At 38.0% G+C, this 69301-nt stretch overlaps 2 protein-coding genes across 3 annotated transcripts in view; both read right to left on the bottom strand.

The window, feature by feature from the left end:
* Positions 1-8630: 8630 nt before the first annotated feature.
* Positions 8631-29401, bottom strand: LOC131665625 (homeobox protein HMX3-like). Of its 2 annotated transcripts, none has more exons than XM_058937654.1 (4): positions 28303-29401; positions 16497-16813; positions 9433-9791; positions 8631-9021 (listed from the first exon to the last, which is right to left on the bottom strand). In XM_058937654.1, exons 1-4 carry the CDS (start codon positions 28725-28727, stop codon positions 8656-8658), a joined length of 1467 nt encoding a protein of 488 aa, XP_058793637.1. In that variant the 5' UTR covers positions 28728-29401; the 3' UTR covers positions 8631-8655. The 2 variants fall into 2 exon arrangements, with proteins under 2 accessions (XP_058793637.1, XP_058793638.1); XM_058937655.1 differs by having other exon boundaries at positions 9433-9788.
* Positions 29402-68459: 39058 nt separating this feature from the next.
* Positions 68460-69301, bottom strand: part of LOC131665590 (NK1 transcription factor-related protein 1) — a 14125-nt gene continuing 13283 nt past the window's right edge. Inside the window, exon 2 of the mRNA XM_058937582.1 lies at positions 68460-69301. This exon is cut by the window's right edge and continues 1214 nt beyond it. The gene's annotated coding sequence lies outside the window, so the exon portion shown is untranslated.

Here is a 69301-nt window from a genome sequence, read left to right as displayed (position 1 = left end):
AAACGAGAAAGCAAATTAAAATAGTCATGCGTCGATCGACATTCTACCTTGATTAATTTCAAGACAAATGTCTGAAAAAGATTTACTCAGCGTTTTTTTCCATAAATTTTCTATGATTTATTGTCACAACGCTATACGTGAATTCGGACGAAAGACATATAAGACGCGCAACAGTGCGGTGTGATATAGAAATAGGAGCGTCGCTCAAAATGTAGCATCGTCGCTTAGAAAGTGGAATTAAAATTATTCTTCCCCGGGGAAGCTTACAATTAAATGGATTAGTTTGTTAGATTGAGATACCATCCTTTGGCTTTTCATTCGGGTAAAAGGTGAAAGATAGCCGTCACGTAATAGCGATTTATTTGCATATCGTTTTGCGTTTGACGAAGATCTCAAATTGAATATACTTGGTGTAATCTCTCCATGAATTTAAGAAGTGAATACATTTGCAAAATAATGACGATATAAGTAATTGATTAGCTTAAAAGAAATATAATTCCGCGAAGGAAGTGATTCTAGTTTAGTTCCTTTAATACGAAATTCAGAAAATGCTTTGTCACTTGGTACCACGACGTCCCTCGGAGCGGCAAAATATATCTTGGTCGAATCAACTTTGGTCGATCAATTAAGGTGCATAACGAACGGCCATGCGGCGAGTGCAAACACCTCTAACAATCCGAGCATCGAATACAACGAAATACAAAGCGGAACACGAAGGTCGAAAGTTATTATTTACAACTCCTCGTATAGCTGTAATGTAATGGTGATAAAGCGCACGCGAAAGGGGCGTCATCTGTTTTTTCGCTTATATCCTCTCTCGTCGCGGGCGTCATCTGCGCGCGCCGAGCGACGGCGCACCTAAAGCCGCTGACGATTAATTTGACGACGACGAGCTGTTGAAGATTGCGTGCCGAGTCGAGGGTCGACAAGAGTTAATTTGGAGCGATATGGCGCTTCCACTAATTCGGGTAAATGACGAAGGGGGACGAAGTATTTGACGCTAAATATTTTACTCTTGTTCTTTCCGTCGAAGAGGTAGAGTCAATGTTCTTCCCTAAGAATTAGAAATTCCGTCGAAACGGAAACATTACTCGGTCTATTCCCAGCGTGGGTTTGATCGGACGGCCACTGCAAAAATAAAATAAAATTTTTAGCGATCAAATCCATCGTAATTCTCGCAATCACCCAATGTCTTCGTTCATTCGATTTCGCATCCCGCGACCACTCGACTTTCACAGACGGGCGCGCGAGCCAAGAGCGACGTCGAAGCGAGACATCGTTTAGCACGCGCACATGCACGAGAGCAAAGCAAATGGAAAAGTCTCGGTCATGCGATTCGGCTATTAAGTCGCGGCGAGTTAATTGAGACGTGCGCTAACCGACACCGAAAATTGAATGACTCGCTCGCTCCACACGCTGTTAATTCGATTGACTTGCCGCGCGTTCGCGTGCGTCTTTGATTATCATTTTGGAATAGACTTTATCGTGTATCATTGTGCGCAAAGTTATTTTAATCTCGATCGCAGAGGCTTTCATTTTGGGAATTGAGTGAGTGTCGTGTCTGATTAAGGGTGTGTACGTGTCGAGCGCCGCTAAGTTTTTTTACGAGCCCAATGTGCGGGTGGATGCCGCTTTTGGTTGGTCGAATTTTCGAGGCTGCCTTTCTGATGGCTTATGCCCGATAAAGCCTTGGGCATCTAACTTTGTCAGGAAAATTGCTCAAAACAAGCAGTCCTTGTGTTTCACTTAATCATAGCAAATAATATGTCTCGCACAACTGTCGAATTGCACGTGAGATTTCATTGTCAACTAATTACGGGCACTTGTGATTTGAAGCGTGAAAAAAGCATGAAATATATATTTATATATATTTGTACACAAAATTTAACAGCCATACACCTATAGTATCATCTCAGAGACGAAGACATATCTTGCACCTTTGCAAAGAAGAGCGGGAAACAAATTCGTCGTTGCGCTAATGCGTGTCGCGTCTGGTAATTTAACGCGAAATACACATACATACCCGTAGTATATGTCCCAGAAGCCCCATGGTCCAAGACAACTGTAAGGGAGGTGGTGTGATCGTGTTACTTTTCAAGAAGGACGCGCTTCTCTCTCTCTCTCTCTCTCTCTCTCTCTCTCTCTCTCTCTCTCTCTTTCTTTTGAGAAAGAGGGTGCGACGCCGTTGTCGCTTCCTTACGCTCTTTTAGCCGTGATTCGCCTTCGTCTGGACTTTTAGCGTTCTCACGATGTTGTTTGTGTTTTTTTGCTTGCCTCGACGTCGAAGCACTAAAAGTTGACGTCGATTTATCGAAATTTTTTTTTAAATTTTTAGCTTCACCTAATGCACCCTTTGTGAATTTCATTTTTACGTTATCTTTCATTAAAAGACGAAGCAGTTAACGATGTTTGCTCGATAAAAAATCACAAGCTATTCTTCCAATTCATCGTTCGACAGAGAAACTACAATATAAAGCAAAGAAAAAGCAGCAAATCGACACCCAAACTAGCCATCTCTTCTCCAAATCTTCTCGAAAATTGCATTCAATAGAAGAACAAAAAGCAGAATAACAGTTTCGTATCGCGAGTGCGACAATCCAATACACGCGTACCTTCTACATGCAATCTGAGTCCATCTCTTCAAGCGACATTGCGATCAATGGAGTTTTCAATTTTTCAGCAGGCAACGGATAATTGACCCAAAGTGGACACCTCGAATGATTTTTCTCAAGAAGCTTACTGCAACACGATATGACGGGGTTTCGAAAAAATTTTGGTCGATTGTGTATGAAGAAGGCGTTGCTTCCGTGGTGATGAAAAAAGAAAAAAAACAGGAGGAAACGTATATTTTCTTTTCAGAGTCGAGGTGATACTCGACACGGGCTAATGGAGAGAGATTTTTTTTGGTGAGGGACTGTGCGAGTCAGGTATCATTGTATTGATTGATCGCGTGGGTGTAACCTATATATTTGCAGCTTTTGTCCGACGTGTTATATTCGGGAGATATAATGCAGTTTCGGGTGAGAAAGAATCATTGTGTATATCCGTACGAACTTTTAGTGATTGGATATTTATTATGTCGAGTTTCGGGGTAAAAAGAAAAAAATAGATTTCGAATTATTAAAACATCTTTACTGAAACACTTTTAACTGAACTTTTAACGTGGTGTGAATGAAAAGACACTCTTCGTAACTCGATCATACTGATGCTTTTACTATTACGGATAATATTCCTCGCATTACGTTAAAAGTCTTGAAAATTGCGAATAACGAAAAGTAGTGAGCATTGACGTTGTTCGCGTTAGAAAATTTCAATTATTTCTAGTTCACGGCAAAACTCGTTAGTTTCAATAACAAAACGAAGCCATTGCACATCAACGACTGCGGATTATACAACAAAAAAGGCAAGTCAAAGCATCGATCGTAAGTCTCTCTCTCACCAATACAATACCACACTTCGCCGTATTCCCAAAACGCTCAGCGCGAGCGAGAGTCACGTCGAGAGGGTTGTGTGTGTGTGTGTGTGTGTGTGCGCGCGCGCGCGCGCGTTGCAATGATAAAAAAGGAACATCGCCACGACTGAAAGAGATCTGAGGCGAAGCGCACGAGCGATGATTGAAGTGCACACTTGCGAGTGCAGTCTCGCGTGCACTACGAAACCGAGCCAAGTCAGAAGGGCGGGGTTTTCACCGGAGAGAGGTGGTTTACTGCCGGAGCAAAGTAGTCGACGCGAGAGCGGCTAAGATTTAACGATGAATGGATTGAGTAAAGAGAGCTAGAGGAAAGAAGGTGCTTTTTTTTCTCCTTGGTTGGGATTGAAATTTCTTCATAAACGGCTTTAGACCGACTACTTGCGGTCATAAATGCAAATGCGCGTCAGTTATTTATTTAGTTACGTGACCTTGCGCCACTGTATTATCGTTTCCATTTTACGTTGAAATTCTTGCGACCGACATCGAACATTACGAGCTTTTAGCACGTTCCGTAGCAATTCAATTGTAAGGCTGAGGCATTTTTTATGTATGATGCTTTCATACAAAATTGCTACGTAAAGAGTTGTAAGGGTTTGTAAGGTTACTCAATCGAGATGAAGAGAAATGAAAAAACAGATTTATTTTTCGAATCGATGAAAATTTGTCAACTATTTACGTTATTACTCAATATTATCACCTCGTATACTTTTGCTTTTCCGGAACCGACAAATTTCATTAAAGAACTCACAACGGCATTTACCTCCCTTCTTCATCTCAAACAGCTGACTTACATTTCATCTACGTAATACCATCCAACGCTTTGCGTTTATTCACGCGACATTTTTTAGGAAAAAAACTGTCAAGAACGATACAAACACACAATATGCGAGAGCACTGACGCTGCAGGAAAAGAGCGATAACGAGATAGTGACGCTCGTATACACACCGGTGCTGCCGCCTCTTGACGCTGCATTGTGTAGGGAAAAAAAGCACAAGAGAAAAAACGAGACTTAGCGTTTCAAAAAAGAACGGTATATTGTTTGCAGAGCGTCGTCCCTCGTGGGTTTCACACGCTTGTATATGTATATATACAAGTACGCACACGGGTGTACTGGCTTTTTTAAATATATGCATAATTGTTTCTCGTCGATGTGTACTGTGATGTCAAGTTGACGACGACAGCGAAACGAAAACTGTTTTAGGTAGACGCATTGCATTAATTTCATATTTTTCATCTTCTTTCGTGTATATAAATGACCGAATGATTTAATTCTAAATATTTTATCAGCGAATAAACTTTCCACTCCGAGGACGAATAATTTTTTGATAAATATTTCTAAAGGTCAGTATGAATGCACACGCGTGAAAAGGGTGTCATCAAAATTAAAAGCGTGATGAATTTATTCAAGCAGAAAATCGAAATTTACACCGATATACAGCATTCATATGCAACTCCATCAAATTAAAAAATATACGGATATGTCCTAACTGCAAGGGAGCGTCATTGTAAAATACTCGTGCTCGATAGATACACGCGCAGCAGACACACAATACTCTGAAGTATAGAACAGAAGATTCCTCAAATATACAGCTACGTATACACAAGCGAAAGCGCAGCGATCTAGAAAAACTGAGATAAAGGCCGCAGATTGGAAAAGGACGAAGCGAAACTCTCTGGCACCCCGGAACAAAAGCCTTCGTATCTTCGACTTGCTAGTGATTTTCATGCCGACGGAAGTTCTCATAACGCTGCAAGTGCTATGCTGATTGCTATGCACTCGCTCGCGAACGGATATATACACGTACATGCGACGTTGCATTCAATTCAGTCAATGATGAGAATGCGCCGTCACGCGGATGGAATGTTCCTCTTTTTTTTTCTCATTTATGCATGCTACATTGCACGATTCGTGATTGTGATTTTTGTATATCGCGCACTTGAGTATTTTCTGATGAAGTTTGCCCGAAACTTTTAGAAGCTCAGAATAAATTTTTCTGAGTTTGTCGAATCCAAGTCACGTCATCTCTGAACCATCGCTTTTCAGTAAAGCTGTCAAGATAATTAATTTATTGCAACAATAGATTCTGTCATCTGTCGGTCAGATCGAGACACGCGAATAAATATAGCAACGTGGTCCCTGGTAGAACTAAATAATTCCATTTTTTGTAAATTCGAAATGTTTAGCTTCGAAATTTGATATTGACGTAGAATCTTATAAATTTGAGACCTGTTCGACAATCCGTGCGCGGGGACTTGATTTAACTAGGTTCGGGAAGGGAAGCATGCTTCAAATCTCATCTTGCACACGTCGTATGGAAACATCAAGTTAAATAGGGCTAAAGGAACTTCACCTTCGTGTAGTCTCTTCAGCTTCGCTTTGCTCGGGTACTACCATCCACACGAGTCTCATCTCACTTTCTTGTACTAGTATCGAAATGTACTAATATCTAGGCCTATTTCAAAAAGGTAGTATTGTGCCTATATTTATGCTTGAAAAATTATTTCCTTAAATTTATCAATAAGTTTTTATCAAATCATTTATTCATTTTGAATTATAAGAGATTTTTTCTTAAAATCAAAATATTCTCTTGGATTTAGAAATTAATTCTAAAGTGCATTTGACATTGCTATTTACCAATTTATCAAATTTTACAAAACGTACTTTCAAAATTTATCACTTGATTAATTTGACTATATATCTTTTTCTATAAAGCTGCTCAATTTAACCAATTATTTATTTGAAATAATTCATGAATTTCTGCCGTCCAATGATTTAAATATAAATTTTAGAAAAATTCTTCTAAAACTAAAAAAAAATCATTTTCTTGCATGTTAAAATCAATTAGAAAAAATATTTAAAAAAATACAATTTCAGTTCTTTCAGTTTCAAAAACTTTACTCAATTTTTCATGAAATTTGTTAATTTAAGTAAATGTTTGATCGAACAGAGCATTTTAACTTTCAAGTTCATCGTGCATTCTTCATATTTGAAAACTTATTTCTTTAATGAAATTTAGTACCATTCATTTAAAAAAATATTTTGTGGAAGGAACAGTTCTGTGTTACAATGGAATATTTTTAAATCATGATTTTTAATTAATTTCGAATCAAAATCATTTCGGATGAATCTTTTCGGAAAAACAATTTTTGAAGTTCCAATAACTGTTGGATATAAACAGTATTTTATATGCTAAAACTGACTTTTTCAATTGAAAAAAAGTATTTAATTTAATAAAATGTTTTTTGAAGATTTACATTTAATATATTGTGTATGAATGTAATCATGAATAAATTTTTCATTAACAATTACTTTTTTATTTAAACATCCTGTATATTGATCCTTTTTTAAGTACTTATAAAAAATTGTGTAGGTTCTATGTACAAACGTTGCGTTAACGTAGTTGGTTAAATGTGCGCGTGTTACCCCATGCGTTCGGAGTTCAATTCCCTTTGCGAACGAAAAACAAATTTTTGTTAAGTATACAAACATTTGTTTTAAAACAATAAAATATTTAGTAAATTTGATTGGTCGTTCATTCAAATTCAGAAAAGATTACATTAAGTACAGAAAACGTTTTTTCAATTTAATTTGTACTTAATTAATTTATTTACATAAGAACTTAAATTGATAAAAGATTTCCGTTAAACAAAGTAATATTTTTTAGAAATATAAGAAATAATATTTGGTCTTCAATAATATTTTTTCAAATTGAAAAATGATTTGCCTTTTTGAAAATAATTGGATTTCATAACTATCAAAATTTTTGTTAACAGAAAAAATAATTTTGTTAATTCAAAACTACGTAAATTCTTTTCTGAAGATTGACTTCTTTAAATATACATGAAATTTGTTCAAGTCAAACTAAGATATGTTAATTTTTATTTGATTTTTTTCTCCAATTGATGAAATAAAAATCTTCAATTCAAGTAAATATTTCCACAGCATATAGGGAACTAATAATTTTCTTGAATTTAATCAAATTTAATTATATATAGTAAATTTTTTTCTCGTTGTGGGTTTCTATGGCATTTAAACATTGTAACATCTCACAATATGATTTAAAGGTACTAGACAATAAGAAAATAAGAAAATAACATGAAAAGAAAATAGTATGACAGGAAAAACTGAAAAATTGGTCCATAAACAATATTTAAAAATAGACGAGTAGTACATGATTTTGATTTTGATAATCGGTAATAAATATTTCATTAAATCTTTACTTATTTGGAAGACATTTTGTATATCCAATCCTCCGCCCAAGAAATACATCCTCTTCTGTAAGTTTTGGTAGTAAGATCTAATTATAAGTTAGATTTTCTGTTAAAATGTATATTGGTGCTGAATAAAAAGAATAATTATATAATAAACTTATTTAAACTTTTATTTGACTTATCTGATTATATCAGGAACGACTTTTACGAAAAATACAAATCATATTCATTCTGATTTTAAGGAAAATTTCAAAATGTGTAATCACAAAATAATGAATTCACCATATATTCACGTTGAGACTTCTAGAGAAGACTTATTCAGTTAACTCAATTTTCATGAAATTCAGACATACGGGAAGCCACTGAAAGAAAAACGTAATAATGTGGGTTTAGGTTAGTGATCAAATAAAGAAAGCAATGAAAACATCTTTTAAGCACCAATAAATATTATTTTCTGTTTTTTTTCCATTTAAAACAAATAAAGAGAAAAAAATTTTTTTTTAAGAAACAATGACTTCAAGTTCGGGTCAGCACGCGGAACCGAGAAATCTCGTAACTTCTACGACGCACATCAACACCCCTATAATTCACACAATTGCAGCGGTCGCTTTTCCTTCTTTTACCATGATATCACTGGTATTACATAACTATTAATTCGAGCTTGCATTATACATTGAAAATGTTTATTTACAAATTAGTCCCATAATCGTCATCAATAACAACAGGCGCGCATAAATAATACTGATTCGAAAAGATAACGAAAAGAAGAACGTTTTTCTCCTATAACTCTCATTATTTCATCTTTTCGTACAAAAACAACATCAAAATCGCAAAGTCCATCTATTTATTTATATATATATATATATATATATATATATATATATATATATATATATATATATACATATATCTATTATATACAACATATATATCAGCGCACGAGGTTCTTGATTCTGAACCTCTCGTCGCGTTATTGCGAGGACGTGGCAACAGGCTGACTGTTGGGCGGCGGCGGCGGCGGTGGCGGCGGTTGTGGATGTACCATTAGACCATGAACCGGATGTGGATGATGTGGGTGATGATGTGCTGAGTAAAAGATCGGTTGAGCCGTCGTAGAACCGCCAACCGGTACTGGATGTGGAAGACCCGAAGCCGATGTTACGGATACCGAGGGTGGTGGCGGTCCACCAGCTGGCATACTCGATGGTACTGATGCCTCGTGATAGAGAATTGGTACACGCACGAGGCGCTGAGCGTGTACTATGCTGTTTGTCTCGATTTCAGCCGCGAGCTGCCGTTTCCACTTGTTTCGACGATTTTGGAACCAAATTTTTACCTGTGCGTTCGAAAACAAACCGAGTAGAATATATCGAGCGATTAGTCGATGATTTGTATGAGTTAAATATTTACGTGAACGTACAATCGAACTTGAGTCAATATAGTACAGTCATAGCGTGGCAATTTTCATTTTTTCTTTCGCAACAATTTCAGCCACAAAAATATTTCTGTAGTATTAAAACATGAAAGCTATCGCGTTGTTACATGAATGGCAATTCAGTGAATATAGATTAAAGCACGCAGCTTTGGACGTATTTATATTTATTGAAAAGCTTTTCTCGTAGCTTCTATATATGATATCCATCCGAGCTAACAGTAAACAACGCGTTCTATTTTATTGTCGCGAAAAAATAATAATAAATAAATAAATAAAATAAAAAAAAACGCTTTAGAGAAAGTCTATGCTCACCTGCGTTTCAGTCAACCTGAGTGACGTAGCTAAAGCAGCTCTCTCGGACGATGATAAGTAACGTTTCATATCGAATGTGCTCTCGAGCTGAAAGACCTGCGTCCTTGAAAAAACAGTACGAGTCTTCTTCTTGCGTTTGATGCTGTTTGAATCGGCATTTGCTTGATTGGACGACGGACCGGTGCCATTGCTACTGCTACCGCCACTGTGAAGCCTCGATGGATTATCACCATCTTGATCATTGTCTGGACCGTCGTCAACGTCACCGAGTTCGTCGTGTGAGCCATCGTCACCACTTAATGGACTACGTGAACGACGGACTCGATCGGCTTCGTTCGTTGCGTCATCATCGAGATCTTCTGAAAATTGTTATGTACATTTTTTCGTGGTTGATGCATTAATAATTTAGTTTTTAGAATATAGAAGTTTTTACATCCAACTGTAGAATCATATTAATTTTTGTAACAAAAATTGAAAGATTGTGACACTTTTTCGGTTTCCGAAAAATCATGGAAAATACCATTCAATACTCAAGTTTTTCATATTTATAGTCTATTTTCAATAAATCCAGCGAAGTGCACAACTATTTTGTAATAAAAATAACTTTCAAACTCTCGAATAATTATCGAACGTTTAATCGTTTAATTAAATGTTCCGTGGAAAAAATGAAATATTAAATAACAAACCGTCTTTTTACGGAAATATTTCATTATCGATTTTAGTGACACATTTGAAAACATCGTAACTTTTAAACAATTCCATTTTTCAGTAGTACATTTTCTAACGGGTAAAGAAAAAGTCATCTCTGACTCGTGCTATAAACCTCTCCTTTCGTCAAAAAGCCTTTTGCGATCTGTTAGGTATACTAGTTTTCCGCATGAGAGCCGGAAACAAGCGTTGATGATGCGATTTGAAGGTTATATAATGCGGAAAAATAATTTTCTTTTATATCGAATGATTGATCTTAGTTTGCATTTACTAATATAATAAAAGCTTTTCATAGCATATTATTAATTAGCGAGTTGTTTTCGTTATAATAGAGTAATATACAAAAACTTGAACTTAAATATTAGCCAAAATGTATGGTATTCGTGCAGTAAAAATTTCAATTATAACCTTAATTGAGTATTCTAATTTTAAATTTCAACTTTTCAATGGTAAGTTAATATTTAAAAGTCTTCCATTCAATAGAACAGAAACCGGAAAATTTGAAAAATAATTAGAAATTAGATTCGTCAGAATTTCATTGCAAGCGTCGAAATCCATTCTTAATAAGCAGCATCCATTTTAAATAACTTATCGTACGTTTTTGCATCGCAACAAAAATAAAAAAAAAATATCCATCGACAAAACACTGCCGCTTAACCCAAAACCTTCCCCGCAGGAAAATTCAGGCGACTAAAATCGCTTTTATGCTCCACACGTCGGAGCATTGTAAAACGTCAATTTGCATAATTCTTCGTATATATACGCGTGAGTTGGATCGATCGATCGCGGCTAACGTCGAAATTTCCGTACCAATTAAAGCACAATTAATTACAATTAATTACAATCGGAGTTTAATGGGTGCGCGTGTATTAGCGCTCTCATTCGTTTGAAAGGTAAAACGTGGAATTATTCGAGGGCTACGCGATGCAGTTTGATGCGCGTTGAATTGTTTTGTAGTAAGTGAACGCGGCTCCGATTTTAATTTTTGCGATTCATCTTCGATTAATCAAACTTAGCGATGTGTATTACATGTGAATGATGCGTGTAGCTGAATAATTAATTACTTATCGTGATACAGTACACCCCCATTTAAGAATTACACATTCAGAGACGGAACAATACCGAAATAATCATGAAGCGATTATTGTTATTTGAGTTTACTAACTATGCTACGCTTCGTTTGGTTGTGTACCGACTTCGACTAATATAGCCTGCCAATAATCCATTTCTGCTATAGGAAAGATTAAAATCAAAACAAAAATTTCCAATGTCTATTGCTGTAACTCGATAATAGATAAACTTTAGTCGGCGAGTTTTAATGCTATAACAGCCAATTACTCAACTGAAAGCTCGCGCAAAGTCCATGGAATAAAGAGAAACGTCTATGTTGCTACTCACAAATTGACGAATCATTCGGTGTTCTAAATCGCGTCGAACGATTAATCTCATCGATTCAAGTCTTTTTACGGCAAAATCTGTAGATATATTCTTCACCAATTGCCATTTAATTTGGATACGTTATCATTTAAATCATTGATCGATCAGCTTTCTTGCTCGCTTATTTTTCCCTTTTATTGGAAAAAGTTTGCTTTGTTTGGTTTTCAGATTGGATCGATCGATTGTTAACCGTTGCAATTGAATAGTTTTCATCCATTCACTGTTGACTGATCTTATTGTTATACACTGCAAGCTGTTCATTTGAATTGTGCTCACGTCAAAATTAAAAAAAAATACTTTTCCATTGATTATTTATTTCTTTGTTTAGCTTCTCAATCTATAAAGTTATTATTTTTTCTATTCGGATGGACTCATATGGGATTGACATTCATATTCCCACTTATTTTATAGAGTTCCAAACTAACTTTCACATAAAGTGGATTGTTATTAGTCAATTTATTGATTATTACGTTTTTTTTTCCTCTGGAACAATAATATTAAAAATAGTAATAATATTCAAAATAGTCCCCGCGCATCCAATAATTAGCTACATTGCCGTAAATGCTTTTACTATTGGAAACTAAAAAAGTTGTTAGGGTCCATTTTTTGAATTATTGCAAACATACAAATAAATCCATGATGGAATGAAAAAAAAACATATAGAAACGGATTTTGTACTTCTATTTTGATACGCTTTTAGTTATGTACGGGAATATTTTCGAAGAGAGATAAGCCAAGAAAGCGGTATTATAAAAAAATACCATATTTTTCAATACATTCACTTTTTGGTGGTTTGAAATTCGCATAAATTTGTATCACCAATTACATTGAGGATTTTAAGATTCATGGCAGATCGATGAAACTTTCTACTAAATAAAAGAGTAATTAAAGATTTTCCTCAAGAAGTTTATAACAATTTCTAAATTGACACGGAGCCTCTCTGAACTGGAACATTTGATTAATCAGTCATGCTATCATCAAAGCGCACCTATTGTAATTGGACATCACGAGAAATCGCCAATAGCATGGAGTCGAGTACAACCTTGAATAGCAACACGTGAAAGCCAAGCTTATCAGCTCGACTAATCCGTTGTCGAGGCAATCAATGCCAATCGAATGCACGAAATTCAATTAGACAACCATCTCGTTCATTATACAGACAACAGTTCGCTTTGGGCTTCGTTCGGCACGCAATCGTCGAACAAGAAGCGAATAATAAAACGATAATGAGCCACCGCTGGAAGGTGTGTAATATGTATACACAACGCTCGCAGCGCAGAGGCTTCAAGTCGTAAGGTTTCCACGCCGCCACGCGACAAAACCAGCACCGATCGTCTTAGCGCTATATAGCGTCAATCGTTTTGCTCGCTGCGACTGCTCGCCGACGCGCAGCACCGCACTTACACTAATACCCTCCCATCGGCTAGTCAAGTCCTCGCTCACCCTCTCTCGCTTTCTCGTAACAGTTGCCCGATTAACCTTTCTAAGGTGTCTCTTCTCTCCTCGCGTGGAGGTGTATAATAGAACGTTTGCGATGCTTGTTTTGAGGTGCAACTTTGTGCGGATTAATTGCGTCGATTGAGCCAAGTGTTTTGAGTTTTTTATTTTTTTGCTCGGTTGATTCGTCACAGGGATGTGTTTATTTTTGCATTAGTATTAACTTTCAATTATTGTTATATTTCGAATATTTCATCACATAGAGTATTTAATTAATAGGGAACCAAGACTAAAGCGTGCAAATACCTAGCGTACCTCTGCAGCGATCCACGTGGAAGTAGTTCTTGAAGTTACAAAAATTTATTTTTAACCATACACAACAAATTAAATATTCGGTGAAAATTGTTTTTTATTAAGTCACTTCAACCATAGTACTTAAAATAGTGTATCCAATTATGGTCATTCATCAATCATTAATGCCAAGTGAATTCCAAAAATCTTTCAGATATTCTGTCTTTTGAACTTACAAAAGGAACGAATGATCTTTTAAACGTGAGGGATATAACGAACGATTAAAATAGTCAAGCAGCAAGTCGATGTGTCTATCGCTTGGCCTCCTCTTTCTCGGCCAGAAACGTACGTAAAGCGTTGCTGTGGGGCTTCGACATCAAGCTAAATCTTAATAGCGACTTGCTTTCGTTTTTTTTCTCTTGTTTTAAGCCTTTTCGTGTTCAACCTCTCTCGTCCCTCTCCCTCTTATTGTTCTCGTCGTCTTTAACTAGACGATAAATCAGCTGATTTCACTTACGGCTACAGTGCTTTCAAATGCGGTTCCAAGCCACCGTTTTTTTCTTTTCATTTGCTAGCTTTGTTATTGGCGACAACGAATTTCTTTCTTTCCTAAGTATTTATCAATTTCGAAACATTGATGTTACTGCACTTTGTCTGTTTAATGTGATACACAGGTAATTAACGGAATAATCGATGGCATTAATGATTCAATACACGTAAATTTGTACCAAAAAGCAATAATACGTCTGAATGGCCATACTAATCGTTTCAATTTTGATCGAATAATGATTAAAAATTGATTTCGACAATTATAAACGAGCATTTCTTCTGCGCAACGAATGTAGGTTATGCGAACCGCGTTCCGAAATATTCTTTTACATACGCTAACGTTGTAGCTAAAACGCTCGACTGAAAATGCAAGTCTTCTCATGCTTCAACACTGGTTTCACAATATCTACTTAAACTGCACTAACTGCATCACGACTGTCGGGAAGATTATTTGTTCGGAAGGTGATCGGCTTCGACTTGTCATTTTAAATGAAAGTTTAAGGATTGTTTACCCTGTATTGCGAATTATTTTCAAATTAACACTTATGCAATTTTAGAAATTAATGAAAATTTGAAAATTATTAGTCATTGTCATGATTTGTCACAATATTACATTTTTTCGTATTATTGAATTGGAAATAAACTCTTGTAGAAACAAAATATTATCGAGTAAAAATAATGTAAATTGGATTATTGAATGGTCAATAAGTATTAATTGGATCGTCAAGCCCTACACAACTGAGATCTACATAACTAACGTGGAGAATAATAATATCACTCAAAAAATGTGTATTTCACTGCTCGTAGTGCACAAATAACTCAATATTAATAAAGTCAGTACATTTACTTTACAATCCATCGAAAAGCTGTGAGCAAATGGATTCTATACTCTGCAAAAATATTTACTACGATAATTCTATCGTAATTCTTCTCGTTTAACTATGTTTTTTTCCGCGACTAAACATTATCCAAACAAACAACAATGGAAAAAGCTTTATTTTTTTTCTCTTGATACGTTCGCGTTAAAATTTCATAATCACCTGGAAACAAATAAATTTTTTTTTTGCTGCAGCAGGGCGCGATCAAGTATTCGGCACGGGCTGCAACGTCGAATCGCGTTTCAAGTGTGTCGATGATTTCAAACGTGCTGCTGTTCGATATATTTTTCCCCCTCTGCGGATTTGACAGATATACGTTTATTTTCGTTGGGCACGAGAGAACCGTTGTTTTGTTTTCACGTCTGCGTGTGGGTTGGATGATTCGTCAATTTTTCAAACGTCACGGATTTTCCCTCGATTCGAAGTTGTATATACATGCATACATGCGTGTGTGCGTGTGCTTTTCACGCGGTATAGAGGCAAGTGGACTTTCGAGTGGACAAAGTTACAGATATTTTTGGATCGTTACATTTGACGAAGCATTGTTGTATCAATTTTGGATTATCTAAACGTTCAAGAGCTTGTGTTATTCAATGATTTCAAAAAAGGTGGAACAGCATTATTTTGATACAATAATTTCTCACCGTGTATATAATTATTGACTTAATAGATCTATTACTGACTTAAGTTAGTTAACAGAAATAAATTTCTCAACTACAGAGATATTTTTGAGCAACAATTTGAATATGCGACATTTCGAAAATATCATTGATTTTCGTTTTCAAGCTAGAAGCACAATGAATAATATAATTGTATTCGACAACGACATCTGGATACACGACACAAATGTGTTTGATAGAAGCTTATTCCATAAAAATAAAATAAAATACAGAAAACATACCAAGATAGGCAAAAAACTACAATGACTTTGGTTTCACATTCTTATCTGACTAGATTATACGACTGTATAATTATGAATTTTGATGTTAAATGTAATTTTATAATAAGCGCATATCAAATACATTTGTTTCGTGTATCCATACGTTGTTATTATAATAAATACAATTATATTATTCGTTATCATATGCTTCTAGCTTCAAAACGAGTATCAATTACATTTTCGAAATGTCGCATAATCAAATAAAAAACGTATTGGTCAAAAGGATCTATGTAGTTGAGAATAGTATGTTATCTGACAAGGAACGTATAATTCTTGTCTTGCACGTGGTTTATGTTTGAGCGAAGCGAGGATCTCTTTTACGAACACTTCAGGTATCGTATTTAAAAAAAAAAAACGTGCGGAAAGCGCGAACTATATCGGACATTCCGCACATTTTTTGCCGAGCGCGCGGCAAAGTTGTACTTTGCGTAGGACATGTAGAAAATTTATTTCTGCAAACCACTTTCATATAGTAAGTTACATAAAAAGTGAACAGCGGTAAAACGTACAAATAGAAAAAAAATATAATTATTCAGCTTTGGCTACAAATTTATTTTTAAATATTAATTCTTATTGCTACTTACTTTTAAAAATTAGAGTGTTTATTTTACTTATAGCGTAATTGAAATATAATCATAATGCAGAAAGATTATTTCGCACTGTATAATTTTGGAAATGCAAAACTGTCACGATCATACTTTTGCCTAATTCGTTTTTTTAGATGTTCATATTGATACGCGTAATTGATTGAACATGAAAAAATGAAGAAATAAAATAAAAAGGGCGGAAGCAAACAGAGGTAAGAAAGGAAAATGTCAACTCACCTCTCTGTGGATACGACGTGGATGTAGGGCTTATTCTGTTAAACGATCCAGGCGGTTCACTCGCCGACGGATGTTCGAGTCCATGAGGCGGCCTGCTCGCCCATGGAAATGACCAACCCGTTGGTACTGTTCTAATGCCGTCGGCTGCCGCAGCAGCTGCTGCCTCGGCCATGTCAGCTGCATGAGCTGCACTCGTTGCTGCTGCCGACGGTAATCGCGAATGATGAAGATGTTGTAACGACGACGGGAAAAATACGCTACCAACCCCGATACCAACTGGGTAACGTGAAGCAATCAGCGACGACATCAAACCCAATCTGTGAACAAATAGTTTGCTTGTTGATCGAGGGAGAGGATATGTTTTTCTCCTTGTTTCAACACTTTCGTCGCGCATGATCAAACTTTACAAATATCCGCTTTGTTTCCAATTTTTTTCACGGGCGATGTCGCGCATTCCATTTGATTTTAATGCAGCCGCGCATATTCAACAACAATAACGAGCATCGCGGTAACATGAATGCATGAGTTTTCAATTTTCAGATTGATGAAAGCGTGATTAATAATTGATCAGGAGCGTAGACGGACAGAAAAGCAAAGAAATCTGTATGGGGTATTTCGATGAAGCGTAATATAAATGTTTTCAATATCGGCTTACGCTTAATGTAAAGAGGCCGGAAAGTTTTATTTACGATTCGTCGGCGCGGCGTCCATTATTCATTCACTGTAAATATCAGCGGCGCCCCTGAATTGTTGATCATTATTTCATGAGCGAGCTTCATCGAGAAAATTGTGCGCGCGTGCGCGGCACGCTTCTCAGATGCATTATTAATATTGAAGCGAGAGGGCAGAAGAGCATAATTATTATGTTTATCGTTTTTAATGCGGGATCTGTTTTCCGCGCTTTCTCTCTCTCTCTCTCTCTCTCTCTCTCTCTCTCTCTCTCGCGAAACTGCGCGCGACTGCACCTCTGCTGAAAACACTCGGTTTTAATTAAATTTTAAACCTCGGTAATCTGTTCGCCCGACATATCCGCACGCGGGATATCATATTTCGCGTTCTGCTAATTAATTATGAAAGTTCAACGAAAACACGCATTTGCGCTGAATGTTTATGGATGATAGCCGCGCGCGCTTTCTTCATTCTACTCTCGAACCGCTAATAACGTTTCAAGTGAGATTTTGAAATTGTAACGCCTCGCCTGGATTTCGCTCAACTTTTAAATGCGCTTTTCGCTTGATTCTTTTCGCGTCCGTGACAATCTCCGCGGAAAATTGAAAAAAAAAACGACGATTTGCTTGACGTTTGTACGCTGAAAGAAACGATTGAAGCCCGCGATCTCCGGGAGATTCTTCGAGTCGTCGCTCGGGCGTCAATTTACCAATCGCACGGATGATCGCGGACAAACGTCGCGTAATTGGGATTTCAATTGTAATCCGAGTGGGCGCGCGAAGCTGTTTAGTATTAAGAGATCGCGTCGATTCTTTGCTCGAGACGCAATCGAGAGAGAATTAAAGGTGACGATTGCTTCGCACTATATACAGACGCTATAAGTTTGTGCTCGCGTACTCACTCGATGGGGGTACGTCGTTGGCTTCGGGAAGCCTTATCCGCGTTGTCCCCCTCGCCTCTCTCGCCTCTCTATTTCTTTTCTCTTTCGCTCTCCACGTTACTTCTATTTCATTGCCGCGTCTTAAGTTCTTTCTTGCTCTTTTTCTCTTAATTTTCCAGAGGAAGCTCGAGGCGCCTTTTCGTCGAGTTCATTTGTTTCTCTGGATAATTTGATGCTAACAGCTACACAGGCTTATCTTTAACGTTCGAGACTTGAGATTCTCGGCAAGTTTCTTTCAACTTTTATTTCATTATGTTATCTCCAATGTCAACAAAAATCTTGGACTGAGATACAAGCCAGTCAAAAATACTGATTCTTTTCATTTGTCGGTTCACGGATTCGTTAATAATTCGTTAATAAAGATAATGCTAAGAACGTTTTTCAGGAAAAACAAGTTAACTACGCCACAGTTCACTTTGGTAAATTTTTTTTCTCGTTCGTACTGTTTTTGGCGTGCAATGAAACAGCAGCGATGGGTATCTAACGAAGAGCTCACATTTCAATCGAAACCAGCCCATATCGGTCAATTTACAACGAGACGCCAACGAAATGACTTAGAAAAATTCCACCGCTGTAACCATTTGAATCCGCGGTACTTCAAAAAAGCCAGTAGCGTGAGGGGTATAAGACTCGAGAGAGGGGAGCGCACACCTATGCACAAAGGAGATGGCGAGCAGATTTGTGCAGCGAGATAGAGGCGATCGACCGACCGTCACGTCTGTTTTGTACGGCGTGCGCGTGCGCCAGGTATAAACAGCTTACATAATTCTTTAAATACGTAGATAGGTCCTCCCTCCCCTAATGCGCGTGGCTCTAGAAAACCCACCTCTTCTTCTGTCAAGGATCACTATTACAAGAGCACTTTTGTCTCTCTCTCTCTCTCTCTCTCTCTCTCTCTCTTACTCTGATCTTTGAGCGACCGATGGGTTTTCGAGAGCTATACGATGCTTGAACGAGATTCGGGAGCACTTTGCAACGCCGCATGGACTGATGTTTTGAATGCTTGAATTTCTTTGAAAGATATTTATGGCATACTTGAATAATATTTTTGTGTGTTGAGGGTGTTTAATGGATGTTGAAGCAAATGAAATGTTAGGTTTAATCATGATAATGTAGTAATATTTGGATATCTTTAAAAAATAAAAGAATTTTTTCATTGATTCGAATCGTGGAATTTCATGCTCGTAAAATAAAATTCCACGATTCACTGCTGTAACTAATACCATCATTTGTGTGTAAGGTTCGTGGTAGCGAGCCACGACAAGTATGTCAATTTTCCGTAACACTCTGTCAAACACAACTCAATGGCCGATTAATATAAAGGAGTTTGGAAACTTGGATACAATTTCAATGTTCGAGATGAAATATTCCCTCGCGACGCCACGCACCGTCGAGCAAAGTACGCTCTCATATAGTTCGGAATCACCTACGAAAGATTTGAATATCGTGCCCAGAGACGAGCTGTATGTCAGGCAGGAGCAGCAGCAGGCAGGGTTGAAACGTTTCTCGTCTCTCTACCCCCGAAGCTTCGCATTCGTTAACGAAGCTGTTGTTGCTGCTGGCGCACGCTTTCGAAGCAACTCGATACCTTTTGTTGTGCATCGTTAGGTCGAGTATACACGCGGCAGCGGCAACAGCAGCTCTCTTGCGAAAAGTGGTCGATTGCGCTCGGTGGTTTACTACCACTAGCACAAACGCGCGCGCGCCGTATAATTGAAGCCCTAGGGCATCCCGCAGAGAGAGAGAGAGAGAGAGAGAGAGAGAGAGAGAGAGAGAGAGAGAGAGAGAGAGAGCTACTTTTCAACGAAAGATGCGCGCGGCAAATTAGCCCGAACGATTTTTTTCTTCTTCTTTGTGCGACGAGGTGCCCCGACAAATTGTGCGCCTCGCGGCGAAGAATCTGTATAAGCTTTACTTCTTGTACGAAATTCGTTGTTCGATCGGTCGTGCAGCTTCACGACGGATTGATCATTTTATCCTTTATTTTCTGCTGAGATTTTTCCTTCGGCGCGCATCCCCTATAATCCACTCGAAAATGAATTATCGCGCAGCACGAGGCACGTCAAGAGGCGAAGATGATGATCGAGTCGCGACAAAGTTCCTTTGAGCATATAACGTCATTGCGATGACCCCGAACACATGGCACACAAGGAGTTATTATACCTTACTTGCTTTCATATACAGGCGTATTCGTATATAGTACAACCCGGCTAAATCCGCTGATTGGCTTCCGTTCTATACTACTATATACCAGCGGCTGAGCGCCGGATTACTTGCTCGTGCCCTTTCCGCGCGTACGGCTTTATTTTTAATTTCACTTGTGTGTCGAGTCGAGCTAAGAGTATTTTACTTTTCTCCGCTTACAAATGAACACTCTACCCCGTTATTTTCATTCTCTATTGTTATAATCGAATTATACCTGCACACCTCATTTTCCTACTCGTATATCAACGTTATTGTCTGATATGATTTGTTGCTAGATAGAGAACTGATTTCCACGATTAATTATACTCCTCGCGATGATATAGAACGATGCTTTATTATTGCGCACTGTGTTCATCATTGAAACAATGAACGATACCGCCAGACGAGTTTCCATTATTGATAGCTATCGTGTTTATATTCACATCAGATATGATTATAGCTCATTGGTTGAATTATCGTATTAATTGATCGCTTCTCTGCATTTGTATAGCCGCTGTTCTATCGCGCTCAATTTATCAATTTATCAATTTTTTTCAACGCGCGGTGTACTGGGTCTACAATGAGCGCACGTTGAGCACGCTTTTCCACGATGCACGCATACCGCGCGAAGACGCATACCATCCCTTTCCTTTCTCCAGCGTTTCCAGTAATCTCACACGCTGCTCACGCGCACAGACGTACACTGGCGTCAGGCTGCTTTTTACTCGGGCGAGAGCAATAGCGCGCCTGCATCTGTGTGTATGTATGTACACACGCGCTTCCTTTGACAGCACCTAATTAACGAATCATTCATCACTCAGGCGTAATTAACGCGCGAGCTGATCGAGGGATGAACAGAATTGGAGGCTTGTTAATTACGCGTTTAATAATGTCGCGAGCGTGCTAAAGTTATTGTTGTATATCTTGTGAGATTTCATGAATAAATTATTATTATACCGGGAGACATCTTTTTTAAAGGGATAATATGCTTTATATATTTACATCGGTATAACGCGTGTCGTAACGAGCTGCGATGTATTGAAGGTTGACTTTTCAACAGATTTTAACAAGATTTTTTTCTTCAGAGAAGATAATGTTTTGTTCACCGCATTTATCTGATTTTTCATAATTAGAAAGAGAATTTCTTTCTTTCGAAGAACAAAAAATCTATGTGTTTGCTGTTTCTTAATTAAAAACGAACATCGATAAATTATATTATTAATAATGTCACGTTCAAATTATTTAATGGTTATTAAAAGATTTCACAATAATTCTAAAATCATTTCTTAAAACGTTTAAATCCTCCACAATTTGCAATCGTTTATATCGTTCGTCAGATAATTTATATTCCCTGCTCGAATAATAGTTCAAGAAGATTTACAAAAGGTATAAGTAACAATTTCGAAAGATGTTTTCTCTGAAAATGATACCAATCCAAAAAGCGGCGAATTTCCGGAAAAGACGACGCGAAACCGTTCTGAGCAGCTTAAAAAATGTCATAAAGCGTATCGAGTTTCGACGCTGTCGCGACATTAGGGAGATAAAACACAAGGAATCCATCCCTCTTGAGATAAGAATCCAAGAAAATCCTGCCGCATACAAAAGTATAAGTAAACTGAAATCTGCTTACGCGACGCCGTAAGATTACTGAGGAAAAAAAAACAATGTTAAGTGGCTGTCTCTCTCTGGAAGAAATGATCCGTTAAGGGATTATGGATTCTTCTCTTTTCTCTTTTTTTCTTGTTGCTCTTTATCTGTCTCACCGCGAGCGTGAACGCAATATTGTTTGAACGGTGAAGAGGAAAAAAAAATCCGTTGTGCACGCACGGGATTTTTATTGTGCTTTGCTTTTACACTGAGAGACAATTGATCCGCGCTGCGTTGAACATCAATGAGATCGATCATGTCTAATCGAGCGCGCAAAATTGCTCTACTGTTTATCGCGCATTATGGGATTAGTCTCGCGATGCGTTGCCATTGGGTTCTTTTTTTTGTCGTTTCAAAAATTAGTTACAATTTATGTAAAGGTGTTTCCTTGGAATGGTTCCGTGTACATATATAAAGTCATTTTTTTAAGAATCGTATTAAAAATTAAACGCACATTATGATTTTCTTTTGGTTTTTTCGAAATTTTTTGATTGTTCAATATAGTCTTTGTTGTTATTTTCGTTATAATATATTTAAATCTCAATTTTTCTAGAAAATCTATATTTCCTTCATATATAGTAAATGAAACGTATTCAACGTATGCATGCATGCGCGCGTGCGTATGTCAATTGCTTTAACTTTGCTATTCGATAGGTTTTACTATATATTTATATGTATATTAGGAAACGCCCAAATGTTGATGGAACAATTATTCCATTCAGATTCAGCGGATCGAAAGCACTTTGTGATTATGTTTTAAAAATTTTCAGAGGAAATGTAGAGGAAAAAGGTTACACGATTAAGTCTCGGTGCTTATGTTAAAACAAAGCCTTTTAAATTGCATTATTTTAATATAATTTTGGTTGTTTGTTACGAGGAAACGATATCACGTTTTGGTCCGTCAGGGAAAAAGCTATTTATTTGAAGCTTATTCTGATTTTTCATACAATAGAATATGAAACACACATTACATACGATAAATATAAATGACGAAAAAACACCGTTGTCTCCTATTCCCTAAGGAAATATATAGCCAAAGCAGTAGCAGCGTTTCTTAGTATTTCTCATTTATTAGGTAACGACAACGATCTCTTAAAAATGTCCAATGCGATAAAAAATAATGATCCTTAGGTGAATGCAAGTCACATTAAAAACGAACAAGTACTTAAACTTATAACTCAGAGCTGGAGTGAGATAATACATCTCGAGTTCGTAATTTTTTTTTTCTTCGTTCATCATCGTTCTATATACGTAAGATTCTCGGCTGCCTCGTCAATAATGAAAAGCCACGTAGCGAGTAAGTTGCCAACCAAAGTAGCTCAAAACCTGATGGATTCCCCTGAGGATCTCAGCAGCTCTTGTCGAGAAGACTCTAAAACGCCCGATCGATCCATTATGCACGTCTTCGGTTAATTGATTCCTTGCTCTTTGCCTCGCTTTGGCAAGAGCCGAGTACTTTGAGTGCTTTAAGCGCTCGCGATTATGAGCGAGGAGTAAGCGAGAAGCTGGAGCAAGACATTTTACTCGACTTGGGAAGAATTTCACACAATGGATCAAGCGTTAATGCTTGATCGATTTGGGATAAATTGTTCGTTTGATAGTTACAGATCGACCATTGGGAAAAAAATTCTGCCACGCTAAATCTTCTATAAATTTGAAATAAATAAAACTATATCCAAGTGTTAAATCTTTCAAAACGAGCCATCACCGATCCAATGAATCCCATTACTGTTAACTATTCGAATCCGGTAATTTTCCAGTGGCGAAGCACGCACGATGATGGTAATCGTAACGATCCCCTTTTCAGCATTCGAGAACTTAATCAAATGGTAAAGCGGCTGGAAAACAAGCAATCCGAGCGGAGAGAAAGAGAGAGAAGAGGGGGCGTATGAGTGCACCGCCACCACCAGTCGGGAAGCGACAAATCTGATAAAATTATCTCGAGGCGCGTGTGCTGCTGCTGTGTGATCTTTTTTTTCTCTTTCTTTCCCCGACAACGCGACGAAGGGCTATTATGGGCTCATCTTTCTGATCTTTTCCAAGAATATATGTATGATGGTTTTGCAGGGGGCAGGAGAAAAGTGATTATTGGCTATTATTGTTATTTTGTTTCTGAAGTAACTGATTACTTTATCATAAAGTTTCGTAAAAATTTTTTATGGAAACAACATTCACTGTACTGCAAATAGGAATCTTTTGAATGTTGTAACGAAAAATGTTTCTCGTAATAAAAGGAAAACGTCTTACGTTGAAAATAAATTTTTTAAACAACTGATTACTTTATGCTACGAGGAATGTAACACGATTTAAAAAACTTTGCCAACTGCGTAGTTAAGATTTCATAGTAAAACTTGTGAATTATCACGGCTGACTGAACACGGATCGATACTACTGGATAGATAAGCAAACTTGCACATGATCAAAATAAGTAAAACCAATATAAACCATTAACAGCTGCGATGCGCTACAAATATATGTGGAATAATCTGGAATCTCTCCTTCGCATGGCGCGAAATCACAAAGTAAACTCCATCACTCAAACCACGGGAAGGAGAGTTAGCTTAATCCGATGTGCTTCGAAAAAAAATCCCATAATCTCCCATCACTTTTCACTCTACGGCAGAAAGGATAGGGCGCGACGCATAACATAAGAGGCAGGCGCTTGTTGGCGTTATTAAATGAGACAGCCTAATAGGCCCATTACTCCGATAGAAGAGTACTCCCCGCACACACAGTCCATTTTCGCCACCCCCGCAGCAGCGTATATCTATAATGCAGTCACCCTTCGCGCTCTCCCCTTGCGGCTATGCTATGGTTTTATTAGGAAGCGCGCCTGGACATCGCCTCTACATCTGCGTGGGTGCGCGATGCCTTTAATGAGTGATGCGAGAGGGCTATTACTTCCCGCAAAGATTTTTTTTTAATGCGATGGACAGTTTTGTGGCCACTCTGCGTGATATGTCAAAGATTACGGGTATGAGACCGTAGAAATTATGCTTTTTTTCAAATGGATCACCTCTGGATGATTTTTCATGAGTTCATTCATTTAAATCAATTTTTTATATGCTTTTAAAGTTAAAAAATAAAATAGCATTATGCAAGATTGGCAAATTACTTTAATGAAGCCTGGAAAATAATTTATTAATCTTATAATTGAAGATTTTCTTAAAATTTCAAAGTCATGCAGATTGAAATCACCAGAGAAAAATTAAAGAAGTTCCTATAGTTAGTGCTATACGATTGTATTTATAGATACGATACATGATCTGAAAGTAGAGCAATCCTAATTCCATTAATACGCGCGTGCTTGTCTTAATTTACTAAACTGTATAAAGCTTCGCGTATCAAGTTTAGTATTGATTTTCGTAACAAAAGCAGATTTTTAAATAAACAAGAACGTCGCTAAAACTAAACAAAAAAAAGATGTACCATTTTCTAAATCAGACATATAAACCACTGTTGAATTTTTTTACAAGAGATTATAATTAAGTACTTAATCCGATTCTGTAATGAGTGAAGCGAGATGTCAACATTGCCTAGTATTGCCGAGTATAATCTCTCAAATCAGTTTTGATTAGCAGTGAAAAAAATTCTCTACCCTACATATAATGCTATATTAAGTAACGAGGTAAAGATTGGCATTAATTTGTATGATTGCTGTTTAATAATCTGTGTTTCAACATGAGCATGACATTTTGTATGTTTTTTGTTCAATAAAGTCTGATGAAGTCAATGAAATTGCTGACGAAACGTAGCTCTCCTTCATGGATCAACATATTTTCTAATCTATTAATAACGGAAGAAAGTATATCTCAAATAAAAGAAAAAGCAAGAGCGACGTTATTCCTCTGATTAACGTCAAAAACCGCAAAAAACTAAAGAAAGCCTGTCAATGGTGAAAGAGAGAATTGTTGATTGACTTGTATGTGCAATCCCCTTCGGAGAATAATCAGCTCATTCTGTCGCGCTCGACAAAAAAAAAAGACGTCCCTCATCGTCCGCGGGTAATGAAAAACGACACTTAGGTAGTGCATGAGGATATCGATCAAAACACACACTCACGCGGGCGCAGATGGGATAAGCTAATTTCCATAGATAAAATCTGATTCGGTCGCGCTCGCTGCACCTTTCATTTGTGCTTCGTCTGATGATTTAATCGCTTTGTGTGTGTATGTGTTTATGCGTTCGCGCACGCGACTAATCCCCTAATTATGCCTCTATTTAGTCGCACATTAATTAAGATCCATTTGACTCTTGATGTGATTAAAATTACTCTTGCGTTTGCGCACGCGCTAGCGAATAATTGTCCGGGTGAGAACGAAAGATAATGTTTATTAATGCGTTGGTTAATTCTCTCAGAGAGTGATAAAAACAAATAACACGAATAATTTGATGAAGTTCTTGCCAAGATAATGGTAAGTGCCAGAGACCCTTGTCATCATCATATGTCACTTTTTGAAGTCATCATTATAAAGAGATTTCTCATTCGTGGCGATAGACATTGAATCGAAGCGAGAAGTGGCATATTTGTCATGATAGTAATTAATTTGACAAAAGTAATGTAACTTTGAAATCTTGTAGGTAAATTTAAAACTAACCTCGACATATGTGGAAGTGCCTGTGGCGGTTTTTCTTTTGCATCTAAAGGTTTTAAAAATCATAAAGTCGAAAGTACTATCACCCGACGATTTAGAAAGAAACACTCAGTAATTTTTAATTGAATTAAACTTATGTAAGTTCATTTAATCATTGACTATAACCTCAAAATCTTGTTCAACCTCAACAAAAGCGTTCGTTCGGTCTAGCATGCGCTATCCTATCGAACGGATGAATTTCTGGAAAAGAAAATTTCACAAGTAAAAAGGTAATGCATACAAGAGAAAGAGATAGATATCAGCAAGAGAGGGATACAAAGCTGTGACTACGGGATAGAGAATCAGCGCGAGTGGCTCTCTCCCAAAGCGTGGAGAAAGAAGTAAGGAAAGAAAAGCTCACGGCGTTATAGATGTACGTATATATATATATATATATATATATATATATAGAGAGAGAGAGAGAGAGAGAGAGAGAGAGAGAGAGAGAGAAAGGAAACTGGTGGCGCTAGAAAAGAGCAAGCATAACAAGCGGAAAGGATGCGCTTGGCTCTTATTCAGCTGGATATTGTGGTTCGTGTTTGCTCTCTCTTTCTCGTTCTACCTTTTCAAGAGAAAGAGTAAAAGGTGGGCGCGCGGACGTCCATCGACTGAAGTTTTTTTTTTGATCAATACACCCGACATACGCTCTCTCTCTCTCTCTTTCTCTCTTCTACAGATTAGTACGGAGAGCTTTTTATTCATGGAAAATTGAACTTGCCGTTTTACCTCTCCCGCACACACTCGCAACAAAAAAAAACGAGTCTATAGGGTTATTAACGTTGAAGGATGCTTTTTTTTACAGGTCTTTTGAAAACGACGCGGAGAGAGGGATCGAAAGAGATAGAAGCGAGCGAATTGGAAATTGATTTTCGTCGAAAGTGAAGGTTTAATCTGAGGCTCGCTTTAATTTTCAGCTACGAGAAGAGAACTGTGATTAAGGATGGCTCGCGACGGGCCTTTTCAATTCAATAGACGCCACCGCTCGCCGCTACGGATTCCAAGTGATATTGAATATTTTTCTAATCTTTCTTTCATTCATTGATATATTGCACTCGTGACTTTTATCATGCATCTACATAGAGTTGTAAAAAAAACGCAACTAAAAAGTTTCTGATTTATTTTTGACGAATGTGGTTTTTGCGGATAGATTAAACCTCGGATTGGGTATATGCGAATACAGAGATCGGTCGTAAATTTTTTATTTCGGTTATCGTGCGTGATCCCGTCGGATAAAGCTATTTTCTTTGCGTTTTTTCAAAACCTTTTATTGTTTTTTTTATATTGCAAGTGTAAATGAAAATATAGGATTGATATTGAGATAATAAAATTAATGTTTTATTGTAAAATTTTTACGTTTAAAAGAGTCAGCTGCGAACCATTTAAAATTAAAAACATTTTTTGAAAACTTCGATTATAATTTTAATTTTTAATGTTAATACAAAAATAAGTTGGTTTTACAAAATACTTCTGGTACTGTACCACTAGATATATGCCTTAGGTTACAGATATATGAGGAATATACAAATTAAAATATAAAATGTCAATGATATTAACATTTATTCGAAAAAACTTTCGTGTCTGCATTTCATATTTTGTTCATTTGTTTTGAATATTAAATTTATAATCAATATATTTATTAGCCACTATCATAAATATTTGAGATTGTAGTTTTGCAGTAATAGTGGTCGGTAGACGATTGAAGCTCTTACACTGATAACCACTTGAAACTCACCTAGACAACATAGTAAGATCAGCAGATGCTTGATGTCCAATAAGTGCATTGCTAGCTTCGCTCGCAGCGGCAAAGCTCGCAGCAGTAAGTGGACTAGTTGCATTATTAGCAGCAATGGCAGCTTCACTCTTAGCCGCTAATATTCTCGAGTGATGATTGCCAAGTGTTAAGGGCGGCGGTGGCGATGCACGCTCGGCGGATGCCGAATCCGACGGTGGCGATTCCGTACGACCCAATATACTCGAGATACTGAACGACGTGTACTGTGGATTGCATGCCGGCCGTAACGTTGCTTTGCTCACTTCGAAGCTAAACGAATTCGATTTGGTCGATTTGGCATCCGGCGTTGGGCTACTTCGCGAGTTTTCCAGGTCGAGGTCCTCCTCCGACACTACCGACACTTCGATTTCCGTTTCGCCTGACATTATTGCAATTAGAATTTCGTTCCTCGCGCGTGCTTGACAAGAATTCGGGCTAATTTTTCTTATTTAAACATTCATACTAACAAAAGATATAAGCACATATTTACACCGGTCGATGAAACTCTTGTAGGCGCGAAACGCGACTGCAAATATACAATTTTATCACCTTAGAATCACTGTCGAGTGTCTGCTACACTTTGCGCAACCTATCATTTCGTCCCGTTGGAAAGCCTTACGCGAATCTCTGATTACAATTCATGCCTCGCTCCGTCTTGCCGTCGGATCTCGCAGTGTCAATTCATCTGCGCAGCCAACAATGGAGTTCCATGCCTCTGCCAGAAGCTCGACTCGACCGAACTCTATTGCACGCGTGTACACGGGCAAAGCCAGCCGGACGTATAGCCACACACAAACTCGCGCACCACTTTGTAAAACAATCAAACTCGCGCCCCAAGCGAACTTGAGTGCAATCGAACAGTCCATCAAACGCGAGCTCAATCGTGTGTCCCTCGCGCCATATATTGTTCGTTAGACGCTGGCAATCGCAGCGGCAAAGGCTATAGGAGTGGGTAGCAGATATGGCGGCGACTCGTTAACTGGCGCGAAAAACCGCACGCGCTTTGCTCTCTGTCTGTGTCGTCGTCGTCGTCGTCGCCGTCGTCGGCGCGCCGGATGTGTATAGCTCGCCCCTTCAACTGTATACTAGCGCAGTACGACACAACGGGGCGGAGTTTTGCCGGCCGACGCAGGGGTAGTGGTGGGGGATGATCGCACCGCGTTTTCATTGGTCGAGCCCGAGAAATCGATGGGGCGAGCGTCCCTCGCGCGCGAGCCAATCGCCGCGGCGCCCGTTACTTATCCATTATAACACTCCAAGATCTTGATTTAAGCCGCGTAGTATAGCTTTCTCTCTCTCTCTCACTCTCTCTCGCACTCTAGCTCTTGCCGCCACTGCAACTGCCGAGCTTTTCACCAATTAGCCTTTATAGCTTCTCTCTGCTCTCGATACTCTCGCTCTTCCACACACAGCTTTCGGGCTACGTGTATTGCCAATTGCGCACACGAGCCGCCAGTACGGCCGTGCCTTATTCTTCGTCGCGCCAGTTTTGTCGTTATGTATATGCCGTGCATGAGATGTCTCGCTAGTAGGAAATCATATTGTCGATGATATATCTTTTCGTGCTTTCGATTCTTTTTGCTTCTTAGTTTGCTGGTTGGATAGCATTATATTGGCGAGCGCGTTTTTTTTCCTGCTCTGTGTTCATTTTTTTGCTAATTTCTTTGTATGATACCGAGTTCATGAAGTAAGATTTTTTTTAAACAACAAGAGTTTCATCTCTAGAGTATCTTATAGCTTCTGGAAAATATTCGGAGATTTTGAATCGAGGTATTACAACAGAAATATTTTTGTATCTTTAATTTGAAATTTCACATTGGCTTTGATGAGTTAATTGCAAGAATTTAAGATCATTTGTTGCACATACAATTTAGACGGTTCGACTGTTGGTTTAAAAAAATGTTATATTCAATAACGTTAATACTATTGACCCAATATTTAGCTCGTAAAATTGTTTGACAATAATTTTTCTTTTAATAAGTGTCAAAAAATCGCAAAAAAATAGAGACGCTGTCACCGATCATCAGATCTAACGAAAGTAACCACACTTCTCCACAAAAAAACCACCCATATGCAGTAGTATGCTACTATCGCAAGAAAACACCCTGGCAAGTTATCTGGTAATTAAAAAGCCAGCAAGCGAAAAACAAATAACTCTCTTTGCAGGGTTGCCTCGTGGTTTTTTCTCTCCAATCTTTTTTTTGTATTCCGCGGTAAACGCGAGTACGTGACCCTACGAGCAAACGCGCAGGTGGCAGACACATACACTACGTGTGGCTGTGTGTATATACGCGTCACAATTTGGAGAGAAGAGAAACACGGCGGCAGCTAACAGCAGAGGAAGGGTGAAGTTATGCGGCGCGCGGAGAGCTTTAATGGCGCTCGACGCGCATTGCGGACACGTTAAATGCAGCCCTTCCCCCTCTCTTCTACACACACGCGCGCGCGCATGAGCAACGGCAAGGTAAATAATCATCAAGCTTTTGAAATTACGCAACCGCCGTTGATGACTTGACTTTGGCTTAGTGTATCGTTTGTTTAGTTCTCTTAACTACGCTGGGAGGTAGTGTAATTGAAATTTTATTCTATACGGATATTATTTGGCTTTACTTTTCGAAAAGTAATCACGAAGAATGAAATGCAGTTCTATTGAAACTGCAATAGAAATAAATTATCTTTGTTGATGCTATTTTCGACCAGCGAGAATAACATTCAAACCAACTATAGAGCATATATTTTCTGAGTTTTTACAAATACGAGTATAACTAATTATATCTCCGGTAAAGATTTCATATGGTGGTTTTTTGAAGCGGCAAACATTTAGTTCTCATATTTGATAACAACATTAAATCTTTACTTTATCTCTCTTACGAGCTTTTATCCTCAGCAAATGTGGAAAATCTCTATTATTTTACTATTCTGGAAGTTAAAAACAATATTTGGGAATTTAATAAAAAAGAATTCATATTTTTGTCAAAATGATCTGCTGAAATTGAGGAGTATTTTTGTATTATTGAAAACATAAGTTCTTTATTTCTTGACATCTTGTCAATATAGATTTAATGATCTCGTCACGGTATCTATCAATAAAAAAATATTGTTAATTGTAGAAAACGATATTTGTTTGTACATTAATAAAAATCTATAAACTAATAAAAGAAATGATGGTTACATAATGAAAGATACAAAATCTGCTGAATGAGACTTCAAGAAATAAAAAAATAACGTTTTTATTCGTAAAAATACTTTTGAGCTCTCAACGGATGAGTTTTTCAACAACATATAATATACATTAGGCATTCATATACATACATCATAAAAAAATTATATATTTATATTTTTAGACTAAATATTTCTGAATAAAAAATCTTAGATTTTTGCATTTCCTACAGATTTTTCAGATCATAAATAAACACTAATATATTCTCAACAATTAACCCCTTAACTGAAAATTAATCGCATATTACAACGTTCATATCTTAATACTTTAGTTAAATGTTTATATAGATTTTGAGTTTTTAAGTTATTCAAAGTGGGATCCAAAAAGAAAGTCTCAACCCATATGGTCTTGAAAGAAAACTGATAGTGCACACATGTTAGATAAATTTAATAATTCTTAATCGATTACAATTTCAATTAGTTTACAACTGATTTCGAGGTTGCTAAATCCAAATCTAGCATAAGAATTGAGTAAGTAAATAAAAAGAGGTCATTCGGGTGTACAAAAACTTACGAACATAATCTTGAAAATTGATAATATGCTCCGCACAGCTCAACATAAACACATACATTAATATCCACAGGTTTGCATAAACATAATAGATAAAGTATTAAATTTGCGTTTTTCAGTTAAGGATTTGACAAAAGTCTTGTCAATTTCCAGGAAAACGAACCATGTCTATAAATTTTTAACCGAGCTTAGAGAGAAAGAGATAGAGAGAGAGAGAGAGAGCCAAGCAGTAGCAACCAAAAAATCTGGTATTTCTCTCTCACATGGGTTTTTATCTCATTTCCTCAGCGCGATGTCAGCAAAGAGGGCTCTCGCGTAAAAATTTTCTCTCTCTCCCTCAACTGTCCGCCGCATACGTACAGTAGTATATATACTTTCAGCACTATTGCGATGGTAATCCTTGGTACCGTCAAAGCATGCAGGGAGAGAGAGAGAGAGAGAGAAAGAGAGGAGCTTTCTGCCATCTCGCTTTCCCGCTGAACAGGAGTGCGCGGGTTTCCTTATATTTTTTCACTGATTCTCTACGATCTTTTTCTCCGCGCGCAAGAGAGAGGAAAAGCATATAATCCTCTTACGCACTAGGCGTACAAAGTGAAGTGTGCTGGTGTGTATGTGTGTGCGCGCGCGCGCGCGCGCGGCGTACTTTTACGTCGAGAAAGTGGACACGCGGTCAAGCGTTGAGAAAATCGATTTCGATTGACGACGATACAAGGGAGTGCTTGCCGACGATTTTTCTTCTTTTTTCTTTTTCTTACACCGCTCAGCGCTGTCTTGCTGTTGTTGTGGTCGAACAGAATTTTCGAAACGAACGCTAAGTGGTTTCCAATCGACTGGTGTTTAGACAAGGGCCGTGTGCTCTCAATTCGTTGAAATGCTTGCTACCGCGCTTTGTACTATAATAGCAGATGTACCTCATTTACACGAAAAATTTCGGAATAATAATAATAGTAAGATTTTCTTGTGATTTACATTCCGGATTTTTTAGGTGGGCAGATGTAAAGGTTACGTAAACCTAATGATCGTCATACAATACATCGGAAAAATTAATCGACGAAAATCCCTCCTTGGAAAGCTTGGAGAGAAAAAATCAACAATCGCGCGTCAATCCGCGCGTAAACTCAGCGTGTAAACACAGAAGGATCGCGAGAGTGCATACAGCCGACGGGAATTTCTTTGCGGCTCGCGTTACTCAGAGACCCCCTGTGGCAGCTTACCTGTGCATCATCGACTAATCGCATCCACGCTGTGAAAAGAGAGAAGGGGACTCCTCTCCTTTTTTTATCTTCTCGCTGGACGCGCAGTTGCGCCACTTTTGAAAGAAAATCAGATGCGGATAATGATCCTTTGCGCGCGCGCGCGCGGAGTAAGTTTGATGGAACTTTCTCACCCCTTTGTGTCCTACTTTTTTGCCGGTGCCTGGCAATTGTTCAAGAATACCTAAAGTTGAATAGTTATGGTAATGGAGCAATTAGGGCTTGAATTGACGCTATCTCGGCTACGCTTTTTTTTTCCTCTCCTCTATCGTTACCATTATTTAGTCGATTCATTCTGTGAAACGCGCCATTGTTTTTATTCGTCTGAATTTCATTGTTCGGGCGAATATCTAGCTGGAAAAATAAACTATAAAAAATGCATCTTTAAAAAAGAGAAAAAAAAATTGAGGCCTGTAACGAGATACGAATAATACGTTGCGTTGGGTTACACATTGTTAGAGCATTGGAGGTATCTATCTGTGAAACCGACGAATTAACCCCTCGGAGAGAAGACATAACGAACCGTGAAAAGATGTATTGGAAACGCAAAATGCGTGCGCAGCACGCGTGCCATGATTTCTCATGCCCGAGAATATTGAGAAGCGCCGCGAGTACAATGGGATAAAGGGGATAGTGAATCGAAGAAGAGTATCCCACTATTTTTTAAGTATATCACATTGATTTAAGTAAAATAATGGCCAATGTGTAGTATTGAGTAAAATATTTTACCGAGGACAGATTCGCGCGGAATGTCAAATGAAAAATTCATCACGGATGAACGAGCGAGAAAGTAATATAAGTGAAGTAATAGAAGGAAGCTGAAAAGAGGGAAAAAAATTTGCAATGTAGAGAACAATACAGGCAGCTTTACAACCACGTTAATTACAATTGAATGGGAAAAAATTCTTTTTTTACTGTTTAATTGATATATCCTTTTCAGAGAGGTCATCTTTTTTCACATTATCACGGAATTTAATTTCAAGCGAACTTTTTTTTCCTTAATTAAAGGGTATGTCGATAGGAAATTCACGATATGTTCGAATAATTGAAAGAAGTTTGATGAATATAAGCGCACTCATTATTCCTTTCCGAAGAGTGGGTTAAAACATTAATTATAAAAAAGAAATATTATTTTTCATCGACAAATTGTGCATCGTTTCACACTTGCTCTCCGAAAAGAAAAGAAGAAGGGAAGACAAAGCACAGAAACACCGTAACACGCAAAATCTGAGCTTAATTACCAAGTGTCTCAGCTGGGTATTATCCGCGTTGGAAAATGGTCTCGGAGGCGCCGAGCGAGCGATACACACTTAGACAATAAGCGATTAACGAGGCGAGCCTTTTAAAAGGGGCTGCTGCTGCTGCTGCTGCTGCTTCTCGTCGACAATGGCTGCTGCTGCTCGCTCTCTCGTAGTCGTCGTCATATCTCTCTGTAAGAAAAGCGAGAGAGAGTAGCGGAATGGCCGGGAGCGAAGGGTCTCCCAAGTTTCAACTCGGCACAATGCGCCCACCACCGACACGCGGAAGTAATTACGGCAAAAATGCAGGTTTACTCCGGCGGACTGCGAGATCTCTGCGCCGGGATTTAAGATACACTTGTTTAGAGCAGTTTATTGTGTATACAAATTGGCAAATGTCGCGGAAATAAATGAAAATAAAAGAAACTCTTTTTGGCGATTCAGTTTTTTTTTTTTCTTTTCTTGGTGATTTTTATTCTAGCGTCTTCTTTTTTTATCCGACGAGGAATTATTTTGACAAGTGGAAGACTCAAGGCTTTGCTTTGTGGCTTATGAAATGTGCAAGCGACAATAGTAAAACGTCATCGCCTTTAAGAAAAAGAATTAGCCAAAAACGACAAAACTCTGATAATTGAAAAACAAATCATTGAAGCATACTATATTATCGCGATGTCAATCTAGCACGAGAGAGATTCCAAGCAGATTTCAGCGCATTTGCGGATGAGCGCAGTACACACAGAGCAGCTAAGGATCTCCTGCCAATAGCGAGTCAGCGGGGCGTTTCATCTCTCTCTCTCTCTCTCTCTCTCTCTCTCTCTCTCTCGCTCTCTCAAGCGTACATAGGAGCGTCATAGCTTGGGCCCCCTCGAGCCACTAGTAGAACTTGGCTAACTCCATTTAGGAACTCCGTTTACGTATTAACTTGGCCGCGTCTTATATATACACAGACCCCAGCGCAGCCCTGCAGCGCCAACTCAAACTCCCTCCTCGACAAGCAGTGAAACTTGCGCTGCGAAACTCGCGAGGGAGAGCGACCAGATATAGACTGATTGCGCGCGTGCTGTTTTCAAGTGACGCAGTCGGATTAATTGAGGTTCCCGCGCGAGAGCTTTATTAGAATTTATCTCGATGCGGTACATATGCATCTCACTCGAGGACTACCGCCAGGGCTTCGTTATACCTTTCGATCGCGCCCTCGGTGTCTCGGAGCGATGCTCATCAGCCAAGTCTCTCGGCTAAAGGAATGATGCTGTCGATGCACATCTAGAAGAGCTGCGTCCAGCACGGCGCACTGGTGCCGTTCCACCTTGTTTCAATTTTTATTTTAGAATATTATATTTTCCGCGAAAAGCCGTGTAATGGCGTCGCGTAAATCACTTCAAGGATAATGGATACGAAAAAAATTTTCATTTGCGACTATATTTTATTCACGTCCATTAGAATTTTCGGCATCTGATGCAAGCTTTTCAACAGTAACTTGTGTTCATGATTCGACCTGGAAATTCGCCATCGAAATGCAACTCCTCGACGAAATCCCACATCCCGCTTGCAAGCGCAAGAAAAAATGAATAAATAAAACAAAGTGAAAAAGAAAAAAGATCGATCGACTATCGGAAAGGAAATCGCGCAGAAAAGAAAGTTTGCCAGGAATAAGCCCCCAAGGATCCAACGCCGCAAGGATTAATTGGCTGGAAAGTGCTATAGGTATAGATTCCTCTCTTTCTTTGGCAATTCTCTGGTGCTAGCGAACGAGTCCCGGGTGGCTGCGCGTATCCTCGAGCTTTAAGCTCGTTAATCGATGATAAATGCCGGCGCGGCTTATGTATAGCTATAAACCCGACGACGCGTGGCGCGCGCGTTGCACTTCGTTAGCGAGGCTGGGGATAACGACGAACTTGTGGCGAGAAGCGCGCGGAATTCGACGATTTTATGCGTTTCAGCTACACGTATACGTCCGTCTATTGCGAGTACCGTCGCTTCGCGGATGGTCTCAGGGGGGGAGCTATACCACCTTCTTTCTTTTCGCATTTATTTTAGATACATATATTGATCATTGTATTTACCCGAGCACATGTATGATCTTTTTCAAGTCTTTATTTGATCAGCACGCGAATAGGCATTGAATCGTTGCTTTTCGACACGATAATTTAAAGATTTATATTTATTTAGTGCTACAATAAATGCATCTTTGTAAGCCGTAAAATTTCTCTTGTATTTTGGAAGACAATAAGCTAGGCTTCCTATACATCATCCGTGAGGACGTCTCATACACAACTGAGTACAGTACATTTCGTGTATTTGAAAATTCTTGTAACTTATTGTTGGACGAATAATGAAGTTTGTTGTAGATGGCAGACGGTTTCTACAAGCGAACGGCGGAGTTGATGGATTATAAATACATGAAAATATAGATTTTTTAAAATTTTCGAAACATATTCGTATATTCATGGATTGAAAGTCATTTTCACTGTGTCAGGATACTCTATTTATCAAAATGCTATAAAACAGCACAGTAAAACCAATTTATTTGTATGCATTAAATAATATATGCAATACATATGTCTAATATCTACAATCTACATATATTTTTGTATGTAATTTTGTTCATAGCAATTGACACTGTCTCGAAAGAATTTACTATTTTCTTTTAGTTCGTTCAATTTTCTAATATATTATAAGATAAATTATATATATATATATATATATATATATATATATATATATATATATATATATATATATATATGTCTATTCCTTATTGTGGCTACGACTGAATAAACGTGACAAAATTCGTGCTAAAGATAAGCTGAAAAAGTGATAAAATTGAAATTTTCAACAACCGAAACGCACATATATATATATATATATATATATATATATATATATGTCTATTCCTTATTGTGGCTACGACTGAATAAACGTGACAAAATTCGTGCTAAAGATAAGCTGAAAAAGTGATAAAATTGAAATTTTCAACAACCGAAACGCACATATTGGAATTTCAAAGCTTACACGCAACATCACTGCGCAGCAATTAGTCGTAATTCGTAGCCAAAGGGCATATAATCAATCACTGCGCTCTCGCTCTCTCGATATCAAGTGAGAAAAGTGGCCAGTCCAATTACCGATAGCAGCAGAGCGCGCCAACGTACAATCATTCGAGTTAGCCTCTCTCTAGCTGTAGGCGTTCGGCTACTTTGCTCCTTGTGACAGCGACTCGTCGCCTCGGGGCAGTGCTCTATTTTGCTGCAGAGCAGCCGTTTACTAATGGAGCTGACGCGACCTGGGGTTCGAATAAGAGGCAAAGGGGGTGAGTGTGTACGCCGAGGATAATCGCATTTCAAGAGAGTTTTGCGCTCGAGGGTCTCTTCAAAGTCACCATCTTTGCTGGTATACTCGCTCACGAGGAATCTCGATTTATTTACCTACCTATACGCCATCGGTCCTTCGTTTGCGTTCACTCATGCTTTTCATTGGATTATCAAGACTTCTACCTGAAAAACCTTAAAGATACGGAATTTTTTTTGTCATTTTTTACTGCATTTAATTTTACTACGGAATTCAGCATGTCAAGATATATTATATAAAATTCGGTCTTGTCCTTTGCGATATTTTCAACGCCGACTTGAAATGTTACCGGTGCCCTTGCTTCAAATACACGAAGTAATGCGGGATTTCAAACGATGATTTTAAAAGCAGACGAAACATATTCATCCGAGCATACTAAACAGCACAGATTATCGACACTTAAAACCACGGAAAGCTTACGCCCGCACAAACGGCATAACTCAGAGTTACTCAAGAGCAAAGGAAAAACACGAAGTAGTATTGAATATTCACAAAAAAAGAACGCCTCATTGACTTCGAACACAATAGCGGAGAGGCCCTTTCATCGCAAAACTGTAACGATTCCTTACAAATCCTCAAAAGTAATATCCTTTTGAAAAATATTCTAGATGTCTACATATACTAATCCCCCTTAGCATTCTCCGAGCGACTAACTCTCTGTCAAAATACGCTTAAAACTGGCAGCGGCACGCGAAAACAGCGCCTCCATGGATTTTCCCTTTTTTCTTCCGGCGCGCGGTCGGTGCACCGGCGTCTAATTAAATAGATTAGCCCCCCTCCCTCCTCTCTTTCGATACGAGAACTCAGCACCTAATCTATAGAAAAGCAGATTTAAACAGCCAAGCGGGGGGTCTTTTTCAAGTGTGCTAGTCTGTCCAACAAATATCCAACGTCTTTTTAATTGAGTCTTGAGAGAATGGCTTGCTCATTACGCAATTTACGAGTGACAATATTGTTAGGACTGCTTTCGTTTTAATTTTCAATTCCTTTAATAATTCGCCTTCCGTACGTATATTCTTTTAAATTTTTTCATTTCCATTTCATCATTCATGGTTAAAAGCAGAGAGCTTATATTATTCAGTTGAGTTTTTTGTGTCTAAACGAAAGGTGTCTAAATGTATAATTGTAATCTGTTCATTGTTGAAAGTTTTGATAATATTTAATTTCAAATCTCTTATTATTAGCAAAATATTTATCTATTTAATAACAGTCCTTTTTTTCTAGTCGACGACCTGTACTACTATTAAGTGAACTTGACTAGTATTTTCGTAAAAAAAGATAGTTATAATGTTTAATGTTACAGAGTAATTCGATTTGTAGCGTCGTCGAGCGTTTTTATTTATAACGAAGAAAATAAATATGATGTATTTCACCAGTGATTCCAACTTATCTCAAGACCAATTTGAAATTGAAAACGACAAAAACCAAAAAATCACTTGCAAGCATTTAGCAGCATAATCGAATTCATTATTCAATATCTCGCATGTAATCAAATGTCTTTCGATCAGCTCTCCCCTCTACGTTTGACAATACCGAGTAAATTTTTTTTTTTTTTCGTGGCGCAAAAAAGCAGCAGCCGCATATCGCAAAGCTCTTTAGCTTGGGATATATAGAAAGAAGCAATTTTCCCGAAACACCCCGTCGCGCCGCGATGGTTCTACAGTTACGCGCGGGAAACACGACACCATTATACTTTGCGCGCCCTATAGCATCTATATATTAGGTATAGCATGCGATCGGTTTCAAAAACTTTCGTATTATTTCAATGCAAGGACTATATATGTATATATTCTCTCCTCCTTGTCGGGTTTTATACGTGTGTACGCCGGATTATTTTGCTCAGGCATATGTTACATTTGCATAATTGCGAACCGACTGTGTGTTTTAATTTTAGGGTGGTGTTGTACGTGTATTATTGCCTTTTCATCGACTTGTTGAGTACTGCATTGGTTGATGATTATGCGATGATATATATTTTTTTTGACGAGTGCATGATAAAATTTCAAGTAAAATAAGAAGAAATCATTTTTTTGTGTGATTTGCACAATAATTATGATATTTTAACAGTAGCAAGTTGCTGTGTATTTGTTAATTTTGAAGATTGATCATAGGTGTCGAACGATTTACGTTTTGTCTGATGCAACAAATTGTACTTAATATATCAATAAATTTGTTAATTATTCGTAGTTATCACCTTTATGTTAAAAAGGATTCTTTAAAATTAACTTTCAAATGCTGGAGACAACCCAAAACAAAATACAAAGTACATTTGAACCAACCACGCCTGATCACATTTCGCTAGTGTATTGTCTTGCCTCTTTAGATTGGACGCACATTGTTAATTAGATCACATAATCGTCGAATATTAAGAGAATAATAAAAATCTAATCACAAAAATAAACTATGTATGTTGCGAACTTAGTATATTTTAAGTTCGCAACATGCATAGTTTATTTTTGTGACTAAATTTTTATTATTCTCATAATATTCAAAGATTATGTAATCTAATTAAAAAATTTGCATACGATATGAAGAGGCCTGACAATACACCGATTAAACGCAATTAGGCGAAGTTGGTTGAAATAAACTTTGTGTTTTGTTTTGAGTTGTCTCCAGCATTTGAAACTAAATTTTAAAAAACCAATATAAATTTGTTATTATTCTGTTATTGTGACTCGATGAAGTTTAAATTAGTTTAAATAGTTTCGAATCGAAATACAAATCTAAGTAAATGCTAAATAAATCAAATATAATATTAAAATAAAGTACTTTACGAAAAGTGATAATCAAAAATAATTCAAAATAAACAAATATAAATCAAACTTGAGTTATACTATCGCATTAAACTCTCTTCACATCAAAACTGCTAATTTCACTTAGTTAAATTTGCCGACAATCGGATAACAATATAACTAAGTTATCGCCAACACAGTCAGGAATATAAAACTGAAAGCATCGTTATATAAAAAAAATATTTTCTGAATCGATAAAAGAGACGAAATTGTTCTCAAAAATGAGAATGTATAAATCTCAATCATAGAGATCGACCAATTTTACGTGATCGAGTCTCAAAGCGACAGTATGAAAAATGACTAAGTGATAGTGAACGCTACCAGAGACGTAAGCCTGATAGCTTTGTGACATATCAAAGTCAGATTTTCGATCAGAGAAAGAGAAGAATGAACGTCTTAGATCCGCTTTTTGCTCAAGAGGGACTTGAACCTCGAGAGTTGGGATACTAAGATTTCGTAAGAAGAGAAGGCAGCACAGCATAGGTCACTTAATCAAAGAACTTTCTCAGGAATTAAGCTGAGTTTATTTCCTCATTTGGGTGCCTAGCCGCGCTGCAAAGAGGTTGGAAGAAAAGGCACCCTCTCTGCAGTTGGCGTGGCGTATTTATACAAATTTGGCAGGCGGTTTTACACTCAAAAGCCCTTTCTACACTCTTTTTGCTAATTACGCAAACTTAAAATTACGTTCATACAAGTTATTTACATGATAATTTGAAAATTATTTCTCTTAAAAAAGTCTATATTGTATTTTACGATTCAAAACGTACAAAAAGTAATTTAAAAAAATCTGTACAATTAATTATAAACGGTACAGTGTTGCATGAATTATATAACAAGAATCCTACATTCCATAATTATTACGTACAGATATAGATATATTACTCTGTTTACAGCTTATGATTCATCATTCTAATTCGAGATAATCGAATGTATGAAGGGTTGCGGTATACAGGTGCTTCAAGGATACTATATGATCGTTACAGTGACAAAAAGAAATGATACCCGTCGATTATTCCGTCCATCCGTTTCAAAATCTGTCTTCAAAATTATTTTTTCATAGCCGTTTCTAGATCAGATTAATAAACAGGTAGACACATTTTTATTGCGCAAATCGTAGAACACAATAAATATTTCTGTATTGCCTAATAAAGCGGACTATTATCAGGTTTTTGCTAAACATCATTGTTTGACCGAATTCTCTCGTGTGCTTTGTAAAATACAATAATGTATGCTATGGTTTATAGTTCCTTCGACTATTTTTATTAATCATTTACGATACAGAAGTATTTGAAATTGTCACTTCGACGAATATTACAACAACTGTTCTTAGGTTAAAAAAACCATGAGTCCAAAAGCCAAATGATAAACTTGAAATTAATCGCGTTCAATCGGTCTTATCTCTGAAAAAGCCACGACATTAAAAGCGTTGCATCAAGACAAACTCCCTAGCATATATCAAGCCCCATCTCGAGTTCTTAATCGAAAAGCCTTGTACTGGTTCGGCAGCTAAACGATTTATACACCTGGCGCACTAAATATCGATCACTCCCGCAATGAAAAAAGAAAAAAGAAAAAACAAAACAACAGCAGTAATAGCCGAGTTTCTCTTTCTCTCTTGCTTTGAAATGATCGATCGATGATCATTGTAGCGACTAAAAGGGGCGAAAGAAGTCCCAGTAGGGATACACGTTTTCCCTACGGACGATCCCGCAATCTCTCTCTACGTTGCTCACTGTGGCTTTTATATAGAGCAGCGGGTGGTGGTCATCTCTCTCTCTCTCTCTCTCTCTCTCTCTCTCTCTCTCTCTCTCTCTCTCTCTCTCTCTCTCTCTCTTGGTCTCTAATCGAGCACTTGCGTCTCGTTGTGTTACTCTGGTGGTCTGCGGATATCGCTACGCTCTTGCCATTGTTGTTTCGCTTCCTTTTTTTTTCAAAATACGCATCTATGCTGGCAGGATGAATTACCTTTCTGTTCTTTCTCATTTTAATTTTTCATTTTGTTTGGTGAATATCAGAGTATTGAGATGGAATAATTAAGAATCTCCGTAAAAAGAGAATAATTCTCGAAGTAAACATATTTTTTTTGCAATAAGAAACTTTTTTATCACTTGGTAATGTCGAAATTTATAGTTTTGCAATAAAGAGAACATTTATAATGAACAAGAAAAATATTCCTCCTGTTGATGTTGAATAAAATTATGACATATTTTTTTTTTTTAATACCAATAAAAAGAGGAATGTGGCAAGAAACGAAATTTACTGTATGTATAAACGATAAATACTTCAAGTGTAAAATTGAGTAATCAAAACAGAACTAGTAAGATTGCGTCAAGCAAAGCTAAAAAGATTATCAAAACAAGAGCAGAGCATCCCCTCGGAAAGAGAGCGTAAATCAGATGATCGCATCGCGCCAGAGTAGCATCTGTCATAATTTCGCAGCGCAGGGAGGGGGCGGGGTGCAGATTGGCTGTTTACAAGTTAATCGATGATAAATGCCGTCAGACGAAGTGAGAGAGAGATAGAGAGCTGTTCAGGGGCGCACGATTCCATTTGCGAGCAACGACATGTGGGCTTACCCAAGCAAAACACACCAAACCTCGAGATGGGTTTTTATGAAAGTAGATCGATGGGGGCCAAAAATGTCCGATGATGGTACACCGGGGACCTACGAGGATTTCTACCAAATATATGCCACTTTGGTGAGTCTACTCCTTGGAAGTGAAAAATTATGTTCATCGTTTTTACGACTTGTGGTTATATTACTTTCTTGCTTGTCTTTACTGCGAGAATTATTTGGGGATCACGAGTGCTTTTACTGAAAGCATTTAATATTGAATTGGAAAGTGCGCGCCAGGAAATTGGAAAAAGTTTAAGAAAAGACAAGTTCCATGCTACGTCTTTTATCCGAACAAGTCAGGGTAAAGAAAGCGAGACAGAAAAAATCGAAATCTCCCTGGACTTGAAGCTGCTGCAGTCGATAAAGCTATTAGCATTTAGACGAGCTGTCGCGGCGCACTTTGCCGTTCGCCAACTACACGTTACCCGTCCTTTTCCGTTCGTCACCATTGTGTAGCAAATACAAGATTCTTCCATCGTTCTTCCTCTCTTCTCTTTTTAGCGGTGTCCAGAATTCGAAATTTTTGAATATAAACAAGAAGTTTTGTTATGCTTGTATTAAAGTAATATCTAGATGGGAAACGTGAATTCACCATTTATTTTCAAATAAAAGCATAATGTTTGAAACAATATTATACTGTATTATACATCGATGTATTTGTTAAAATTATCACATATTTAATTATTAAAAATTTTACCCAGAGAATTTTGCTCCGCACGGTAAATTCGCGTATTTGAATTTAAATGCTTATATTTTATACACCAAAGCGTGGAAATTGAAGTATACGAATTTGTCGTGGTTTGAATAACGTATTTAATATTATTGATGAATATTTCAAATTGCCACTAGGTGGACACGGGGCTTGTAAATATTTCAATAACAAAGTAGTGTCATACGCATTGGATTATTATCGTATATTTGGTTACGTTTATAAAAATCTTTATTTAAATTGAATTGTAAAATCAATCTACCTTAACCACTAATTAGACAATACAAGAACATTTTCACTGATCACTCTATATTATTTATAATTAATTAGTCGAGCACTGCTGATGAATATGATTTCGCGACTCGTACAAATAATCAATTTTGACGCCCTATTGACTCGCAATATTGCCTTTAGAAAATATGGTATCGGGCGTCATGCCTTCTTTCTTTCCATTTTTTATATGTATAAATCTCTCGTAACGTTTCCATTTTCCATTCCATCTCGCGCGCGCGCGCATCCTTTATTACTCGTTCGCTCTTTTTTTCTCCTTCGTATTTTACTCTCACACCCTCGCGCTTCTTTCCATTACCCCTTTCTCTCTCTCTCTCTCTCTCTCTTCCTCGGGGCGTTTCGCGCTTGCTGCTGTTACTACTCGGGCGTACTATTTATGCCCCGTACAGCCATGTAGGCGTGCATGTACTGTTTGCACAGTAGCAGCCGATAGCTATTTTCTATCTCTCCCTTTGATTACTTCACTTTGTTTTTACCCTCCGCTCCCTCTTCGAAACTCGCGCGCATCTTTTTTCATATTTCCTTCGCGGCCTTTGTATATGCGTCGCCTGTTTATTTTTCTCACTTTCTCGCTCCTCTGTGCGCTTCGCGCGACCTATACTCCGATGCTTTGTTGCCGTAATTTTTCCCTTGTCAACGTTACACTTATCGAAGAGAATATTATTATTTCGGTTTCTCTGGGAGCTTGCCGTCCTTATTCAGTCAATCATCAAATTGACGCTCCCTCTTCCTCTCGTTCTCTTTGTTATTTACTTGATTAAAAGTTATTTTCAATGTTTCCTTTTTCTGAAAGAGCAACGCGAATGAGAAAACGCCTGATGTTATTACATATCTGACGCTTTGATGAGATGCGCGTTCGTCGATGAAAAAACATTACTCAACTTGCGAGAATTCATTATTTCAAAATAAAAAGAAAATAAAGGCTTCGATCTCGTTAAAACTAACAAACTAAATTTACAATGAAAAATGGAAAATATTATTTGGAATACTTGAAATTCGACTCTGTATATCCGAAAGAGAGAGAGACAAAAAGTTATCTGCGTTGTGCAAAACCCCTTTTTATATGCATTCACGTCAGCTTCCGTATAGAAGTCGCCCGTAAATCCAAATCACAGTAAATAAGTTCCGAATGCAGAAAAATCTTATCCCTTTTTCTTCCGGAACTTTCTTGCCCTCTTCGCGCCTTTCTAGCATTTATATTTTCTGCGCGAGCGGCGGGCTCTCGTCTCTTTATCTTATTTTTCCAGAGACGCGCAAAACTTTGAAATGCATACCAATGCGCTAGGTAAAAAGACAGATATGACATATAACTGCACAACAACATTGTATCCCCATATAGCGCGCCAAGTTTTTCCGTATTTTATTACGAAGCTTATAATGGACAAAAGTAACGGCGATAAGTATATGAACTGGGAAGTTAATTACTACATTGCGTTATTGAAAAAAATAAAAAGATTAATTATGGTTATATGCCATACGAGTTCACTGAAACATTCTTCGAGTAAACTGTTATTTTTTTTCGATAGGCAAGTATGAATGAAATACAAATCTTTAATTCGTAATATTTTTTAACAGTTCTGATATTTGGCATCTTGGTCGTTCCGATAAATACAGATAGTTGATCCTTATTTTCCTTTGCCTGCGATCTGACAGATCTAAAAATCGATGTTACTTTTACATTACAGGCTGTAAAGGCAGATCTTATTGATAAATATGCATCGCTATATATATTAGTCAATATAAAGATTTAAGGTTTTCTTAATTGATAACAGATAGAAGTTGTAAAAGTATTTAACCTTGTCTAAAAATGTTCATTTAGTTCTTGTCATTCAATAAAAATTGAAATCTGATCAACTCGCAAAATATAATTTTAGTTAAAATATTTAAAAAAACTAGTGGCTATTAATAACGATTAATTATTAGGATCCATGGAAAAACTTATTTACAGCACAAAAATATAATTGAATCGTCGAAAAAGTATTCACAAAGTTAGCCTTATCTAGAAAAAGTTGGCTTTATCCACATTAAAACGTCAGAGAAAAGACAAATCCGATTATAGCTGTGTCGACAGTTCCATTCCAGTCCAATACACCTCAAGAATTGAGCATTCAAGAGGCATCCATTTGAAATTACCATCCAAATAACTCAAGTCTCTCTCTCTCTCTCTTTTCATCCCCGCCAATCTACAGCTATATCATTTCCTCCCACTCTGTATCTTACGATATCTATATATACAGATCAGAAAAGCAAATTAACGATTCAGGATCGGTCGGTTAGTATCCACCCCCTCTTTTCGTACTCATACACAGAGGAAAGGGGGAGAGAGAGAGAGAGAGAGAGAGAAAAGACGTCGAAGTGGAAAAAAGGCAGCAGCTAGGTGCAGTGCAGGCAGGCAGCTGCGCGTGGAATTGCCAGCCAATCGAGGCGGAGCCGCTATACGTAAACGTAGAGGGGCGCGTTTTACGCGGCCAAAGATACCTATTAAAGGCAGCAGCATCGCTTCCGTTGCCGTGGTAACCCGCTCACTCTCGCGCCACTACCACATTCTCTCTCCCTCCGTCGTCGTCGTCGTCGTCGTCGTCGTCGTAGTCGTGTCAACTCGAGGTATAATGGGCACGAGTAGGGGAAAGAGAGATCGACCAAAAGACTGCTACTACACCACCGATGTTTTTCCAAGGGGTAAGAGAGGGAGAGAGAGGCATCGTAGATATCACTCAGCTGGCAGGTGTAATAAGCGGATTTTATAACGATGGCTTCTTTTTTATGGACAGTGTGTGTTTTTGAGTGCTGGCTATACGAATGTCATTGCTCATGTTTTTGTTGAGGATCGCTGATTTTTCATGGTTTACGATTTTATTTTTTTTTTCGGCATTTTTTAATCACTCTGATTTTTTTGCTTTCGTGGTACCAATGGCTCGTTCATTCGATCATATTTGCTAACTGTCATCACCAGTTTGAAAGGCGGATGTTTATTTTCTTAAAGATATCCAGCCCAATGGAAAAGTTTTAAGAACGTCATGATTCTCATCGCGAGATGGAATTTACAACCGGCAAGTATAAGCAGTAACTTGAATTCCATAAAATTTTTAATATTCAGTAAAAAAGAGTAATTAAAATGTTGATTTGACAGTACAATTAGAAATTTCATGTCGTACGTTAGGCACGTAAAGAAAGAGTTGTAACATTGTCCTGAATAATGATTGCATTACAAATAGAAAAATTCGGTAGAAAAACGTATATATAATTTAGCTCGAAACAAACATTGTTGATTCGCCTTGTAAATGTAACCGAGAATGATAACAGACAGTTAACGACAACAGTATACAGCACATTTATATATAAAGTCGGTGAGAGTATGCGCGTGGGGAAGGGAGCAGAAAAGAGATGGTGGAAACAGGCCTCTAATAGTCGGGGCGGCGCCTGAGCGTGTATATAGCGGTGGGTAGCCTAATAGCCCTATCTCGCCCTCGCCACTTCTCCGCCGCCGATTTTCCCGAAAGCCATCTCTCTCACCCTTCGCTAACTTCCTCTCTCGCCCATTCACTCGCGTTTGTTTATTTGATACCTTTTCACTCTCTATTAGTCTCTCTCTCTCTCTCTCTCCTCTCTCGCTTCGCTACTATACATTTTCTGATTAAGTCGGTGTCGCTCGCGCGCACACCTCTCGGATTTATCCTTTTTCGTGCAAAAAATATAACAAGCAAGCGAGCTTGCATTTCTCCTTCCTTTTGCCCATATTTCTGCACTTCTCTGTTTTTCCGCCATTACTCCTCTTTTCGGCCTTCATTCTTCTCGCTTCGTAATTTTTTTTTCTCTGTTGCTGCTGCTGTTAGGGGTTTTTTTTGTCTCTTTCGTTCGCTCTTTCACATCTTTCTGCGTTTACGGCGCTTCGAGATTTATGGGTTGGCAGGCGAGAGGAATGACAACATCGACGTTATTTTTGTCGAATATGCGATGTGCTTTAAACTTTTCATCAGATTTTCATATCGCGGAATTTCCAAAAGTCAGATTTTAATCTCGAGAAGTAGTTTTAAAATTTTTCAGATTATTTTGCCAGATATGCATTACACTTACACTCTGCAATGCTTTCCAACTGTACCAACGTTGCAGTTATGTTGATACTAAAACGAAACATTTATCTGAAAGGACGTTATTTGATCGATATTTGATCAACGCCCAATATTTGGTTTACTCCAGCGATGGGATTATTTCTTAGTTGACGGAACATCTATTTGAGTTTGTAGGCACAGCAAAAAGTAACGTTACGATATTTTTTCAAAGCAACAAAAAATAAGTTGGTTACTTTCGAAATGAAACTGATTCTCTGATTAAATCCGACATTTTTTAAAATACAATAACTACCCTGAAAAATAGTTATTATGATAAAGTAGCAATAGAAAGAAAAATGTTCATCGCTGTGTAGGAATCCATTTCTTTGAACGCGGAAACAAAAGAAGCATGCATCGATACCTCGCAAACAAGAAAAATAACGCATCAAAGGAATCGCACCTGCGAGCCGCAAGAAAAACAAACGAGTCTGTGTGTAGACAATATTCGTCGGCTTCCTTTTCGTGGGCCGAGCAAAAAGCACCAGGAGAGAGCCTCGAGTGTTGTGGCGGCAAGCCCGATCGATTACCTGCGCGCCTTCGCACGGCCGAGCGCTACACATACACGCGGGAGAAGCAGAGAACTCGTCCGCCCGAACGCTGACTCTACCCACTGAACACGCGCTATTGTCCTTCTTGGCATTGCCGGAACACTCTATGTTTGTTTGTCTGTGCCTTGCGCATAGCTTTCGTTTTTCCTTGCTCAACGAGTTTATATTGCAAAACCTATTATGATTTATATTTATTTTGAGAACTACTTCAAGAGAAATATTAGATTAGTGACGATATCTTTAGCATTTATTTTATATTCGTGTAAACCGTTTTCTTTATATTTCAAATTGATATTTAGGAAAGGGTGTATCGTTAAGAGATAATCGGCCGGTCAAACGCGTTTTTCTTCTTAAAAAGGCGCGAGTAATGATCAATCGCTGTTTGTTTGACGAATTGGAAAATATTAAATCCTTTCTCATCACGTCAAAATTATCAGTGAATCGTTAATTTCGCTGCATTATACTTTTCAATAATTGATTTTTACTCACAATGCTAATGAATTCTTAATGAATATGGAACGAATAATATTCGATCAAATATTACCAAAAAGCAATATGCGTTATTTAGAAAAGGGAGTGTCGACCCTTTATACGGATTATGTAATCGTGAATATTGAACAAGCCACTTTCAATATAATTGCATCAAATATATTTGCATTAATCGCTATGAACTTTATTTAATTTTTATCAACAGCGTAAATTGTTAAAAAATGTTGTCTTACGAAATAACGATGATCTTAAATAGATTAATGGTGTGCGTTTTATTGCACTATGAACTAATGAAACAATAAAAATATTTCAGCTCCGTATATGACTAAAATAACATTAACTTTCTTAGTTTTTTCTGTTGGAGTGAACATCATGAAATAAATCAATCAACACGATTATTTTATGTAAGGAAGCTATCAGTTTTTTCACATTTGCATAGTACTTAAAACACCGCTAAATGAGCACTGAAATTCTTGATTTGCTAAGGATATCACAATTTATTTGGCACATATTGAACAAAATCTATATTTTATAAAGTTTAATACTATCAGTCAATTCTTCGTCAATCATTGAATAGTATTATTATTATTATTATAATCATATTATTCAGAAGCAGTGAAAATATGTTACTTTTATTATTCCAACTTATTACAACTATAATATTTTTACATATAATTCTCTCTCATATATAGTGTATTTTGTACCTTTAATTTAATTTAAATATTCTTTGTCCAAATTTTTTTGTATCAATAAGTTTTCTTTATAAGATTAAAGTAAAAATGTATCACCATAGCTATTGATCAATTTATTTTTAGTACGTTAACATATATCGCATGATAAGAATCCATTAGCCACCCACGTTGAGAGCAGATTTAATTTTTACTTCGACCACTCGTCCAAGATGTAGCTAAATGGGATTTTGTCGATTACATCGTTATTTTTCGAAGGGTGTCAAGTTTTAATGCTTCGACCACAAATGGCGACGATGCGTGTAATGAAAAACCTAAAAGGGATGTTCTTTGCTGTTCACGTAATTCAATTAGATTTAGCTATCATAAAAGCTTTTTCTATTTTTTCTTGGATTTTTTATGGCTATCGATGTCTACATATTTTTGTTAGAAGTTTTCAGAGTTGCCAGGGAACAGTTTCAAAATCAAGTCTTACACTAGCAGAAAATAAGCGATTAATTGAATACGAATAATTATAGTCTTGACTGTTCATAAATTCAAATCTATGGAGTGCACATGCCTATAACATCGCAATTGAAGCGCGAAATTCTCTATTTGACCCGCGGGATAAAAAATCGTCTCGCGCATATAAAGCTGCACGGAAGATAGAAAAAAATCGCAATCGATTTGCGGTGGCGGTGCAATTTTCAGTCTGGCGTCTACGTTACCAAGCGAGAAAGACACGGGAAACGAGAAAAAAAAGAGAACGGATTGAAAGTCACGGCAGAGGTGTCGAGAAGGCGATTCACTCGAGCGTCTTTGCTCGCTCGTTTTTTACGTGCGGTTTCATTTAGCCAAAAGGGAGAGGGAGAAAGGAGACGCCTTGCAAACGAGCAGATAGTTTTCTTCAATCCAACTTCCCTTTGCTCGGCCGAGGAAAATGTTCTCTTATACATTTTTTCCTTCTTCTTCTTCTTATTCGGGCTCTTGCTTTTCTCTTCCTTTCCTTGATTATTTTTCCTTTTTGTCTCTAGTACCGCAAGGAGGAGGAGGTGGAGCTTGGTGCTGCAGCACTGCTCGGGATATATTTACTCTCGCTCCCTCGAGTGCTATTCCAAGCCAAATCGGCCGCCATTTAGACGAGGTATTCACTGCGTTGTATTATTTTTTTTTCTTTTTTCCTACCTTATTTCTCGGTCTCTCTCTCTCTCTCTCTCTCTCTCTCTTGCTTTTTACAGTTACTGTTTCGGTTTTCAAATTGCATCTTGTATTTGCCATCTTATTGAGTCTTGAGTTTGTGTTAACATTTTAAATAGTCCAAATAATTTGTTTTTGCATTTCTATGCAGTTGCAAACTGTTAAATTTCGTAGAGATAAAAAATATGTTTCTATTTTTTATGTACTGTTTTGATTTATTTTAGAAGTTTTTAAGAGAGTTTTTATTGTTCAGTAAATCATTAATCTTTGGCTTACATTATTCTATAAAAATTAATCAGTTTAATCATTCATTTTTATTAAAACTCTCTAAACATACTCTTGAGCTAATCAAGAATAATTGTTATATAATAAAGATATTTATGAACTTTACAAGATGGAGAAATAGACATCTTGCGGAATAACCAATGACCATTACCCAATCGCTTGAACAGTATGAAAAGTGAATTTCAATGTGCATGGTAAAAGCTAGTTCTTTGAACTGAGAATTTACAAGAAATAATATTATATCTATAAAAAAATACATCTAAAAGTGAGACAATTGAAAATAATGAATTCAGAAAATATGAAAAAAAAACGGTCGTTCTTACGATCCGTAGTCCTTAAGATTACCTCGAGGCTTCATTATCGCGCCTTCTACTTAATTCCGCATCTTGAAAAGCTGCTCTCATGCTCGAAGAAGCTTTTCTCTTCCTTAGAACTAAAAAAGGCGAGAGAAAGAGAGAGGGAGAGAGAGAGAGAGAGAGAGAGAGAGAGGGAGAGAGAGAGAGAGAGAGAGAGAGAGAGAGAGAGAGAGAGAGAGAGAGAGAGAGAGAGAGAGAGAAAAGGTCTCTGTACGCGGCTTGGCTTGGCTCCTTTTCCGCAGTGTAACCGTAATCACGACTGATCCAAGACTCCATTTCAGATTTTCGCGCGCGCATCAGCTAGGCGCGCCGTGGTGGTAGGCGGAGCGAAGAGAATAGCCAGCTGAAAAAAAAAGCGTCTCCTACTCTCTGTAAATATCCTCTGACTTTCCCGCTCCTTGTTCTTTGCTTTTTGCTTTTTTCCTTTTTTTCTTTTTTTTGTGCGAAATGGAACTTTTACGCGCGTACAAGTGTTGAGGCGAGATATTAAAAGCGCTCCCTTGCGTTTCTTCGAGCTTGATTTCGCGGATCGCATGATGAAAGCTCGAAAAGAAGTATGACACTACGTGACGACGACGACGCTGAAAGTTCTTGCCGAGATTATAATGGAATTGATTCCTCTTTTTCTTGTTCCGCTTTCTGCGTATATGTGACGAAACTAAACAAATGCTTTTCCGTGAAGTTAGGCGTTCGAACGTGATTTAAATTTTAGCGCGTGCATAAAAAAATGCTCGAAAATCATTGACACGCACGGTCGCAGAATAAAGAAACTTACCATCGACAAAAAAAGCCACAGCTATTTTTATTCATTACGAAAGCCGTTGAGTAAACACTCGCGCATAATAAAAAAAAAACGGCCGTCCGCGTGAACGTGTATTTTTCTTGCTGGCGTGCATCTGAAAATCGTCAGAAAAATAAACTTCAACTCTCACATATGCCCTGGTCCACTCGTTGCTGCTGTTGCTTCAAATGAACGATTGCTCTCGCGCCACAGTGCAGCTTCAACGTGCACGGATTTTCTATATATATATATATATATATATATATATATATATATTTGGTGGTCGGCCCCATCTCACAGCACGCACGTGTACGTGCGTGAGAGTTGCGCGCACACGTGAAATTTACGTAGACAGAAAGGGGATTTTTCGCAGGCTTCCCTCGTTTTCCCTCATACCGACTCTCTTTTCCTGCTCCGCCATTTGCTCTCTGCGTGCGCCATGGAATCCGTGATGTGTCTCCCTCGGGAAGAATTTCGCGGCTGTACAATCGGACGTTGGTAAGATAAAAAGGAAAATACAACGCAGAGCTTTAGTATAGTTTTTTTTTCGTTTCTCTTTCTGTTACGTTGAATTCTAATTTTTTTAGATTCTATTTGTGTATCTAGCTGTGATCGCGAACAGCAATTGGATTTAGGATGAAAAATTGATTCTGGGACGATCAAGCGACGATAAACAGACGATGAAAGACAACTAAAGATTTAGTAAAATTTGAGACTAGAACCGAAAGAAAAAGTAAAGAGTATAATAACTGAATGAAAAATGAGGAAAAGAAAATGGCAGGGAAGCATCGGCAGCGAGGAGCAAGGTAAGTCATTCAAGGGCGAGAAAATAAACTGCCTCTTAATTACCAGCTTCGTGTATCAATTAGCCAAGCAACAAATTTTCGGAGAAGACTCGGGGAGGAGTATTAATTTTCATGGTGATTAACAAAAGCCTCGTCCCTTGAAAAGAAAGACGGCCGGGGCGCATAAATTGAAGCACGCCCGCAAAATATCGTAGCCCGTTAATCCAGCAGCAGCAAAGCAAAGAAGTTGCACAAACTTCTCTTAGCGAGAGAGCTCTCCTTTTAATCCGCGTTTACTCTGAGCGCCCTGACGTAATTAGTCCGTCGGAGCTTTAATGCAGCCTCGCGCTTCTTCGCTAGCGAAGCAGCTTTTTCTCGCCGGCAAATTGCCATCCTTCTCTCTCCCTCTCTAGCTTATTTCTTCGTTGTTTCGCTCTCGGCTAATATCAAGAGGGCTTATTTTCACGGGGCTTTTATTGCCAGCTAATTGTTTTTCTCCCATGGCTATATACATATATTTCGATTCTTCTTTTTCAAAGAGAAAAGGCTGTGAATTTTTTCCCGCGACTTTCACTGTTTAAATGTTTTGATTTTCACTTTTTAAATATTTTACGTTTTTTGTAGAAATCACGCGTAGATTCTGCTGGTAGAATTTTGACGAAAGTTTCATGAAAGCGACCTCGAAATATTGCGAAGTTCTGACAAAACCTGCCAATAATTTTCAATCTTCGTTGCATTCTCAACTCACTTTTATCATGAATTATGAAGAATCGTAAGTATTCATTACATATTTATAAAAATTTTTTATTCGTATATCAAATTTGCCTGTATTAATTTCCGCTTTGGACTATGTATTATGGATTGCGTGACTACTTTCTCCAATAGCAGTTTAAATAGGTCAAAAATCACGCAAATACTTTTCGATCGGTCGAATCGTATCTCCTCAAAATCTTGAACATCACCTTCCGCGCTTATCTTGAAAAAAGGAAAGTAGCATCCAAGCCATTTTGCCGACGCGAACTAAGCAAAAAAGGGCTTGTCGAGGGTGAAAAAATTCTTTTGGACAGATACGCGCGTTATACACAAAAAGGAAAGCCTGTCGGACAAGCTGTTGCCTTCAGCACTTGAATTAGAATGAATCGAGCGAACCGCCGCCCCTCTCCTTTTCCTCGTTCTTTTCGCCGCGAGAAAGGTTATATAAAGTTTTTACGATTCTTCGCGAGGGTGAGAGAATCTTGATCCTTTGGTGTACTGTCTTATATACCTCGCTCCAGCCTAAATCCGTTGTATCTCGCCACGGCAGAGGCCTATAAATTCGTTCACTGCGAATGGCCTATCGATGTCGCTCGGTTATGGGCTCGAAGATGTTATTCTTTTCTTTCGACGGTCTATATTTTTGAAGGGATGAAATAGAAGAACGAAAGATGTTCTTGCTATGGAAGTGATGACGGAAAAATCATTGATACTCACTTTTTTCATCTTAAGTGTACTGCAGTTTTGTTTCTGTAACATGGAGATACATTGAAAAAAGCTATTGAATGTACAATAATACAAAAAAGTTGATTGATTTTTCAACACCTTCAACTTTTTAAACTGAAATAATAAAATGCTAATCGATAAAGAAAAGAAATGTAGAAGTCGTTGAGGTATTTGTATTTCGCGGTAGATAAGCATCGCACTAAAGCCAAATCGTCGTCGGCTGCCGGCGAAAGTACGGCACGCGAAAATCCCGCTTTCTAAAGTCCAGCAGTAAATTTTTCCCTCTATCTCGTCGTCGTCGTCGCCGTCGTCGTCGAGAGAGAGAGAGAGAGAGAGAGGGAGTATAGAAATTCGCGGTTAAATCTAAAAGGAAAGTACGCGAGCGGATAGAAAATAAATAAGAGGGAAGCACCCGACGTTCTCGCGCCGGCAAAAGAGAAGGAACTGGAAGTTGGCAGCGACGCCGCCGTCGCCATCGCACACGACACACCGAAACTTTTCTCTCTCGCGAGGGGCTTTGGAGATTGCGAAAATGTTGAAAACTGACTAGCTATACGTTTGTATGTGAGTGAGCGTGCAGCGAAGGGTTTTAGGAGGGGAAAATTTTCTTTCGCAGGGGGAGCTGACAACGCTTTGATGTCTTTTGCCATTTTGTCATCGTATTTCACGTTATATCCCCGCTGAATTGTTCCGAATTAAAAGCTGGAAGGAATATATGGCAGGGCTATTACAAGCTTTATTCTTTAGTTAACTTTTGATGCTACTACTGTCCGAACTAGCTATTGGAAGTTTGAATTAACGAGAATTCAAGTAACTGAAATTGAATTCATTCAAAGCTTTCCTTCATTTTTCATTATTTTCAGATTCATTGATTTTTTACTGAGTTTACTTTATAATTAATGCATTATCCTTCATAAAAATGATATAAAATTAAGGCGTTTGATTTTAGAATCAGAATCTTTTATGAGAGAAAAAACACTTGCGACAATGGATCTAGAGGATTTTTATATGAATATAGATATATAGAAAAATATAAAAGATTAATTATAAAAATAAAATCAGTTCATACAACAATATTAAAATGTAATGAAAAAAGAATAATTATTTGTTTTTTAGTTGGAATTATCTCGATGCCTCGAGGATAGTGCATAGTGCATGACTCACATTTGCTAAGTTTTTCCATAGCCGTAATTCATTATGGAGAACAGATTTATTATTTTAAAAATCATTATTCGAGACAATCATTGAAAATATACTTGTAAATTAAAAGTTATTTTTGTTCAACTAAATTTAAATAAACTCAAGTTTTCCTATTTTTAATCATAAGGCATTCTCTTATCAGCGACATGACTACAATACACTACATAATTTACAACAATTTTGATGAACTATCTCGTAAACATCAATGTATTCTACTACCCGAATTAGTTTATCTAATTTAAAAGTATTTCTCCTTTGTTAAAGCTACGAATTAAAACAGAAGTTGACAAGTCTAAAAAGAAAGACAAAAAGTAAATAAATAAATCCTGATTACCAGGCTCAGAACTGCGGTTGCGGGATCGAGCGGCGCGACGAGGACAAAAGCTTTTACGACTTGCACACAAGCGTAAAAGGTCGTGGCTTTGCCGCCTAAACACGAGGACAATGCAGTGACACGGGCAATTCGCCTGCCGTTGCTGCGGAAAACACAACATTCGCACCCACGATTCATTAGCCGCTATATACTAGAAGCTCACCCTTTTCGTATCCCTTTTGGCTTGGATTGTGGCTTTTCGGGATAAGGCAACGTGATTGCGTTAAGGGCGTATTGGATGACGAATACACTTATTCACTTCAGCGTCTTCAGTGATAACTTTCTTTGCTGAAACTGGTTGCATTAATTATATAATCATTTGAGTTAAATCGTGAAATTTTTATTAATTCTACCTAATGGAATTCATTGAGCTTTGCTTAAAAAAGAAGAACTTTCAATTTATCAACAACGCTCTCACAGCTAGATTTTTTTTTCAATGCTCGAAAATTCCTGTTTTTAGTAGACGAACCTCGCTCCCTTCGCGTTGTTCCGCGGACGAAACATCCCCCATCCACCATCATACTACCGAGCGACACACCATCGTCTAATTCGCAGCCTCACATTTTTACAGCGTAAAATCCTTTCGCGGTGGCCCGCCGGGTCATCGTAGTAATGGACATAGGCGTGGAAAAAAAAAGATTTGTCGGCGAAAAAAAAAAAAAAAAAAAAACAACGGTTCTTTTTCTTTCTCTCTTTTTTTGCGTGTTCGATGGCTCCGAATCGTCCAGCACCCGCGCGATACCCTGTATAAATGTATCAAAGGCGCTTTGTGTGTATATTATACGCGCCGACTCGTGTGTGCATCCATATATTTTTTATGACCGCGCTGCGCGAAACCTTTAAAATATGAAACTCGAGCGCGCGAGCGCGGCCTTTTCGAATTCTCGCTCCGCTGAATCGCGCGCCGCTTTCGTTTGATGATCGCGAGCCGAGTATTTTCGTGTCCATCGCGCCGCCCTGCTGTGAGTTGATTATTGTCTGATGCATGTTTTCGGGAAAAAGTTATTAAAGTTCATGAATGCACGTCTGCGTCGGCGTGTATGAAAAACGCATTTCCATTCCAGTTATCGAGAAGTGATGAATTAAGCGTATTCCGATAGAGATAGCTGACAGTCCAATTAACGATATGGTTTCCAATAGCCGCATGCTGTTTACATGTTTAGACATGTACCCTAAACTGTCAAGTCGAAAAGCAGTCGATTTACGTCTTACCGTCGGTTACGCAGCGGAGCTCGAGTGGTAAAATTGCGGATACACGCGATGGTTAAGTCAGGCCGTGATGCTTCCCTCGTTCAGGGGGTAGTTTCATCCCTTGTGCAATAGCAGCTGCTAAAAGCATAGCGCTCTGCTTTACCTACTAACAACAGACGTTTTCTATCTACGGTTATTCAGATTTTACGTTATCGATAACATATTTACGTACGGTACAAGCTCATAGAGCTCATGTAGTTTAACTCGAACTTCTATACATGCGCTATATTAAACGTTGCTCATTTATACAGCATAAATATAAGTTATTCACAAGTAATTTTCTTTGTGCTACTTTTCGAATTTAAAGTCTTGTAGTCTCGGATACATCATTTTTTCTTTATATCCAGGCAAATGAATATTGACATATCTGCAACGACAATTTTTCAACTAATATCTTTTATTTTTCATTAGATAGACGTCTTTGAGTAATATAGTCATTCATGTATACTTGTATGTTATGACTTATAGCAACTCTACAGAAGATTACGTATGCCGATTAAGCGAAAGAAAATCTTAATTTTCTTCGTGCATTAAAGAAAAAGAAAAAAGGACTAGACAATTACAATTAATTTACTAGTGAAGCGCTGAAATGCTAGTTCTAGTGTATTTGTTAGATTTTACTGACTTTAGTATAGCAATTTTGCTTGATGCTGTTGTTTTACCTGTCGGGCGACTGAAAACTTTAAATACATGTGATAGAAACGATATTTTTCAAAAGTAGTTGGATAGTGAATGGATGTCAGGGAAGTATTTAATATGTACTAGTTAGACATTCATTAAATCAATCTCGATATATTTTTGATGAAATTCATCAAATAAGGGTATAGCTAGTTATGTCTCGCTAACAAACATCCGCGGCAGGAGCTCTTCAACAAACTTTCGTAGTTTCCACCATTTTGTTCGAGACAAGCGCGCGTCCCTATCTCTTTGTTCCCTTTACCCTTGTTTGTTGTCCTCCTCTTGTCGAGTGGGAGTATAACTTTATAATCGAGCTCGCGCGAGAGAATCAGATAACTTTGCCGAAGATCGACGACGCGGATGGTTAGAAGCAAGGAAGGGAAGGCAAGCTGACGTTTTAGACAAAATTGCAGGAGAGACTTGTGTATACACGAAGACAGAGAGAGAGAGAGAGTGAGAGAGAGAGTGAGCGTAAGAGTGAGAGAGAGAGAGAAGAGAAGTTTCATTTGTTTGGTCGACGCGCAATTATCATTAGGGGTTACCCCGCAGGCAAACAAATGAAAACTTATGCACGATGTGAGAATATTATTCAACCGTCGGTGGAGGGGGGAGCTTGGAATAATGTACTGCGAACAGATATGCTTATACATGATAAGATACTTGCACATTTCTTTGTTTTTACTTGAATAATTCTTATGAAAACGTATTACTGTCAACGGAGTTCCATGATCTGACCAATTGTATTTTTCAGTTCAAATTTGATATGCGGCAACTACGTATGAATAATATTCATCCACTTAACCTACCACGCGCCAAATAAAAGGAAAAGAAAAGCCTTTTTCTCTGAACAGCGCACACGATCAACGTGAAACCTCGAAGGGAAAAAATAAAGGCGACGACGATATTATTTCTGGTTTGACGACGGTGTGTGTGAGAAGAGAAAGAGAGAGAGAGAGACTGACAGAGGCGCAAAGTCGGAGAGACAAACTTGACATTTATATCGGGGATTCTCGGCTTTGCAACCGTGTCGTAGCGCTAAAGGGAAAACCCTTTCGCCGCGAGTCAAAGTAGAGAGTTTATAAGAGAAGCCTTTCCCTCCTTCCTCGTCGGTATACACACCTACTTGTTATGGCTAAGCTTACCGAACAGGGAAGTTGAGAGAAAGGGACGACGAGCGAGGCATTTACTTGGATAAATGTGCACTGGCGGTGATTTTGCTATGCTTCCTCTGTGAAAGGATCTACTTAATGTTCCATTATTTGTCGCTGATTAATTGCATTTTTTCACCACAATGGATAGGCTAATGCTAATTGATGTATTTATTGCAAGTAGTACAAATCAATATTGAGGTCGGCAAATCAACAATGATACGTTATTTTTGTCGCGTTACTCAAGCTGAATTCTATTCACATTAGCCAAATATAGTTCGGATTACATTACATGTACCAGTGTGTTACTTTAAACTTACCGTGACGATTTCGTTTCACGATAAACTCTTAGGTCTAGCGAATCGTTTTTTACAACGTTACGTACGCTAGAAAAAGCTCGCTGGCGGACCTCAAAATCACAGAAAATAGAAGCTTTTCCACGTCGACGAGGAGAGCAGCCGAGATTAAACGCGACGAACAAAAAAAAAACGAGTCGACGAGAGTTGGAGCAGCAGATAGCGACGAGCGCCACGGGAATTAAGGCCGTAATCGCGCGATCTTCGCTTGCAAAGTGAGAAGGCAATTTGGGCGAACCACAGCCGGCCGCGCGGATAACGTAATGGCGCGCACTCTAGAATGAGAAGGAGAGAGAGAGAGAGTGAGTGAGAGAGAGAGAGAGAGGAAAAGGAAGAAGGGGGTAATTAACGACGCGCGGCTCCCGAGTAATGCTCCTCGTTACGCGGCGAGCGGAACTAGCACGTCGAAAATCTCATTAAATTCCTCGGCTGCACTGTTTTTCAGGACTTGAATTCTTCCTTCCCCTTCTTTTTTTTGGTTTTGCTGTGAGAAATAAAAAGACTTGCTCTTGTGGTCTTCTTCCGTTTCTTTTTCTGTTGCTCGGGTTAATTGATACTCCGGCTGCGCCCGATTGATTTCAAGTGGGGGATACTTGTGCTCTGACGACTGATAGTTCTATTCGATTTTCTCTCTCGGACTTTTCTCTCCTTTTTAACTGTTGTTTTCGTAAAGGATCATGTTACCAATGTTTTTCTTAGGGATGAGGATTTGCCACTCTAGCTTTTAGAAATCTTTGATTACTGTTTTAATTTTACGCAGAACTTTATTTATTAAATGCACTCCTTGATCTCAATGTTATTTATTTGTAAATTTTGAATTACTTTAAATCAGTCAAAGAATATAAAGATGTTATATTACTGTACCATAAAATTTCGACGTAAAATATTTTGAAAGATAAAATATTTTAAATGCGGTATTCAAAAATAATTTTCTCTCTTGGTTTTTTTGCTCCGTCGCCAAGCACCGCATTCATTCATTTTACTTACCAAGTTCAAGCATACGTTTTCTAATATTGACATAATTACAGAGCTATTTAACATTCACTTTTTAGTCGGATTTTGAGGCTGAAAAAACTGATCATCTTGTGACAGAAAGATTGCGAGTAAATCCTCTTATAGTAAGGAGACATTGTCTTGTAGCAAGAAGGACTTTCTTTTGAGTAAATGATTACGTTTGATAGTAATTTAGGATAAAAATCGTCTTAGGGCAAGAGAAATATTCTTCTCGCAAGAGGATCACTTTTCAAGGAGACGTTTAGCAATTTGAAAATGTTACTCAACTAAATCAAGTTATCGCTTGGATGCACCTTAAATTATTTTGTCGTAAAGACACTTGGAGTACGTCAGGCGAGACAGCGATTTACCAGTCGCAAAATATTCAGAAGCCATTGTGCCCGAGATCAAGATTCGCTGTCATCATTAGCCGCCGTTCTCGGCGCTCACGGCCGCTCGCGCATTTTTCATCCGCTAACAAACTCATCCGTCGCCATCGCCAGTGGCATACTTCCCATCAATATTGAAACAAGGCTCCGTTCATTTCGGGAAGAGGATGTGCATAAATCTAGCGACGAAATTCTGATTAATAGCCAGTTCTTTCTCCCGCTCAAGCGACTATCCTGTAAATCATTCAGCCGCGGCATGTGCGCGCGTCGAGCTTTCCATGATTTCGCTATTAGATAACTGGCGTGCTAGAATATCTTTTCACCTCGGGGGAGGCGACCTCCGCGAATAATGAGAGTATTAGCCGATAACGCACTCGTAAATTAACCCGACACAGTTTTTTTCGTAATTAACGCCGCGCGATCATTTTCAATTCATACAGATTTGGGTCAATCGCGCGCGAGCACATTGTCTTTCGGCAAATTACGCTTACGCCTGCAATATTCGTTGCCGAACATTTTTGCCTGCGATCGAGTTAATTAAGGGTACGGCGTCGAAGGGACGCCTTGTTATTTATTTATTCATTTTTTTCTCCCTGCAAATTTTCACTTCACGCGTCCGTGAGTTACGTCGCAAATGCAGAACTTCCATTCGTAACAATTACACAATAAATAGCATTTTGCATAATTATGACACTCGCTAGTTGTCGACGGTTGAAAGCAGCTGGTGGGATTGCTGCGGAATATATTACGCCGTTGCGACGTAATGACATCAATCGTAATGGTGTGATCGCCAAACGATTTCTTCCCCTGACATTTTTACAAAGTATTTAATCTCTTCCAAGACTGATCAGCTACCTGATAGCCACTTTAACCGAGAAGTTACGTGAATCGCGTAACGAAACGCTGTGTGACGATTCGACAAGAAAAAGAAAATTTCATTTTACGGATGCATCGTGTCAAACGAAATACCCAAGCGCAACTGTAGAAATTGAAAGGAGAGTAATGCACCGCCGAAATAGCCTCTTACAAGCCATTTTAAGCCTTGTTATTCGCAACGCGAATCGCGAGTCGCGAGGGGCAAGAGAAAAAGAAAAGATGAGGCATAGTCACGGAGCACTCAAAAGTCAAGAGAGAAGATCGTCGCAGGCGCCAGCTCGGTAAATCCGCTTAGCCCTTAAAAAATCGCCGACACGCCATTTCTCGCGTCTTTGTCGTCGTCGTCGTCGTCGTCGTCGTCGTCGTCGTCGTCGTCGTCGTCGTCGTCGTCGTCGTGGTTGCGGAGCTAGCAGCGGTGGCCGTGGCGTAGGTTGGCGTCAGGTATATAGAAGTTATATAGAAAGTCCCTCGAAAAAGAGGGGAAGCGACGACATACCACGCCTACCTCCCGCTTTCTCTCGCTCTCTCTCTCTCTCTCTCTCTCCTGTGCTGAATAATGCAACCCGGGGTAATGGCGCTATCTCTGCGCATCTTTTATTAAACGCTCTCTCGCAACTCCACCACCACCACCATTTCCTCCATCCCTCCACCTATACACACGCAAGCGCGCCTTGATTCTCTCTCTCTCTCTCTCCCTCTCTCTTCCCTCTGTGGCTGCTCTACACTGAAGGAGAAGCGGCATTTGTTGAGCCTGCGAGAATTCGCTTTTTTAAGGATATACGCTTTGGATGCTTGCGTTGAGGATCCCTCTTTTTTTTTAACGTTGGATATTTTTACATAATTTCTGTCTAGATCAGACAATCAAATAATATTTCGTAATCTTTCTGCGTTATCCCTTCGAGTATACCCAGACTGTTTGTTCAATTGATTGTTAATTAACAGGATATCAATGAGGAATCGTAGTGTTACTATGCGACGCACGTGAACCGTTCAAATGAACGAAATTAAAACCTCGCAGGTTTTTGAATTAACCATATCCTTTAAAACCTCTATTGCCAGCGAAGCGTCGAATAATGATAATGAGCAATTAAAATTTCTCCAAGCCGCGCGACATATCAGCGGGATGAATCCCAATAACGCAAAAAAAAGCGCATTATTATTCGCTTCGCTCCTATATACCCGCCGATCGTATTCATAGGCTTTCCTCTTCAATTACGTGAGCAGCCAGGGGGAGCGAAGCCGAATAATTAGTCTTTCGAGCTTTTTATTTCATGCCTCTTTCTCGTGGCGCGCGTACGCGAGAATCGAAAAACGGGATCTCGTTAAATAAGTCCGGCCATGCTGAAGCCGCCGCCAGTTGAAAAATAATCCTAACGCTTTCTCTCTCTCAAATCGCTCATACGTGCATCGTGTATCGAAAGGCGTGGCGTTGGTGGTTGGGTTGCCTCTCTCTCTTTTTGCGATCGTGCATATATACGACAATCCCATTCTCTCTCTTTCCCTCTCTCTTTCCCTCTCTCTCTCTCTCGCTCTCTCGATTCTCATCTTCCTCGTTTTATCACTTTTGCCTTTTTGCTCCCTTTGTTTTTATCTCTCGCGCGGCTCCGCTGCGGTCTTTGTGATTGATGCGGTTTATTATTTTATTCGGCTCTTCCGCGCCCTCATGCCTACTTCTAACTTTTCCTTTTTTTTTTCTTATATATTCATTTTTTTTTGCATTTTAAGTCTGCATGGGAGGATCCAAACTGCTGTAGATATATAGCGGCATTGTTTGTATAGATTGATTCTCAATTTCGATGTAGATCAAATATTGCTTTGGAATAAGTTCGCTGGTTTGTCGAGAACCAGCTGAGTTTGGAGGTAGATATAGCCAGTAATGCAAACTTAGAACTAATTACAAAATAGAGATCAGTATGTTCTATTTGTTCAACTTTTATTACCAGCCATATTGAATCAGTTTGAATTATCATTACATTAAAATTATCGGTTTGTTCGTCTAAAATTTTTAGTGCGTAAATATAGTCAGCTTTTGAATCATTGAATCAACATTTGTTTTGCGAACGAGTTTGAGTTAAAAGCGATTCAATGCGCGGAACCACGTATAATACCGTAATTCACTTGTTTTTTACAAATATCAACATAGTAAGCTAGTAATTTTCCAAGTATGAATAAGATTTTTAAAGGAAAATATTAGAATTGTCGTGAAAGCTAGTTAATTGATGATTTTAATTGAGTAATTTTAATTTTTTCTAACCAGATTAAAAATACCACTTCTGATTAACATTTCGATTGTTATTTTTACTACTTTACACTGCAAAATTAGTAGCTTTTTCTGTCTATATTTCTATTAAGTTGTTTTTCCAGATGTATTGATTTCGGTTTTCCAAAGAAATATCCATTACCTAAAAACTTGTCCTCCGATTACAAATTACAAGAATACAAGAAAGAACTAATAAAACATCCTATGTACAACGTAACGTCATAAAATCTCAATTTACCCTGGTGAAACAGTCTCTTTTGACTCTCTCTCGCGCGCGCGCTCGCGAACTTTCGTCCCCCTCGGCGCTCAATTTCAATTAACATTATTATTGGCGAACGCGCAGACTCCGCTCATCCTCTTCTACCTCCTCAACCCTCGGCAATGCTGCCGCTCATTTGCACCCAAATTTGCGGAAGCAGAAGCAAGTATACGATCGCATGCGCAAAAACGGAAGGGACGCTTTGCATTGTCGTGCCCTTTGCGGGCATTTTTATTTTCTCTTTCTTTCTTGCGATCGGTTTTCGATGAGATACTCGTGTTGGCGGAGATATTTTATCTTTTTGTAATACCGTATTAGATGAGAACTTATAAAATATATAATTAAAAAATGCCAGCCTAACTTTAACATTAAAATATCTTATTTGGAGATGAAAAAGTGAATAACGAAAGTGCAGGAGGCTATGATAGAATAAATAAAATAAAAATTATAATCGAACTAATTGCTATCCGTATTGAAATATTTGGTCTAAATAAATGATCTTATAGATAAAACTTAATTTTTCAGGTATCGCAAGGTAGCAGGTATCCTTTTATTGAGTCCCAATGTAATTTAAATTTTAGAGTACATTTTAAATATAAGCTTGCAACTGATAGAAGAAAGCTTCATCTCGCATTATCGATAAACTAAAAGTCTTCTCATCATAATCGAAAAAAAGAAAAACTAAAACGTCGCTTACATATCTAGCAATCGGTGTTTTCACGGAAGAAAAGGCACGCGTACGTCTAAGAATCGAGATAAAGTGAGCGCGACAGCCATCGCGCTATTACGCGCTTGAGTAGAGACGCCTAACTCTCGCTACTCCTACGTGGAGCTTGCGCTGCTACAGCTGCCTGACCTCAACAACGGAGTAATCCCTGGATGTTATCGGCCTGGTTTGCGTCTCTCTCTCTCATTCGGTCTTTCTTCTCTGCGTCATTTGCCTTGCTGACGTTGACACTATAGAGCTTGACGATGTCGATTGTTTAGTGAGAAATACGCAAGATGAAGTATTTAATTTTGTTTGCTAATGAGGATACGTTTCATTGATGACGAATCCTAACAGTTTTGTTTTAAGAATCGTGAACAAAGAAAATAATCCATTTATTATTGTAATCATTTATTAATATGTAAAAAGATAAGAAACATTCTCTGCCTTATGTGAGCGTTCCATCAGATGTGAAACAATAAACAGACGACACGACTGTTACGAATAAATACGTCTGGTCTTAAACGTCGTCGGTGACAAACGACATTTCAACTATTAGTTATCATATCTAAATCATTACAATATTGTATTTATATCAATATTAGTATTTTTCTATAATACTATGTGGAGAAAATATACTTTCAGTACAAAGTTTAAAAAAAAATCAACATCAATAACGATTCATGTAAAGAATACACTTGTTTTAGCTCAAGACACCTAGGTATAATTTGCTCAAGGTCTGAAAACTGAATTGAATAACAAATTTCAGAATATTTATATAAAAATCAGATTTTTACCACAGAGAGTTTAGTTTATGAATTCATTTAAATTTGAATTTTAATAACCGCAAAAATAATCAAGGTTGGCTAAAACCTAGCTATACTTCATAATCTGTTGTTCTTATTGACTAACTAGTCATTAATGTAATAATAAATCTCTATCGAAATTCACATTCTCAATTCAACACCATTAAAAGTCTAAAGGACATCAATAAAATTGTATCGAGTAAGCATCTTCTTCAGCTCATTACTAAGCATATTTTTCTCGAAGGCCACTCGTTAAGTTGAAAAATATCTGTCGAGGCGTCGATGCGCATACTTGAAAAGCCTTTTTTCTCCAGAAGGGAGGACGAAGGGAAAAAAATTAGGTATTATCCGAGGTAAGGATCGTGCAAGCGTGTCGGAGGCTAAGAAGGTCGGTACACACACACACGCACACACACATACACTCACACGTACACTTAGGAGAGAAAGAGAAAAGAGAGAGAGAGGGGGGGGAGACGGAATCCCTGGGATACGTGCGAGTGTCGCGCGGGTTATTTCACGGTCCACTTGTTCCGCTCGGCCGTACCCCCAAAATCCATTCCCCCTAAGAATTAATTCGAGAGAATCAGCCAGACACTCTCTCTACGGTTTTGCTCTCGATATCGGCTTCGCTTTACTGCGATGCTTGGTGTACGGCTGTGCTTCCTTTTTTTCTTTATTTTCATTTTCAATATTTTTTTTACATTTGTAAAATCACTGATTCTAAAATGCTGGTGCGTTTGAAGTAGTCAATTTGGTATATACTAGTGATTATTGCAATGATTTTATGGTAAAAAGCTGTCGACCTTCGTCGATGGATCAGATAATGTAAAACAACACTGCAACGCTGATTATGGAGCTGATAAATCTAAAAATAATGGATTAGAATTACGAGTGCAGCACTCGAGATGACACCCACTTGAAACGACAATATCAGAGCAAACAGACTTCGGGCGCGTGTGTATATTTATTTTTCGGGACTAAACCAATAAAGTCGTCAACAAAAAAGAAAAGACGGAGAAGAGAAGGGAGGGTTCCTTTTCTCTACGCGATAACGGACGCCGTTTCGACGGGCAGAGAGCGATAAGGGCGCCAAGAGAAAAGAGACGCCTAATCTTCGTGATGCAGGGCGCTGTGAGTATCGGCTAAAAGTGCACTCTCCTTTTTCTTTTTAGTGCAAGGGTATTTGCGATTCGTTATCGATTTTCCTTTGATTTGACAAACAAATTACATTTTTTACTACAATCACATTGAAGCAGTTTTATTGATTATCTTATTAAAATTATTAGGTCTTTATCAATGTTTTAATCAGTACAACGACAATCTCTCTCTGAAAATGAGCAAACAATTGTAGGTAACAGTCTACATAACCCAATGTTAATCAACTGAACGGGCAATACTTGTAAAATAAACTGCTGCTGGTTGTCCGCGGAAAAATTTGCATTCGGTTAGACGTAAAACAGACCCACCGTACGAAAGAAACTATCTGAAAATTCGAATAACGAGGGGATAAAAAACTCGGCGACGTTTCTAAAACCCAACTCGAGAGCAGCGGAAACTCGAAAAGGCTTGAACAAATAAAAGCTCAATTCGCGGATCCTCCCGTGCGCACCGTCGAGAGAGGGCTGACATGGCGGGGAGAACTTTGGGATTCCCTGTTTGTAGCGCTTCTAATTCGGTCATCAAAGCGAATCCACAAGCGTGCGCACTCGCAGCGGAAAAGGCCGATAGTCTGTTCTCAACCAGTCGTCCGACTAATGATCGGGGGACATACGCTCCGACGCAAGAGTGATTTTTCCGCGATGCGAAACGACGGAACGCGCTCCGTTTATTTCACACCGCACTCACCTTTGTGTGCAGCTGTGCAAGGTGCTAATGGCTCAAGTTATATTTTAACGTACGCACGATTTAGAATACTGACCTTGCGCGCATGATTTGATAGCTGGTGAAGTAGACAATGCTGAAAAAAGAGAATTTGATGGGATGTGTTCGTCTGAGAGAGTGACATTTTTTTGGTTTTTCAAGTCTGATATCTGTTTAATCAAATTATAATTTTCTATAAAATAGACGATTAATCGCAATAATAATAATATTAATAATAATAATGATAATGATCGTAATAATAATAATAGTAATAATAATAATAGTAATAATGATAATAATAATTGATGACGGAGAAAGCACAATTTTTTATAGACACCATAGTCTTTTCATTCGTGCGTACCAATGATAATTTATAACAATTTTTTTCTCCCGTTCTCTCCATTGAAGAGTTTGTTTTTTTGATGTGAAGCTTTCCGCTTATTAAGAAATCGAACATATTTTCTTTTGTGCATATATCTAATATTTACAGTGTCGTGAAATTCTTAGAAGTTTTTGCCCTTAACTATATATATTTAACAACTCATTAGTCATTGATTGAAAAACGATTCAAAAATGTAAGCTTTCAATATATAAGATTACAAGATAAATCAGTTATGAATTTACTTGTAGTCAAAATTCATGAAAAGTTTTTGATTTTATATTATTAAGCAAATTTTCCAGCTGAATTTTTAATTGAACATGTCGAGCTGTATTTCTGTGCTTGATAATCTCAAAGTAAATAATTTATACTATTGAAGAATTTGAAGATGGTAAGAAAACAATTATTCAAGCGACAAATTTTTAAAACTTTGTCACAGAAAAAATATAGTGTAGAACATTGAATACGTACTATTTCCGTTGATTTACAAGCGTACAACGTATTTGACGTTTCACAGAGAATTTCATACTCGTAGTATCATCATCTCCGGTATAATTATGCTTATCACAACGCCAAGCAAAAAAATTAATTTTTTTACTCGAACGATTTTCTTTCTTTTTTTCTTTTTCACATTTAAACTTCATTGGCTGCTCTTACGCATTACAATACAAAGTTTTATATTACAAAAGAATTGATCTGCAAAGCTATTTTAATTTTATTAATCTACGCGATCCATTCCATAGTAAATTCT

Source organism: Phymastichus coffea, unplaced genomic scaffold (assembly GCF_024137745.1).
Source record: "Phymastichus coffea isolate CEN01 unplaced genomic scaffold, Cenicafe_Pcof_1.1 PCOF00053, whole genome shotgun sequence".
NCBI classification, from domain to species: Eukaryota; Metazoa; Arthropoda; class Insecta; order Hymenoptera; family Eulophidae; genus Phymastichus; species Phymastichus coffea.
This window is presented reverse-complemented; position numbering and strand designations above follow the sequence as displayed.

Excerpts from the sequence above, each read along its gene's own strand:
- LOC131665625 (XM_058937654.1), bottom strand. The coding sequence starts at position 28,727 with ATGTCAGGCGAAACGGAAATCGAAGTGTCGGTAGTGTCGGAGGAGGAC. Across the intron at positions 16,814-28,302 it reads GATCTTACTATGTTGTCTAG|ATTGGGTTTGATGTCGTCGC; the intron begins GTGAGTTTCAAG and ends ATTTGTTCACAG. Across the intron at positions 9,792-16,496 it reads CACGTCGTATCCACAGAGAG|AAGATCTCGATGATGACGCA; the intron begins GTGAGTTGACAT and ends AACAATTTTCAG.